The sequence below is a fragment of the Corvus moneduloides genome, unplaced genomic scaffold (genome assembly GCF_009650955.1).
Source record: "Corvus moneduloides isolate bCorMon1 unplaced genomic scaffold, bCorMon1.pri scaffold_142_arrow_ctg1, whole genome shotgun sequence".
NCBI lineage: Eukaryota > Metazoa > Chordata > Aves > Passeriformes > Corvidae > Corvus > Corvus moneduloides.
In genome coordinates this window covers 1-52,982 of record NW_022436892.1, presented here as the reverse complement: position 1 = coordinate 52,982, position 52,982 = coordinate 1, and the positions used below count along the sequence as shown (strand labels likewise).

At 38.9% G+C, this 52,982-nt stretch overlaps 1 protein-coding gene across 1 annotated transcript; it reads left to right on the top strand.

The window, feature by feature from the left end:
* Nucleotides 1–17,784: 17,784 nt before the first annotated feature.
* LOC116438876 (target of Nesh-SH3-like) lies at nt 17,785–50,709 on the top strand. Its single transcript, XM_032097893.1, has 4 exons — nt 17,785–17,980; nt 38,736–38,915; nt 48,000–48,068; nt 49,995–50,709. Exons 1-4 carry the CDS (start codon nt 17,902–17,904, stop codon nt 50,075–50,077), a joined length of 411 nt encoding a protein of 136 aa, XP_031953784.1. The 5' UTR covers nt 17,785–17,901; the 3' UTR covers nt 50,078–50,709.
* The last annotated feature ends 2,273 nt before the right edge of the window (nt 50,710–52,982 follow it).

The window sequence follows — 52,982 nt, the reverse complement described above, 5'->3', positions numbered from 1 at the left end:
AGTCATGAGGAATAATAATTTGGAACCTTAAGCAGGTTACTGCTCAACAATCCAAAATTTTATAATGTCAGCATTTTAAACATCAGCACCTGCTTCTACAGCCAGAAACTTGGTACTTCAGAGGAAGACTGTCAGCTGTTCTAAGAAAGGAAAAAAATAGCAAACATCTCAGCAAATTCAGTCCCTCAGGCTGGGATTTACCTGAAGGGAAGGAATCCCAGGAGACAGCGTCCAAAGCCTTATTAAAGTTGAGGTAAACATCTGCCACTCTTCCCTCATCTACCAAGCTGATCCCCATTGAAGAAGGTTTTTAGTCTGATTAAGCGTGATTTCCCCTTCATAAATCCATGTTGTCTACTCTCAATGACATTCATGTATCTGGAAGTTGTTTCCAAAATTAGTTCCTCCATGACCTTGTGGACTGGCCTCCAGTTCCCCAGATCCTCCTTCTTGCCTTTCTTGAAGAAGAAAGTGATATTTACTTTCTTCTGATCATGGGTTATCACCATAACCTTTCAAAGATGTTCAAGAGTGGTCTTGCAACTTCATCAGCCAGCTTTCTCAGCATTCATGGATTCCTTCTGTCAAACTCCATGGACTTACATATGCTCAGTTATTCCACTGAGGTAAAATCTTCCTTGCACCTAGGCATGACTAGATCATCAGTTCCGTTGTGTTCCTGGTACATATGTAATCAGCATTACTCCCTCCTCTTTATACAGAAATACATAAGTACATAAACTCATGAGACTCCAGCAACCTCTTCTAGGCTTCTCTACTCTCTTATCAAAGACCTTACTTAAGAAATAACTTAAATTTAATTTTCATAAGCATTTCATAGTATTTATGTTATTAAAATGCTATTAGAAGTAGTTACACAGAAAAGCTCCAGATACAGAAAAAGACACTAATGTAATAAAGATTATCAGGATAATGTTTTGGTCAAATCCTTATTAGCTTTCTCTTAAGACTTTAAAAAAAGTTCCCAATAGAAGCATATTGAGACACTAATAATTGTCCTGTATATTGTTGACTAGCCCTTGAAATTCAACCAGAAAGAGAAAAAAAATCAGCAGAACTCTCACAAATACCTCTGTGGGAGGAACATCAGACTCTAGTCACAAGGATCAAGAAAGAGAGAACAGGATTCACAAAGACACCAATACAGTCTGTTTCATTACTCAGCTGCTACTTCTAACTCCTTTTTGCCATCCAAAGGATGCTGCAGACACTACTTAAAACATAGGATGGTCTGGGATTCCTTCTGTCTCCTGTGAAATCCTAATAGACCAACTAACAAATTATGGGTTAGATAAGTGGATAGCGAGATCACTGAAAACTTGCTGAACGCCTGTGAATTTTTCATCGTTTGCCCTTGAGTGTCTTAAATAATATGCCTGCCCTGGTTTTTTGAGACACAGGAGTGAAGTGGAGCATGGTCAGAGGAGAATAGATCCTTTGCAAAAGCCTTAATTGTTTCAAGCCAGAAGTGCAAGTATTTCGACAGTTGTTCATTGGATGAAGGCAGAGGGAATTAATTGTTGTGTTCTAAATCCAGGACATCTTTGTTGCGGTTTGTGAGGATTATTTTGACTTTTGGCAACCCGCAAAGTGAATACTCAAAAATATTTAGTTTCATGATCTTAAGTATTACTTTACAGAAATCTGCCTACTGTATTAAATGTCTTCATCACAGTGTTAAAAGGAAGGTACAAAAAATTCCATAATGGGACAGAAGGGCTATTGCCCTTATGTCTATAAAGTAGAGGAAGCATAAAATGAATGCTGTAAGTAGAGCATGCAAGGGACATGCTGGTGACTAAATAGATTTTCTCCTGTGTTTTTAGAAAAGGAAAAGGTAAGATGAATGAAAAAGAAAGATTAACTTAAGGCTCACATAACCAGGTGGATATAATACTCATTTTGAATATGGATCTCAAGGCAGCTGTTTCATGCACATTTTTGTGTACTGATTTTAATATTCATCCAGCCATGCAATACCCTGCAGGGGAGAACCTATGCCTGAAGTTGTTACTTTTGACTTCATTCTTTTGGTCAGTGTTGGAGAAGATAAAAGCTTTCTCTTTCTCTGTCTCCCCTGCCCCAACCTCTTCCCTCCATTAGCTTGATAATGCGTTGAGTAACAGTTGGCAGCTTTGTCAGTTGTTTTGAAAGCTAAAAAAACCCTTTTTGTACCTTAGAGACTAAATGCTGTTTGTGAAATAAGTGATGCTGTACACTTTGTCAGTTTATTGGCTACTTTCTCCCAAGCTCTGTTGGAAAATCCCTACAGTCCACATGCACTTCTTCCCACCATTCCCTTCCCCTACTTGCACACTACAGAAGATACCACCAGTTTTTTTATTGTCGTGTTGCTTGAAGAGCTTTTGTCTTTTAGCATCCAAATGTTGTTCCCAGGGGACCATCTAGAAATTGTTCACCCTGACTCATGTGAAACTGAGCTAAATCTCTTCTGATCAAAAGAGTTTAAAACTGTTTTTCTGAGAAAATGATGTCTGACACTGTAATTTCCATTTGAAAACAGCTAACATCTGTGGAAAGTGCATAACCAATGCCTGAGGAATTTCTGCGAATTAAGTCCATGTCATGTTTGACTTTTTTCAGTTCTCCTATAGAAGAAAAGGGAGGGTGGGGGGAACAGGGGGAAGAAGCCTCTGACCCAAGACTGAGCTAATTTTGGTTCCAGCATACTGTGAGAGTATCAAGAGGTTGTCTTTCTTTCTGCAGTTTTTCTCTATTTTGGGACCACTCTACACTTGCAGCACTTGTTCCCTTGTCACTGGTTCACTGAGGTGAGCCAACATCTTGAATACTGAGTTAAGAATTACTTGATTCAGTAGATTAACTCCATGTTTTGTACTGCTGCATGATACCACTGACGCTGTGGGATTTTCCCCTTACTACTTGACTCATCATTGCCGGCAAATTTTAGGGATGTGGCAGATGACAGAACATTTTGCTGTTACAGGAAAGGCTTGTTACAAAAGGTATGCCTGGATACCTACATGTACTTAATCAAAGGTTTATCTCCATCTACTAAATTATTCCAGTAGCCAGGACTGGGTAGTAATTTCATACAGTAAGCAGAATTGATGAGCATTATGTTATTCTGTAACAGTTTTATACCATTCCAGGAGTTCTGTTCGCAGACTTCTGAGAGCTTTTGATGCCCTTTTATGTTCCAAATTTTCTAAACCAAATCTCCTGGTATTATCAGAGTTGTCATAAATTATACAGGGGAATGCAAGCTATTTAGCTGTTCTGATACTATCCAAAGGCCAAACACATCCCACTAGTAATTTGAAGTTTTGAGTACTTTCCTGAGTTGGCTAGGGAAACCTTCATCCACAGGAAATCATGTACACTGCTTTAATTGATAAGTGATTTCAGCATGTAATGAGAATGGGATCCATTCTGTTTGGACAAACCATGACTTCTTTGAATACCAATTTTATTGCACATCTGTCTTTTCATTTTCTAATCAAATTAAACTAAGAAATGGTGGTACTGTAATTATTTTCTGCCTTTACAGTCTAAAGAGTTTTCTTACCAAGTGGTATTCTTTTCTTTGTAAATTCTGATGGTTTATCTTACTCCAGACTCAATGTAGGAAATGTCCTCTGTTTGTCAATTTTTTTTAAAGCTCCTCTGTGCAAAAGCATATTTTTCTTATAAAGATAAGAATGGCATATGCGAGATCAGAATATATTTCCAATTTCATAGGTATCTGACCACGAGTGAAAGGAGATTTAGATCCATTTGAAGACTACTACTTCTCCTGATCCAGAATGCACAGATTTATAGCTAAGATTCAGAGATTCATTTTCTCACAGTATGCCAGTAGGTAGCTTTTAACTAAAATAAAAAGGGAGATTTTTTTCCCTGTACACTGGAGAGGGTATAGCAAGATATTTGCAAAGTGAAAAGGAAGGAAAAGATAACACTTGAATGAATCAAACCCACAAATTATCTCCGTATTCTCTCTTACTTTTAATTACAGGATTAAAATTGAAAATCAATGCAATGGTGAGCAGGCATATATTAATGTTTTTTCCATATGTCTTCAACTAGTATTTCCCATTGTCAAATACTTCATTTGCTTTTTCATTGATGTAGCAGATACAGAGCTTATATAAAAACTTCTAGTTTTTATATTAATTGATGCAAATGTATTTCTATTTTTATTTGGAACAAATTTAATTGGCCATCCATTAACTATTCCAAAATTCTTATTTTCTTGTTAGGGTAGGGGATAATCATCTATGTGGTTGTTCTGTGGCTTCTTATACCTTGCCAGTGAGGGCTTTATACTGTCATGTAATAGTCATCCCAAAGATTTGCTTTCATGGTGTTTCATGGGTTTTTATAATTTGAGAGCAGGTCAGGGTCCTCTGCAAACATCTCTGTGGTGAACTGGTAGTGACTGCAGACAGGTGTCAACACTGTAAAATGAACACAAAGCTCAGAGTTCTCATTTGTCTGCAGTGATACCAAGGATGAACGGCTTGAGAGAGGAAGTTTCCTCTCTTGGAGAGTATCCTTACATTTTATGACTGATGCAAACTGGCAGAATACTGTTACTGAACTAGTAAAGTATTTGTCTAGTGATTAAACAGGAATTCATAGTTGAGGGTCATCTGGCACTCTGTGCTCAATTCAGGAATGCTTCAAAATTGTCTTACTCTGTGCTGTCAACCTCTCTCTGAAAATACAGAAAATGTAATTTTGCAGGAAAAGGTTTTGAAATGAGCTCTAAGTTTGTGTGCATGTTTCTGGGTAAGTTTGTGTGCATGTTTCTGGGTGTTTACTTGTGTTTAGTGTAACAGAAACACAGATGCTGATATTATTTGATAAATAGTAGTATCAACTGTTACAAATACAAAAATACCTCGCTGTTGCACAAGAGACTTCCAAGATGTACTATTACAACTGGGTGTACTCCAGAGAGTGTCCATGCCTCTGTAGCAGTTCCCAGCTCTTACAGACTGTCTGAGCTCTTGAAAACTTGGACTTTGGACACTATATCTATGTTCCTTGAAAGTTTTTCAAGATGCTGAGGTACAAGCAGGTTCAAGAGGTTCTACATATCTTCACTAAACAAAAGCCAGTTTCATATGGAAAAAAGTCTTACAGGGTTTTAAACTAGCAAAGAATTCAGAATGCAGTTTCCCTGCACTTCAAATTATGAGACAGTTCCCAAACTCCAGGTTTCTCAAATACTAAGGATTTTTTAAGGCAATTTATGTTAAAATGGGGTTTGTTCTGGACATGTGATGTTATAACTCTTGTGTTGCATGTGCCTTTTCATTTAGGGTAAGGGAGTCTGATGAATTTCTTTAGCTGTTAATAGTATTTTAAATTTAGGAACTACAGAAAAGATTGTATTCTCAAATCAATATCTACTTTTCATGTTAGGAAGTACACTGGTTTCACTTTTACACATATGTATATGTGTGTGTATATATATATATATTCGTAACTTACTTGAGATGAGAATGCCTGGAAAGAGACTCTCCTGTTAATCCCCACCTAATTTTGTTGATGTGATGGTAATGTTTTGGATGGCACAGCTGGACTATTTTCAGATGGAACTGAATTGGAAGGTAAGATCCACTCATGGATGTAACCCTCTGTAGCCACTTGTACTGGGTTTGCATGGCTTGGTTTTTGGTAGCAGGGCTGGCCACAGAGGTGGCTTCTGTGAGCAGCTGCTGGAAGCTTCCACTGTGTCCAGCAGAGCCAGTCCCTGGCAGCTCCAAAGATGGATGTGCTGCTGGCAAAGGCTGGGCCAATTAGAGATGGGGGTAACAAATCTGTGATAACAGATTTAAGAAGAAAATCAAAACAAAGGTGGCGGCACAATTTTAATTCCAGTCAGAGAAGAGCAGAGTGAGAACATGTAAGATGAACAACTCTGCAGACACCTAGGTCAGTGAAGGAGGAGGGAGAGGAGCTGCTCCAGGCACCGGAGCCGAGATTCCTCTGCAGGTCGTGGTGAAGACCATGGTGAAGCAGCTGTCCCCCTGCAGCCCATGGGGATCCATGAGGGATGCAGAGATCCACCCACAGCCCGTGGGGGAGGTGCCCAGCTGGAACAGGTAGACACCTGGAGGAGGCTGTGTTTCAGTGGGAGACCTGATGGAAAGAGGAGCCCTGCTGCCAGGCTGGAGCAGCCTGTCCTTGGAGGACTGCACCCCGTGGAAGAGTGACCTATGCTGCCGCAGTTTTAGGAGGACTGTCGCCCGTGGGATGGACTCACACTGCAGCAGCTCACAGAGAGCTGTTGCTTGCGAGATGGAGCCATGTTGGAGAAGTCCATGGAGAGCTGTCTTCTGGGGGAGGGACCCTATGGTGCAGCAGAGGAATGACTCCTGTCCCTCAGCAGCGGGAGAAGCCTTGGGTGATGAACTGACCATAACCCCCATTCCCCATTCCCCTTGCACTGCTGGGGTAGGCAGCAGAGCTGGGAAGGAGGGAGGGGTGGGGGGAAGGCGTTTTTAAGGGCTTATTTTACTTCTCATTATCCTGCTGATTTTGTTAGTAATAAATTCACTTTATATCTCTAAGCTGAGCCTGGTTTGCCTGTGATGGTATTTAATGAGTGATTTCTCCCGGTCCTTATCTCAACCCATGAACCCTTTGTTAAATTTTTTCCTCTCTGTCCAGCTGCAGAGGGAGTGAGTGAGCAGCTTTCTTGGGTGCCTGGCATCTGGCCTGGGTCAACCCATGGCACCACGGCTGGCCATTTGGTCCATGGGACCAGGTTAAAACCAGTAATTGTTTCTCTGTCTTGAACCTAAAGCAAGGATGGTAGGCCTGATGCAAAGCCATTTCTTTTGGGCTGTGCTTTTTGCTAAAGCTAAGCACAGCCCTTGACATAAAATAAATCTTCTAACACACAATTGAGAGCTATCTGCTGGAAATGTGTATTTGCTGTTCATTTTTGAAGTGAAACATAACCCCTTTCCCCTGCAGATAATGGGCTTTGTAGACTATAATGTTTCAGAGTTGTTTTGATTAGATTTCCAGTTGTTAAATACTTGCTCAAGGAGTGTAATGCAAATAATTTTGTTCTAAAGACAGCAATTAGAGTTTATTTAATCCTGGATTTCGTTTGCTTCAAATAAATTGTACATGCACTGTTACTTTAATCTTCATGTAATGTAACTTTGTATTTTTCTATCCCTGGATACAGAGTACAATTATGATGTGTAAACATATGAATTTCATATTAATATGTACAAGTTCTTTATAATAAATGTGCTCTGTACTTTAGAATAATGTGTTTCTGTTGCTCATTAGCTGCCTTTTTCAGCTTAAAATGAAGTGTATAGTTCATAGTGGTTTTTACATGTTTAAATTCTGTGCACAGTAGTGACAAGCAATGACACTCAAATGTTATCCACAGTATTCTGACCCAGATAAGCCTGCTGATGTCTAGTGCAAACTAATGTAGCCAAACTCAGCCAAAAAGTCTCTGGAAGATGTGTTTTAGGCCAAAATGACTCATAAGGAGAGAGGAAAAAACATGAATTATTTCCCTCCTGTCTTTGCATGCATTCATCAAATCTGTGCATCCTAGCCAAAGAACTAATTTTCTCATGCCAAGAAAATAATATCTTTTAATAAAACTAAGAATCTGGTCATCTTCCTTCATATAACTGTGAGATTACTTCTCCACTTTTCATATTTTTTTGTTTGCCCTAGTTTTTGCAGGGCTTCCCCTGGCTTTCTGTAAGAATATTTGAAAGACTGGTGTAGAGAAAGGGAGGAGGGGAGAGGGAAATAAGCACAACTTAAGGCTGCACCTGCTGTCCCTGGAGTGGGCCAGATTCAGAGTTGCATTTAATTCAGTGCCCCCGCTGTAGTGAGGCAGAACTTACAACATTTTTTTTTCTTTGATGAATTGAGCTGGCAGCCATCGGGAGAATAAAAGCTTCTATTTTAAGTAAAAGAGCACATGCAACAGCCCTGTACGCTTTTGTGCATGGCCTTGATACAAGAGCAGCTTGGTGTCTCCCTACATTCCGTCCTTGGAGCTTATGCTGGGAGGCGTCATGAAATAAACAGGGGGAAAAACCCAACCCATGAGCAGAACTTGCAGAGTTTGGTAGCAGCCGCTGTCAGGGTGTGGGTACACGGCGGAGCAGTTTGATCAGCAGCAATGCTTCCAAGCCAGCTCCTCTCTCCGAGAGACACGGGTTATGCTGCGTAGGGCCACATCCCGTTCTCCTGCTGGTGCTCCCGCGGGCTTGCCGATCCCTTGGGAGCTCTGCAGTGCGCTCTGCGGGCAGCCGCTGGCCGGGGCCGCGGTGCGGAGCCGGCCGCTGGCCCAGCGCGGGGCTGTGGCCGCCAGTCCCGTCCCGCCCGGCCGGAGCTGTGGTGCGGAGCCGGCCGCTGGCCCAGCGCGGGGCTGTGGCCGCCAGTCCCCGTCCCGCCCGGCCGGAGCTGTGGTGCGGAGCCGGCCGCTGGCCCAGCGCGGGGCTGTGGCCGCCAGCCCCGTCCCGCCCGGCCGGAGCTGTGGTGCGGAGCCGGCCGCTGGCCCAGCGCGGGGCTGTGGCCGCCAGTCCCGTCCCGCCCGGCCGGAGCTGTGGTGCGGAGCCGGCCGCTGGCCCAGCGCGGGGCTGTGGCCGCCAGCCCCGTCCCGCCCGGCCGGGGCCGCCGCTGTCCCGAGGCTGCGCCCTGGCGGCCGCAGGCGGCAGCGCCGGCAGAGCCCGGAGCGCTCGGGGGCGGGTTCCCCCGGGAGCTGGAGAAGTGGGAAGGCCAGCTAAGGAGCAAGCCAGAGGTAAAGGCCCAGGGCATAGAAAAATGGTGGGTGTATTGAGAAGTAAGGAAGCATATTATATCTCTTTGAGATGGAAGCCAGAAGTACTTGATTAGAATGTGGCTGAGCAATGAGGAAGCGGTAGAGTTAGGGCATAGTAGTTTGTCCCATGGCAATAATCCAAAATAAACCAAATCTGTACCAGATACGTGATATGACATGTGGCATGTGATATTTATTCCTGTACAAACCTACTATAATATAACTTGGCAAACATCAGAGCAGCCAATCATTAGCACTTCATTATTATCTTCAGGGGTGGGTGCTTCTGCAGATCTGTGGTACAGACAGATCTCTCTTCTTCGCAATAGAATTGCCAATAGCATCAACATTCATGTTCTAAATGTATAAACAGATTTTGTATCCTCTCCTAGTGTGTAGTAATAGACTCCAGACTTCACATCTGAGTTCGCTAATCTGGACTGTGATCTTACACTATCTTCACAAATCAGAACATATTGTAGAAAGAGACTGAAAGAGACCAGGAGGTGCTGACTCCTGCAAAGGAAGATTGTAATGGAATATTGAAAGACCAAGACTCGGTACGCATGGATTATGAAGCCCATCTTCCAAATCAATCTGGGACAGAACTGGTGCTTTAAGTCTTTGCTTGTATTTTAAGCATGTATAGAATAATTAAATTATAATTGAGAATAATTTAGGCTATCCAAAATTCATTTTAATCACAGGAAAATCAATATATACTAAGATATTTTTGATTAATGCAATTACTCTGTTAAAGACTCATTTCTGTCACATACTTTTTTGTGTTTGGTCTTTGCTTCTGCCTGCATTTCAACTTAATCTGATTGTGTTTAGGCAGACAGTGATAAGTGTTTAGAGATATGGTGGCAGGAAAGGCAGACACAGATGTTTGGAAGGAATGTTCCAGGATAATCCAATGATAGAGAGGCTGTAATTGTGTTAATTATCTCAAGTGGCACAAATGTGTTGATAAAAGAGAAGATTAAGGTAGTTTTCTTCACAGACAGAAGCAGTGTCTTCAGTACTAAGTAATTACATAGTGCTTCAAAGGCCAGGCTAGGTTTTTGCTCTAGAGGCTTGATGAAGTTGGGCAGATTTATTTCTGTCAGGATAGAACAATGAAGGGGAAGCCTTCAGGTGAGGAACCCCTTTGATGTATTGAGTGTTTGCTTGAAGAAGCTGGTTTCTTGATAGTGTTTTAAAATATAAATAGTAGCACACATCATGTGTTTGATGGACATCTACCAACATGATTCATAGGGACTGTGATCAACTATCTGGCCAAGTAAGTGGTTGGGTGCTTGGGCACAGAGGGCGGTGTGTAGTGGATCATATGTTACCTAGATGAGGGCAACAAGTGGAGCACCACAGATGGTTATCTTGGGACCTATCCTTTTAATATCTTTGTCAGTAACCTGGAGGAGGTGACAAAATGGACCCTTGTCAGATTTTCAGGTCACACAAATTTGGATGATCATTTGATACCCTTGAGGGTAGGGCTGCCATTCAGAGGGGCCTTATCAGGCTGGAGGAAGGGGCTCACAGGGATGTCATGAAATTCAAGTACAACTGCAAAGTCCCATGTCTGGATGGGATTAACCCCTGCAGTGATACAGGCTGGGGACTGATTGGTTGGGGAGCAGCCCTGATGGAAAGAATTGGGGGATCTTGGTGGACAGAAGGCTGCACAGGAGCCAGCAGTGGGTCCTGGCAGCAAAGCAGCTCAACAGTGTCCTGGGCTGTATGAACAGGAACGTGGCCAGGAGATTGAGGGCAGTCATCTCCCCTGCTACTCATCACTTGCTGAATTACATATCTAGAGAGCATCCAGTGTTGGTCTCTCACCCCACCCCCAAATACAGGACAGACATCGATAAACTGGAGCAAGTCTAGAGAAGGGCAAGCAAGATGGTCAGGGTCTGGAGCACTTGCCTTTTGAAGACAGGTTGAGGGAATGGGACTTGCTCAGTCAGGACAAGGGAACCTAACAACAGCCCTAACAGTGTTTCCCAGGATGTGGCCAAGTACATGGAGCTAGGCTACTCACATTGCTGTGTAGTGGGAGCAGGAGAGAAAACAGGCATGAGCTGAAACAAGGGAGGTTTAGACTGCTTATAAGGGAAAAATATTTTCCCCCATGTGGATGGTCAGGCATTGTACTGGGAATGTAGTGACACCCTGCAGAGCCCTTCCTTGGAGTCATTCAAAACCTGACTGTTAAGAAATAATTTTAAAAGGCAAAATAAGCCCCAAATTAAAAAAAAAAAACCTCAATAACGAGAAGGAATGGTACTGCTGAAAACCAATGCGAACTGGAATCGCATTGGTTCTCCATATGATGGGTCATGATAATGTTATCAGAACTGAAGAACTGAGTGTACCAGGTTATTTGCAGTACAAAGGGAACAATAAGATAAGTCAATACTGTTGGGGCCCTCCCCCCCTGCCATGTGGTCCTGGGAGAGGGGCCCTGGGGGGGAGACACGAGGTTTCCCTGCCCCTGGTCAGCCTTGTTCCCCGTTGGTTGTTTTGTGTTCCCCTGCGCGGGCAAGGACCCTCGGGTCTCGGGATTGAGCAGTTCCTCGGCAGAGCTCCGGCCATGCGGCTGGAGAAATAAACATCTCTCTGAAACATCCATCAAGAATCGGTCCATAGATATTTCTTTTCCACGGGACTCCTGGTTTGATATGTGTGTTACAGTATCCACACTGTAACAAATGGTAGAGAAATGCTGGCAAGACACCGACCCCTAAGGACAGAAAATTCATGAGTAAAAACCACTCTAGATCTCTCTCTTCTTGCCTTGGTTTGGATATTCTCTCTGGATTATGGAAGAATCGTGGGAAATGTGGCTCTCTGAGTCACAGAAAGAAATGTATCTAGAAGTTAAAGGAATCCTTGAACAACAAAACAAGAAAGTGTTCCGGGAGATCTAGAACATTTTTTTAACTGGTTTTTCAAAAATTTCTTCTATATTTCTTGAGACTCTCTTTTTGATATTGATCCTCCTGAAATTACTGGAATTAATCATGGGTGTTTTTGGCATGAGATCTGGGATGAGATCAGGGATCAAACAGAACATGCAGTAGTGACAGAACCTCTCCATGCATCCCTTGTAATCAGCGAAGCTCTTGAGGAGCATTTGTATGGTCCCATTACCCCTAGAGCAAAGGATGGCCATAATCCCGTGGCTGAGACCACGTGGCAGCCGTCCCAGGAGCGCGTGACTGCAGCCGTGCTGGCGGAGGTGCCTGTGCTGGATGCACCCTCAGGAGCGCGCACCTTATCGCGGACCCCATCCCTGTCTCGGGGTCCCCGGCCGCTTGACCACGAGTGAGGGAGCGCTGCCACAGGTGCCGTGGGCCACGAGCAGCAGAGAGGCGGCCCCCACAAGCAGCCAGGAACCGGGGGTCGGCATGGAAGCCCGCTCTGAGCACACGGCTCGGAGAGCCCTGCGGGGGGAGAAGCGGCGGTTTCCACAGCGACACGAGAAGCCGCGCAGTGCAGCGCCGAGCCAGAACGGGGCCGCACTCAAAGCAGCGTGGAGTTGGCAGAACAGAACCACTCACAGGGTGTGGGGCCGGCGGCGATGGCAACGCGGGGCCGCGCAGAGCCCGGACACGCGCCGGAGCAGCGCCGCTCGGAGAGCGCGGAGCAGCCGCAACGCGGGGGCCCGGCCGAGACATCGGAGTCAGCGAGGCAGCAGCCACGCGGGACAAGCAGCCACGACGAACACGCAGGCACGTGATAGGAGGAGTTACAGCAATGAAAATCACAGGAACTGTGAAATGGTACAGTGTAAAAAACAACTATGGATTTATAACACAAGATGATACAGGGGAAGATTTATTCATCCATAGAACTGCCATTAAAAGGAATAACCCTAAAAATTACCTGCGAAGTGTAGGAGATGGGGAAGTTGTACAATTTGATATAGTGCAAGGAAAGAAGGGTTTACAAGCAGTGAATGTTACTGGGCCTGGAGATATTCCAGTGAAAGGCAGCCGTTATGCACAAAATTATAAACAATATCCATCCCAGCAATTTCCCTATCCACAGCCTACTTTCCCCTTTTACCCTCTACCCAATATGAGCCCCTTCCTAAGTTTACCCCATCCCCAGTTTATTCCTAATCCGTTTTTCACCCCATGGCTTCCCTATACAATTCCCTTTCCCTACAACTCCTCTCCGATGCCGAGGTGGGGATGAAAAGGGGGAGAGAAGAAATTAAACCCTCTCCTGCCTCAGTTTCCCCACAAAGCATGCCCGGAGAGTCCTGTCTCCCTTCTGTCAGCCTTAAGATGTTCCAGAGAATCTGTTTGGACATTTAAAGACTCAGGAGGGTGGCTTGTTTTGTTTTGAAACTGTTCTTGTTATGTTTATCCACTTGTTTTCAATGTTAAGTTCTAAATCTCTTTTTGTTAAAAATAAACGGGTGAAACGTTGGGGCGCTCCCCCCGCCATCTGGTCCTGGGAGAGGGGCCCTGGGGGGGAGACACGGGGTTTCCCTGCCCCTGGTCAGCCTCGTTCCCCGTTGGTTGTTTTGTGTTCCCCTGCGCGGGCAAGGACCCTCGGGTCCCGGGATTGAGCAGTTCCTCAGCAGAGCCCCGGCCATGCGGCTGGAGAAATAAACATCTCTGAAACATCTACCAAGAATCGGTCCATAGATATTTCTTTTCCATGGGCCTCGTTGTTTGATACGCATGTTACAGTATCCGCACTGTAACACAATACTTAATAGAGAAGTTAAATAAATGGGATTTTTTTATTTCTCTTCATGTTGTGCAGAACTTTGGTGAAATACACTGGCGGTTAGAAAAGATGAGTCACTGTCTGAAATTAAAAGTGTCAAATGAGTGAGTGCTGAAAGAGTTTGGACTATGTAAAACATGTCACAAGAACTAGCTATTCTGTCCATTCTTTTTCACTGAATTTCTTCCTCTCACTTTGTCTCAGATCCCATTAATTTGGAAAGCTGGAAATTAGTTTGGGATAAGGACACTAGAATGCCCTGTCTTTGTCACTTTTATGCTATCAAATGAATGTCTTACCTTTGACTAATAGGTTAACATGTGAACCCTGTATTTTTGCAAGCACAAGATCTCAAATGTTTGCTCATCAAAATGAGAATGGAATATTGGAAAAGAAGTAATTACAGACTTTTAGAAAGTAGAGTTAAGATTTTCTTTTTTCTTCTTTTTCTTCTCTAAGCAGCACATCTGAAAGAATGTTCTCTGGCATCTCTTTTTTCCTGAAGGCTTTAGAGGAGATCCCATGACATTTGCAAGAAAAAGAGTCCAATAATTGAGTCACACATAAGAGAATGAAAATTATAATTAAAATTTATATAGCATGTTTTATGAAAAAGGCACTTTGCAAATAATTGACAAGCACTGCTGAAATGTACAGTATCAACCAGAAACATTCTGAGAAAAGACAGATCAAGTGTACTGTGAGTAAGTCATTACTCTTGGAGAGCTCCACATGGCATTATTGTGCTTTTCAAAGTGAAGATAGGAATTTTTTTTAAGGTTATTCTTTGCATATTCTTTCTGCTTTAAATTAGAACAGCAAGGAGTTGAGTCACCTTGGCTTTTGCTTGTCAAAATAATCAGGAATGATAGGTGAATTGTGACTAAGCCCAAATCTTAACAAAAGCATATTCGTATTTGGAAACAAAATGTAAAATCTCGTCTCTTGATCTTCTCCTTCCCGTCCCCCCAGCTTTTTCTTTTCCTTCCCATACTTTTGTTTTCGCTGTACTTGCTGGTCTGGGAACTATTAAAATAGGACTAGAAAAGCTCTGCTTTGCCCCCAGATGTGCTGTGATACTATCTTGTTGGAATCTCCATTTTTGAGACCTAACCCACAGAGAATCAGTTGAAGTTGAGGTAAGCAAGTAAACTTTTGAGTACTCGACTTTGTTACTTAAACATTAATTTGGTGCTGAAAAGGAGGAGTCACTAGAGGATCAGAGGTTTTGTCTTTTCATGTTTGATCTGTTTGAGACTTTTCATTACTGTGCTTAACTCAATATTTTTTGCCTTTTATGCTAAATCTTTTTGTGACACAAAACTGTCAATAACTGAATCTTCTTCATTTAATATTTGCCTTCTGATGAGTCAAAGGAAGGGTAATGTACTTCCAGGTTTGTGTGGATGAGGGAAACCTGAGCAATGTGCTGGGTTTGATAACTTAGTTAATGGAAATCAGATTCTCTCTGTTTCAGTGGAGATTGTGAAGCTGTTCTCCAACAAGAGGAGAAATTGGGTGCCTGAACAGCATTATGGAACCATCCAGCAGTGCAGGATAATGTTTGAAGAACTCCCTTATGTTCCCATGTTTAGTTTTGCACTGCAGTAGTCAACATCCATTAAAATGGCAGGAGGATTTAGGGAAAATGAAAGCAGAAGGTGATTTTTTTTTTTTTTTTCCATTTTTCATATAGCAGAGGTTTCCTGGGAAAGGTTAGTCCTGTAAGAAAAGAAGTGGACAAAATCAGTGATTATCTATTTATCATCTGTGGATGGTGCAGATGCGGGGAGCATATTGGAAAATTATAAAAATATTATATAACTGATTTTTGTATTCTTGACATATATTTAATGGAAATTTTGCACTTGCATATGCTTGTCAAACCAAAATTGTCCCTGATGAAGCATATCCTTGATAAGACAGAAGAAAATGCCTCTTGGCATGGGTTTTTGAACTCTGGGCTGGGAAGAGCTGTGTTCTACAGGAATGATCAGAGGGAAAGGGACCTGCATAGTCTGGTAGGGTCTCAAAGGGAAGGTTAAATATCTGTATGGAACACCTAAGCAGAGAAGACACGGTTGGATAATGCACCAAGAGGAAGAAGTAAGATGTAACTGGCATCAGAGAAGCAAGTAGTTGTGAAAGCAGGGATGGGACTATATTTATCTATGAGACAGGTTGTGAGGTAAGCAAATAATTAATATGTTTGTTTCACTGAGATTTTTCCGAGTAGAAGTTGGCCTTCGTGCCTTTTTTTTAAAGGTGTTGTGTAATCTTTTGAAGGAAAGCGAATTTGCCATAAGACAAACTAGGAGAGTCCAGTTTACGCTAATACAAAGACAGCTCTGTGTGACCATGGAGCAATTTTTCCCATTAGTCCTCCTGACTGTTCCATCAAATGATTGATTTCTTATTTTTAATTTTGAAGGGAAAAAATAGAATATGGTTTCTGGAGCATTTTTGAAAATAATATTTCAACTTAAAAAACAGTAAGAATGGCACGTCTGCTCTCTGTATCCATCTCTCTGTCATTTGCCACTCTTTTAGTGCGGTGTTTTGTGAGACCCCCATCCAAGTGTATGGCCTTTCAAACATCTTTTCATCTCATTCAAATTGTACCTGTCTTATTTACCTGTTCAGGGTGTCCGTATTAAAGATCTGAATCCTCCCAAAGATCCTTGAGGTAATAGTGTTTAGGGATTTTTGAGGGTCTGTCTATAGTATTGACTTTCAAGTTGCTATTCCCAGATTTGAGTTAGTGAATAACAAAAAAAGTTTCCTTATGTTGGAATTCAGATGGTGTGATGAGTCTGGAACACATTCCAACTGTACAGCTGGTTTTGCTGTAGCTGTGTGCTGTCCATATTGATTAGAAGAGCTTGAAATTCCTCAAGTTTGTCTCTAGGACCAATATTGATGGCTTCTCTTGTGAAGTTCTTCCTGAATTATGGCATACACAGGGTCTTTTTAAAATACATGATTAATCTGATCTTTAAGAAATGCTCCTGTATGTTTCAAGACATTGCCTTTTTATTTTGAACTAACTTGTTTCTAGCCCAGGTAGGAGTGCTGTGATTTTCCCTGCTTATAAACACAATGGAAGTAGAACAGTGTCAGATCAGTAAGGTGGGGAGTGGGAGCAGACTAAGCATACTGAAGAACTTCACAATTGTAAGCAAGAGATATGTTTAGGGTTTGGTTGTTGATAGTTCTTTTGGGTTTGGTTTTGGTTAGACTTCTTCTGTTTGGTTTTTTTTCCCTAGGGGACTGTTTTGGCTTTTCTTTGTTTGTTGGGTTTTTCCTTGTTTGGTTTTGGGGTTTTTATTTCTAGGGGGAGAGAGAGAGAGAGATATCACTACTTAGTTGAATAGATTTAATCTCTTTGGAAACTTTTCCAGATACTGAGGCTAAATTCTTTGTTATTGCTTCCTCTTTTTCTCCTTCACCCTTTCTTTCCCATCTTCTCACTTGTGAGTGGGACCAAATGCTGTGCTTACTTGGCTCATTGTAAACATGGAATGCAACAGCTTTTAATGGAAAAATGGAACTTCTTTTCTATTTAAAGTTGTGTAGCTGGTAAGAAGATCAGCCTGGAATGAGATGCATTGCTTTATTACTTTCAGTGTGCTTTGTACCCATTGACTCACCAGACATTTGTGAAAGGGAAAATTATGAAGTATTTTTAAATTGCCAACACTAGATACAAGTGAAAAAAATGACATTTAGATTTTTCAAGTCCAGTTCTTTTGCTGAATAAATATTTACAATGCCTGTTTATAACGTCATGTCAAATTAAACTAGTATTTATTTTGCCTGGATGAAAGCCACAAGTAGCCTGAATTAACCTTAAGAAAAATGTTGAGATTGCAGAAATACTGAGGTCAATATAGCAAACAGTTCTCTGAGTACTGCAAATGCTGTTTTTGCAGTTTAAGTCCAGCTTTCTTGGATAAAACAGTGAAAATGTCTCTCAGATCAGTTTTCAGTTAATAGAAAGTTTGATATTCATGATTTTATTTTCATGAAATGTAAGTAATAAAATGGTAATGTTTTACCCTTAGTGGTGGAAAAGACCTTGTAACAAACCCCAGAAGATTATACTAGGGGGAGCCTGATAATATTTTTTTTTATGCTAATTCTCGTTTTGCAGTGGGAGTGAATGATGTCATCCTGTCTCCTCCCACTGTGTAAACTAAGCTTGTGTCAAAGTGTTGCTGCCTCTTGTCACAGGGAGAACGGTTCACTTAAATGCAGCTGCGGTACTTTTGGGTGATACCTGTCAGAGCCATTCCCAGTGCGAGGTTGGGTTTGTGACCATGATGTCAAGATTTGTCTGTCTTCTTTTCTGTGGATATATTGCACTAAACCTGGGAAATGCTCAGAAATTGCCAAGAGGCAAGTAGCTATGACAACTTTCTGGGGGTTTGTTTGTTTTTTTGTTGTGGGGCTTTGGGATTTTTAATGCCTGTGTTTTGTTATGGAAATTTGCTTTCAACATGTTAGGAATGATTAAAGGTAAGAAGGATTAAAGATGAAAGAAGGTCAGTGAAAAGGGCAAAGTCCAGGTAGAACAGCAACCTTAAAGCTCTTGAATAAAATAACCTCAGAAGTTTTCATGGTATCTTGTGACTCTAGTGAGAAGTACTGTGCAACAAAGTTACTGTATTTAATGATTTTATAGTGATTCGGACAGCAGTGTGCAGGTCTATGGTTTAATATCTTAAAGACAATGTGACTTAGAAGCACCCCGTGTTGCTGGTGGAAGGTTTCAGTTCTGTCTTTGAAAGAACTTGTATACTTTCCCTTTTTATGCATCCTTAACAATTCAGTAGGACTTGACTACTGTGGGTCAGGTTGCATGCGTTTTGAGGGAGAGAACTATGATTGATTAAAATTTATACAAGAAGAAAAGCCCCTCCAAAGTTGTGTGAATATGTTTTTAACTATTTCTTTCTCCCAGAGTCTGGAAGTACAGTAGATTTGCAAAGCTGGCAGTGATCTCTTCTCCTCCTTGGTAATATGACACACATAACATTGGCATTTTATTAGTATTTTATTGCTGACTGCAGGAAGAACAGTCATAGCATAAAATTAAAAGAGTATTTCTCTATCTGGATGGTAAAACACTTCGTAGTGCCTTGGCATTAAAGCAGCAATTTCACAACTGTTTCTGTACTGCACGTATTGCTCTCACTTTGTGGAAGTGCTTGCTTGAGTCCACTGTGCTTTGTAATGCGTTTTACATCTGCAGTCTCCTGCAGCCACTGACATTTAGTGGAAGCTGTGATTTAGTTATGAAAACGTTTATTAAGAAATAAGCACTTTGAGGGCTTCCTAGGAAATTCTGTTCCATAGAAGGGGAACCTAAAGGTATTTTGGGGAGTCAAGATGATTTTTCACCCCTCACCCCTCCTTAAGAGACTTTTTTCCCAGGATTTTGTTATTTTTCTTTCTTCCCTGGGATGATATTCTTTTGAAAGTATCTTTCTTTTGATCTCATCTTCTGGAGCCAGTGTGGAGTTTTCTGCATACTGGTAATAGTGGAACAATACGTAGTCAGCAAGTAACAGATATGCAGTTCAAGTCAAGCTAACTCTAACACTTTAGTTTTGTCAAAAAAGGACTTAAGAGAGGATTATGTTGACCAAAGAGGAATCTTGTATGTATTGCCTACTTTGAGGGAAGGAACTGTTCCAGTGCTTGTCTTTTTAATGTGGTTTCACTGGACTTTCTGCTCACTACTGTAGAATAGTGGCTCTAAATTTATGCTAACTGTGAAATTCAGACAAAGCTTCTAATCCACTGCAAGATTAACTCTGGCATGCGTTTTTTTTTCTGTCCTAAAATAACATTGCAGAAGTGAAGTTCTGTTTGCTGAGTGCATAAAGCTGCAGGTGGAAACTTCATTTCTTTTCAGTGAAATAGCATTTTTAAGTTTCTCCCATTGCAGTGTGGAAACATCAGTCTAATTCTTTTGTTTGTAGCTGCCTCTCCACTTACTATTTACAAAGAACTGCGTTGAAAAAGCAAGTGTATTAGTACTTAGCTGCTATCTGGAAATGCTCAAATGATTTTCTTCTACAACATTGTCTTGTTTGATAGGGAGTACAGACTTTCTTCATAACCAAAGAGTATATGTGGATCTTAAAGTGTTTTAAAAATGAAGATATGTAGTGGTAATATTCTTTTAAGAGGGCTATTCTGCCTTGCTATGCAATCTTAAATTCCAGTGAATTTCTGTGCTCTTTAAGTCACGCGGTATGAGGCTTCAGAGTCACTCTTGCTCTCCGGGGAACAGAGGAATCAAGTCCATAACTTGAAGGAGGGCAATCTAGCCAAACTTGCTTTCTGGTGGTGCAGGTACTTGTGGCAACAGGTTATCAGAGGAAATCTTGCCCTTCTTACCAGCACTTTGCAATTCTAGTGCTCAGATCTTCTCTCCCAGAGGTGAAACACACTGACCCCATGTCTCATGGACTGGGATTTCCTTTCAGTGGTACAAGGTGGAAGGAACATCTTGCCTCCTGCAGCTGCAAAGGAACAGAGCCAGTACAGTGACTTCCAGAGCTGTTTGAGACACTGTGTGCAAATGTGCTTGTCAGGAGGCTGGAACACAAATTGCTCCCTTTTCACATATATTTTTGTACTTTCACCTCCACAAGTGTGTGTTTTACTAGGATGAAGAAGAAAATATTATTGCTGTTCTCAAAAGAGTGTTCTTTATTAGCGAATTCTTTCTTTCATTATTTTGACTTCAAAGATTAAGGCATTGTTGGAGGAATAATAATAATAATGAGTAAAGAAAATATAATTGGGAAGGGAAGGCTGGTGAGTATTGTGTTTTAGTATGAAGGCAGTGGTTTTTTTACAATTATGTATGTGTTTCATCTGGCAGATCAGCTGCTAAGAAAATTCTGCAGTCACTGCCTTTGAATATTATGTGAGGGATCACAGAACAGCAGAGTGGGAGATGATGGTACAATTAGGGATGATATTTCGTCCAGTATTTCAGCTGCTTTCTGTTTGTCTAGCCTCTAAAGTTTTCTTCTAATTAGAAATTTTCCATTTATTTTTGTCTCTCCCGTTATGCCATTATGTCAGTGCCATCCAACATATGTAATTCTTCAGTTCAACTTTATTAATGGGTGGAAACAGTTGCAAGGCATAGGTGCCAGAGTTATAACTTGTCATACTCTGTCTAATTTTTATGGTTCTGTGAAACAGAAAAGTTCCATTCTTAAAGAATGCAGTGTCGTCTCTCTAGACAGGAATTAAGTACAGACCAAAAGTCTTGTCTTTAGAGAATGAGTTGGTAAGCTGAGCATCCTGGGTCTGAGACAGAGATGAGAAAACAAAGCCACAGAATCCAGAATAAACAAGGTACAGGACATAATCCACAAGATTGTACTGCCTTGTAAACCGTGTTTCACTGGCATCTTTCCAGTTGGAGCTGATACAAATGTTGAGGGCAACAGTTGTGGAACAAGTTTTTAGTGTTTGGTGAAACAGTATTTCATGTTTTGTCACTTGACTTTCCAGTTACAGCACAGATGTGCATGGAAATGTGGATTTTCACTACAATCTCTGCTTTCAGTAGCTTTTGTCCATCTTTATGTTCTGTTTTACTTTGTTAGAGATGAAAAGAATTTGGGGTTGATCCCTCCTTATAAAAATGCAGTTTTATGAAGTTACTTAAACGAGGAATCTGAGTGTTTTTCTGGTTTGTTTTCACGGGATTTTTTGACATGTTTCTGACCACTGTGGTTTTCCTGCTATTTGAATTAGTCATCAGGTACAGTGGAATTCAGGTCCATCTTTGTTCTACTTTCCAGTACTCAGGCCTGTCCTACTCTGCTGTCCAGGAAGGGCTCAGGAAACCTTAATTCGGCTTTCCCCTGGTTGCTGTCTTCTTAGGGAAAAAGTATATGGACTTGACATTTCTTAGGGGACCATGTGAAAAAGACTGATTTACAGAGTCCTATAGGGAAAACCAGATCCAAAACTTCTGTGTATCTACAGTTGTAAGTTGTGGGGAAAAGTGGGAAAAACAGTTGTTTTACACTGAGGATTTTTTACTTTGTTTGGAACTACAATATGTTTGGTCTGATACTGTAGATAGCTACTGGCTAATATTTGTACCTTAAGGTAATTATAACTGACATCCCTTCGAGAGTAAATGCTGTATTTACAGTAGACTCCCAAACTTTGATATTTGTGAAAGGAATAGGCTAATTTTATTCATAGCTAAGTTTGCTGGCTACGCCATGTTGTGTAATATGTCTTACTAAGCAGAGGATAAACTCAGCATGTGTTTTCATTTACTAGTGTCAAACAGTTAAAACAATGTAGAGTTATTTCAATGTGTCACAGTTATTATATTGCAACAGCCAAACCTTAAACTTTTGTGCTGCCCTCTCCCCTCCTCCCAGAAGCACCCCTTTAGTAGCTGTAGGATGGCAGGACAAAAATTGTAAGACAGGGGAAATTCTCCTGGAAGCTGTGGGTTTTTGAACATGCAGTGAAGCTGGCATATCAAAATATCACAAAAGGACTGAAATGACATGTGGTTTATATGTTACTCTCCCCATGGTTTACAAAACATCTTTCTGGGAACTATTTTTCAAAATGCACAATGCATTAACCTTTAAAAAACATTCTTATGAAGAAGGGCCAGTTTGAACTAAATTATTTAACTTCATTTTTTGTTTTGTCTGAAAAAAGAAGTGTGACATTAATTTGGGGGTTTTTCTTATGTTTAATGGCACATAAATGACAAGTCCAACAAGAAATTTAAAAGGGATCCTTCATCTGGTGTAATAGAGTGACAAGGGTTTTCAGTCTCTGGATATGTCATGGCAAATTTGGGTCATTCTTACCGAAAATGAAAACAGCCTGTAAGAATGTAATAATTATAGCAGTTCATTTAATCAGTTATCTTATCACGCAGAGAGTTGTGTCCTAGGCTTGCACATAAACATATCAAAACCCGGTACTGAGTGTCAGGCTTCCAAGTTCAAAGATAATCTGCAATACCAGAATTCCATTTTTATACTGGCACAGTCAGTGGTGCAACATTGTGATGATACATATGGGTGGATTCTGCCAGAATTAAATTCCATTGCATGTGAAGGCCTCCAAAATGATCTCACTGCTGGGTAATCTATATAACCTTCCACCTCTTCATTTTAATTTTAGTGTTCCCAAGTATCACTTTTTGAACATTATTTTCCAGCGCTCCTGCATATAATCTTTGGATCTAGGTGTTCCAGAAAGACAAGCTCCGTAACTCACTTGAGGGGAGAGCTAAAGGCTAAATCCTGCTGCTGCTCTGGGTCCAGACCTACTGTATATGGATAGTATAGTCTGTGTATCTGTTGAATGATGATACAGTGAATAATGAACATTGGGTTTGAGGCTTCTTTGGACTCACCTGGTATGCACTACACACTGCATGTGGGAACAAAAACCTCTGTCTTCTCTAGGGGGAAAAAATGGCTAGCAGTGACCTGCCATAGTCAGAATTGTTCATGCAGCTCCAAGTGGATTTATTTTCCCTGGGGAAATTCAAGTGCAGACTTGAAATTGTTTGCGAGCAAGATAAATTTGTTGCTGGGGAGCGTTCTTGACTATTGCCTTTCACAGGAGATGATTGGAGTCCTACTCACTGGCATGGTGAATCTTGGTGAGAACAGAAGCAGGTATTCGTGTTCTGGACAGGCTGCAGCCTAAAATAGGTGCCATTAGTAAAACAGCCCAGCCTGCAGTACCTTCCCAAGTGGAAAAGGGCAGCTGGAAACAGGCCAGATGCTACTCAGACTTGCCTGACAGGCCTTAGTTCAAACACTCTAAGTTAAAAATTGCTTTTTCTACAATACAGGACAACGTGTATAATACAAGTTTGCTTTGTGAGATATGTATTTGTCTTATTGTGCTGGGAGAATGGTGGTCATGAAGATGACTACTGGCAGCATCACGAATGAAACCTTTCTATGGGCAAGGCCTGGGCCATCTTTTCCAGTACAGCCATGCTTCAAAACATAACTATCATGTGCCATTTTACTCTGCCTACATCAACTCTAAACCTCCCCACTTGAGCAAACCAGTGTGTGTCATATCAAGCTGAAGAAAAAACAGATCAAGTTTTGAACCACCAAGTGAGTTTCTACTGTTCATGAAGTTGTGATTGTAGTTATGGTCACCAGAATTGAATGTTTTTACACTCACTGCTTAACCAAAGTTATGTCATCATAGTGTGCAGATATCCAGGCAAGGTTACAGAAGGATGGTTGCATTCAGAATATCAACACAGAGTCTTCACTGCTGCAGAACTGCTGAATAAAATGCTGGTAAAAAGTTGAGGCACTAGCTTTGAGGATTCTAGACCTAAAAGCAGGGAGGTAGGGAATGCTTTTTTTTGAGAGGAAAACTACTTTTCTCCCAGTCTGGAGGAGAGTGTTTATTGCACTTGTTCAGAGGTTGGTAGACAAAATATAACCTGTGTTCTCTAAAATGCTTTAGAATTGTTGCTGAGGTCCATCACTTTGCAGTAATTTAGTATTATTTAGAGCATCTTCTGGAAGAAAAATAAATGAGGCAAGTGAATCCACGATTTTTCTTACGCTAATTGTAGCCTTGGCTCTTATATAAATCCTGTTTACCTTGAACAAGTATGTTATCAGGCATGAGGGCTCCATGTGAATAAATCTACTTCGATAAAACCCAGCTTAATGAAGTGCCTAAACCTCTGCATGTGATTTGATTTTTATTTAGTTTGTGTGTGTATATGGTGTGCTAACACTAGAATATCACTGTATGTACTTAAAAAGAAATTGTAGTTCTATACTCTTTCTCAAGCTGAAGAGTTGATGGCAAAATGGATTCTCAGAGTATGAGGGAATTTTTTGGTACAGCTATTTCAGCATTTTATATAGTTCTAAGGTTTTGCATTATTCTTGAAATCTGCTCAGGAAAAGCACAATTCAATGGAGTGGGAAAAGATTCTTTCCAATCACCTGCAGTTGTGGCATTAGTTTATGAATCTATAAATGGCCACAGAGTGCTTGATATGAGTTTACATAATTAATACTTTGGGAACCTGGCCAATTTTAAAAGGCTGAGAGTGTATGTGGGATAACATTATTTTTAAACTCACATTTGGAAAAGACTTTTCTTCTTTTGTCAGCTGCTTGCAATATCTGCTTTATATTAATTATTCACTTTAATTTTTCTTTTTATGATGTAAAAGTCTGGAGTAATTTTAGAATGTGTAAAACTGTGGTCGGTTCAAAAATACAAATAAGTATGCTTGAAATGTCCCAGAAGATCATTTTCTGACTTCGAAGTTAACACATTTTCTGGCAATTTAGATTACCTCATTACCACAGTTCAAGCCTATACATGAACAAGAAAAATACACACTGGGAAAATTACAAGACTTTCAGACCTTATCGCTTACCACTTTTCTTTTGAAACCTCAGTGTGTCTGCGCAATATGCACAAACACTTGCTGAAAATTGAGGCATGGGTGCAATAGCCTGAAAGTTGGTAAGAACTTGAGCTTTGGGATACAAATAATGGAAAGAAAACTCTACATTCTGACCTGAACATTTTGGCAGAGTTCCATTCTGTGGCTCACACGAACACTGAAGTAGTTGGATTAAATGGCAGGGCAGAGTTTTTATTTATAGCGCAGTGTGCAGCTTGTTTCACAGTCAGGAAAATGGCTGCAGTCAGGCTTAAGAAGCATGAATTGTCTTAGTTTGATGAAGAGCTAACTCAGGTAAAAGTGGTGGGGTTTCATGTTCAGCTTGAATCAATAGGTCTCCTTCTTTTGTCAAAAAGCTTATTAACAGCTATTTATTGTGTGAACATGACTATGAAATTGCTCCACAGTGGCAGCTCATCATTTGCCACCTTACAGATGAACACCAGCTTTTAGCTATGATCTGACAAGCACCAATACTGCATCTCTTCAGCATTCCTTCCTGCTCTTTGGTTAGTTATGAGGAACACAAAAACTGGCAATTCTAATTGAAATGTCTTTTTGCTTGTGTTGGTTATTCAGTGCACCTTAGCAGCTGACACATCTGATGTGACTTGGTATTATGGAGTAGGAGTTAATTTATGTCCTTTGTTAATCAGGTCTGTATAAACATAAGTAAGATTTTTTTTCAAAGTATTAAAATACTAATTATGCAATTATTTTTAGCTGAAGAATTTCTTTTGACTTGTTGGCAGATTTGGGGATTTTTGCTCCAATGGAAAATCTATACTTAACTTGCGCACAGGTAATAAAGTCATGAGTGTGATTTCACATAGACTCTCTAGTACACTGAGGCATGGATGTGCACACACAAGGGCAGAGTGGGACCTTGCTCATTTTTGGTAAATGCTTTGGGTCAAAAATTATTTGTTTTAATCTTTTACACTTTCAGCAATCCCCTGTACTCTCACAATTTTAGTAGCAGGGTCAAATAGCAGTTGATAAAAGCATTAGTATGTTGTTAATGGACAGCTATGAATTCTTAGAAAGCAGTTTCTCAGTAATGTAACAGATGTTTATTGTGCTCCCTTTCCACTCAGAAATACTTACAGCAATTAGCAAGGGACATCATGTGCTATTCTTATATTTATTTGAAGGCAATGTGAAGTTGCTCGTAGTATTAAGGATGTAGAACAATTACAGATATTCCACCACATGTAGGGAATAGATAATCTCATTTATGCCCTGTTGAAATTTCAGGTATTTGTGAACAATTTTTTCCATGACCTGTCCCTTCTAGATTATTTTCCAGTAATTTGTTTTTGTAGTATTAAAACACTTGTCAGTTGTCAAAAATCCTGGCGCAGGGACAACCATCTCATTTTAAAACTCCAAAGTCGCGAAGCATTATTTATGTGCTTAATACTCTCTTAAATCAGAGAGCATTCCTTGGGAATTATTGTAATCTACTGCACACTGGGTTAAAAGATCAGTAATGAGAGAGACATAGCTTCCTACATACCATAAATTCTCCATGAGCATTTGGATACATGCCTGAGAGAAGTACAAGTAAAATGCAAAGTCAGGCCTACAAAGATTGCTTAGCTAATGGTTTCGTGCCCCTAGAGGTATGTGCCCCCATTCCACCCCAAAATTTTCATAAGCCTTCCTTTTGTGTAGCCAATAGCATTCTTTATTGGCATTTTTCAATGAAACATTGGCTGGAGAATTTATTAAAAAAAGTAAGTATAGACATAAAAAGATGGGTTGGAAACAGAGATTACTTCCTACAGCCTTCTTTCATCTCTGTAGATAAAAGGCAACATGGTGAAAATAGAGCAGGTGATGCAACAGAGAAAGAATTTGGAAATATAGTCAGAGAACATGAACTCTGTGCCATATCCTGGGTGGGAAGGGAAATATGTGGAAGAAAAGATGAAACACCTTCAGTAGCAAAAATAAGTATTTGTCTTATATTAGTACTCACTTAATCATAGGCATAGCTTTTATCTTACGTGTTGTATACTTGCTAGGCTTGGTGTCCATTATTTTCTGTAATCCACTGATTTAGAACCATTTCCTTCATATTTCAGTTTTCTTAAGACAAGTTAAAAATGCCTGTGCTTTGCAATGTGTTCATAGTGCTGAAGAAGAATTTCTGTTAAATTTAGGAATTCAATAATACATTCTAAACTTATGAAGTATTTATTAGTACTTTTTAAAATTAAAGATGTACTGGCAATTCATTGCTTCTTTCTCCAGATGTGTTTGAACTGTAGAATCTTTCCTTTGATCTCTGAAAATTCAGAATGTGGAACAATATAGAAGAAGATAAAAAGGATCACCTCTGATTTTTCTTGATCTGTTGGGGTTTTTGTTGGGGTTTTTTTTAGAGTAGTAGTAAGAAGCCAGGTCATCAGTCTTGAGATCTGTCTCATCTAATGGTGCGAGATGAGATACATTTTCCAGCTGGAAAAACTATGTGCAGTTGGAATCAATCCTTATAGGACTGGGCTGTATCCAGCAAGTGTCATAGACATGTGTGAGAACGTTCAGTTTGGACACCAGGAACATAAGTGAAACCACTTTATTTTGACTGCTCTTTTGGAAACATAGGGCAATTTTTAAAAATTTACATTTTGTTTGTTTGTTTGTGTCTACAGCTTTCTAAACTGAAGGGAAGTAACTGGCTAAAAGCTTTGTTGACAGACTTGACTACACTGACAAGTCCAAATCATAGTTGTCATAGTTCAATAGAATTTCATATTTCAGTACTGCTTTTGTTAACTGACGAAGTTTTCTTACTCTTTCTGAGTTTAGCATTTTATATACAACACCGCCTAAGAATTCTTATGTGTGCTTCAGATATTTAATTGCTTTATCATCTGTTTGCCTCTAAAAAGTGGGGAATTTATTCCAAAGTTAACACAGAATATTGCAAGCACCTTTGCCAAGTGCCCATTCAGAGCTATTAATCCCTGCTGTATTTGAAGTCCTGTATATCTTGGGTGTTATTTTGAGCAGAGAACACAGATATTTTCTGTGGTCATATGAGGGTTGCAATGCTGGAATTGGAAAACCGTTGTGACTTCAGAAAAAGGAGAATCCCATTCCATTTCCATCTTTTTGCATATTATTTTAAAGATTCCTGCTTCAACTATACCCAGCATAATGGGAGGGCTTATAAATAGAATTTTACCTGTTTCTGAATGGGTGTCTCAATCTAGTTTGTTTTCCTTCAATTTCAAAGCAGGTCATTATGGACAGCTCATCTGCTTCTATTTGCCCAACCCAAGTTGTTTTCCAAATGTACACAAAGCACAAAACATTCTCCCTCACTGAAATGAGTATAGGATTTACACTGGATGTTGCTCAAGAACCAGAAAGAGGTTCTTGAGTAATATCAAAGGGGTATCAAAGGGAACTTTGGACTTTTAACCACTGACTGCTATTCTTTGAGCCTAGTTTTCCATCTACCCCATAAAGTAGGCATCCGGTCTGCATTTCTCCAGTCTGACAGGAAGGATACCTGTGGAAATTGTGCCAAACTTGAAGTAAATTATATTCACCCCTTTCCAATTATATGCAAACCCAGTAATAACATTACAGAAGGCAGCAGGCTTTGCTGGACTGCCTGGTTTTGGTAAATTTGCTCTGGCTGTTTCAAATCACCTTCTTGTTCATCACATGCATAAGTGTGACTGCTCCTGCCGACTGAGGTTAGGGGGAACAGCTTGTGGTTTCCTGGATGCTCTGTCTTGCCTTTACTCAATCAATTGCACTGAGATATTTTTCCGTTCTCACATAACAAATTAATCTTGCTTCTCCCTGGCTGTTCTTTCAAGCTTATCTATATACTGAAGAGATCATGCCTTACTGGATTTTCATTCTGTGTGTTAGAGGTATGAAGTAGGATATTGGAATTCACGCAGAGCACTGAGGAGGGCAGCCCTCCTTGAGGCTTTATGGTGCATACTTAGACGTGCAGAACAAAAGTAGTAGCCTTCAAGTGGAAAAATACTCATTTTTACAAGGAAACATAGGGCTGAAATGGACTTCCCTGAACTCATTTTGACCACCTTGTTCTTATTCCTGAGACAGTTTGTTCCAGAGTATAACTGCCTATTTTCCAGATATCTTCCTTGCTACAGTTTGTAACTTCTCTTCACAGATGCGGAGCAGAACTTACTTACACTGCTTTTCCTCAGGAATTTGTTTGTTTGCCATATATGTTTGGATACTGTCTTCACATCTATCCATGTACTTTCCCTCTAAGGTTGATGACTCCTATTTTTTCAGGCTTCTTTCCTGGGTAACAGGCTCTGTACCTCTAGTCATTGACTTTGCCTTTTTTCCTGGATTTATCAAGTTGGTCTGTTTTGCAGTACTCTATGTACTTATCTACTAGTGATAAGAGATCTTTTCAGAAGTGAGAACTAGTGCATGAAAGGGCTGGGATCCATCTCTTCAGATTTAAAATAGAGAAGGTAACAATTTTGAAACATACCTAGACATGGTGGTGATTCTGAGATTTACAGATTAATTTACAACTAGAGGATTGGAAATACATGCTAGTTTCAAATTCATTCTGTTAGTATAGCTTGTAAATCCTCCTAGCTGTCTAAATAAATGTTTAAGCAGTTTTGTCCTTATAAAATTACCATGTGCTGATTCACAGAAGGAAGTAAAACAAAGTTAGCTTTAAAACCATCTAAGACAATGCTAGTACAGAATACTGAGCTAAAGACTTGCTCTTTCAACTGCTTGGATTATGTCAGATAAGGTAATACTTATGACAGACAGAGGATTTCAATATATGACTACCTATTTTGTTCTATTAGCAAAGATATACATGCAAATTTCAATTTATTACTGCTTGGGGTTTTTTAAATGTTAATTTGGAGGTGCCTTATTCTAACACAGTAGAATTTATATTTTCTTGCCGGCAGTTATTTTGATATTCTTCTTTTGAATGATTCCTCCCAAAGTGTTTCAAAAGATCCCCAGATGAGTAGTCACACGGTGAAAAAAACCCCTATGTATTATGATGTAATAAATGGTGACCACATGTAAGGAACAGACTCCAAATTGGCTGTAAGAAATGAGTCCCTCACTACAATCTGGGTACACAGTAACAACCCATGTAGCAGATTATGTGTGCACTCAGTAAAAAACGCTAAAATCCTGGATTGTAAAGTGTGATGTCGTCCCTCTTCTCGCAGAAGCAAAGGCAACTGCAGTTCCAGATAGTGGTTTTCATTATGCCTTTGATCTTCAATTCTTAAAAAAATGCACTGATATTCGTGAATGAAAAGTGGCTTAAGGAAGTGGTGATGCCAAACACTGCCTGCCACAGAGTAGGTTAATGGCAGTGATGATGCGCTGCCTGCTCATGAACATGGTTATAAGAAAGCTGTTGCATTGAGGTCTATGGTCTTTAATACCAATCACTTCAATACATTTGTTGTTTATGGGCAGAGCCAGACCAACAGCATTTGAATTCTTCACCTGCTCAGGTTCTTAGTGTTTTGTTGAGCTTTTCCTCCTGAGGAAGAACTGTTGTCAAAGAAAGTCCCTGCTTTTATTCAGCTGATCAGGTCTAAAATATGATCACCTTGTATGAGGCCATGTCCAAAGACCACATTTCTCTTTTGGAGTTTGCATTGGCTGATGCTCTTTAAAGGCTTAAAAAAAGAAAGTTATACCTAGAAAATTTGGGAGACTCTTCTTGCTCCCCGCAGTCTTCTGCTTGCCTCTGTTGAATATATTTATGTAGAATCTGTCAGGTTCTTTGGCCAGGACACAGTTTTCTTGGTAGCCCAGCCTGGGTGGACTTGCCTTGGACAGGTTTCCTTGGACAGAAGAAGGAGCCAGGATTGGAAAGACAGCTCTTCTGGACAAGATGCAGTCACTGTGACATCAGCTCTGTCCAGGTGAAATTACATCCAGAAAAATACATGCCAGGCCAATCTGGAAAAAAAAACAACAAACAAGGAGCTTTGAGAGTAAAGCCAGGGGAGCAAGGCCCTGGAGAACCTAAAGACATCAGATCTAGATTAAGCTTTATCCTACTACAAATAAGTGATCCATAATCTAAATTGAAATAAGGGTTTCAGGTTGTTTTATTAACAAGGATTTTTTTTCTTGTCCTTTTAAATTTGTGTGCTGTTTATTTCAAAAGTTTTATCTATCAAAAATTATTCAACTTGAAGGCATTTTAGAAGGCATTATGCATTGAAAATAATGGATAGGCTTGGTTTTGTCCCTATCCTTCAAAAATGTTGAATTGTTCAATGTTGAATTTTATTTAAATGAAATTTTTACCTTTAAACACCAAACTAAGTTTACTAACTGGACACATAAAGGAGCAGAATTTTCTGAGGTTTAAAATAAAAATTAAACTGTATCTCACAAGAGGAGCCAGGGCCAGGTTGTTTTAAGTCATATCAAAGAAGTTTTCAGAAGTCTAACTCCTGTTCCCTTTTCCATCAGAGCTGCAGACTTGGTGATTTTCAAACAGATTTCTTTCTTGTTTTCAGTTTTGTTTCCTATTTTAATAAATAATGAGAAATGACCTGCAGAATGAAAGCTGGAATTGGGGGTTGGACCACTGAAGTGGGATCCCAAGTTTAAATCCAGACTCTTTTCAGCTTTGCACCCTAAATATAACGACAGTTACTAAGTCAAATAAAAAATAATTTTCAACCAGCATGTTCAAGAAGCCTTGGGAGGGAGATAGTTATAAAGAGGGAAGTGGAACTTCAGGGAAGTTCTTGAATGACCTGAAAACAGGCAAAACAGGCGGCATCATATGAGCAACAAATTTCCTTTGTACAATGATTTATGTAGCTATATAGAAGCTGGAATTGCTGATAATTACATCTTTACCTCTGCATTGACCTAACTGGTCCTAAAGTATTAATGAGTACAGCTTTTTAACTCAGTTCTGAACTGTAGTGATCACTAGGGAGGAATTGGCAAAAGAAGTTTTAAAACCTGTGTAATTTTGTAATGTAAACGCTCCAACAATTTTCTTTCAGAAGTATATATTTAGCTTAAAACATTAAAGAGCAGCATATTTCTGATTAGCATTAATAAAACTAAATGTGCACAGCAACTGGAGGAAAAGGTGTCAGTAACCTTGAAAGAGTGCTGTGAGAAAGGGCACAGGAAGGGATGGGACTGACCCTGGGCCCTCACAGTGCATCTCTTCCTTTCGCGTCACTACCTTCAGCTGAACATCAGTATTGAGGAGTTTCCCTACTACATATTTCAGCTACTCATACCCTTTTAGTAGTGAATTTCTCTATCATTTAAATTACTAAAATTGCCTCAGATATTAAAGAAGTACAGAGGGGAATTACAGTTCATGCTGTTTTATTTGCTGTGTGCATTCTGTTAAGAATGTCGATACACCTAAGTAAAGTTGCCCTCTGAAATGAAAGTAGTTTGAAGGTGTAAGCTGAGAGCTTAAGAGTCAGTTTTTTGTAGATAGGCATGCTTGTTTGTGTTTTGCAAAGTTAAGTGCTGCATGTTGACAGCCTATTCTTCTGAAGCAATGCTAGACTTGTGTAGGCGTAATAATACTTGGAAAAAAATAATTAATTGGGGAACTTCATTTGCAAATGACAAAACTACATGCAAGGCTGTTAGCTCACCCTCCCCTAGTAAGGTATTCTTGGTTGCCCTCTTCGTACAGCATCTACTTTCATCATTCAGAGTACTTGTTAGTGTGAATTTCATGGCTAGGAATGTTAGTGTCTGATGTAATCTGCCATGAGAAAGGATCAAACATTGTCCTCAGCTATCTGACTGGAGGATACAAAGACAGATTTTCTGCAGAAGTGCAGAGTAATTTGGCAAGAGGCACTGGGCACAAACTGGAATATGGGAAATTCCAGTTAGATATTAGGACTTTGGTTTTTTTTAACAGAAGTATGCTAATCACTGAAACAGGTTACCCCAGAGATGTTATGGAATCTATGTCCTTGGAGGTGTTCAAGACTCAGCTAGATGTGGCCCTGAGCAACTTGAGGTCTGCTTTGAGCAGGGAGTTGTACTAGATGACTTACAGAAGTTCCTTCCACCCTAAATTATTCCATGAGTCTGTGGTTGTGGCTGCTTTAGAAGTGTGTCTTGTTTATTCTACTACATAGAAACAGAGCTATTTTTAAATGTTTCCCATTTTAAGCTGTATTTGGGTTGCAGCCAAGCAACCAATATTTCTCCATTTTTGGCAGCCAAAATAAACACAAAAATATAAAAGAGCAGAAAATAAAATTTTCATAGTGTTAGATTATCATTGAAAACTTGCCTAGTGGTACTATGACACCAGATTTAGAAAAATCAAAGCACTGCTGTGAATGATTTGAATCAGTGAGGTGGTGCTTACAAATAGATGGTGCTAATATATTTTCATAAGACACACTTCATTTGTCTAGCACTCTGGGAGGCAGTGCTGGGTCTTGCCTTCATGGCCCCTAAAATCTTTGAAACGGTGGAAAACAAACTGTTTCAATGTAAGGCAAATGGAATTCTGGCAACAAAGCCAAATTTGCTGTAATACAGTACAGCTGTATTCACCCTCTAGTTTTGTAGTGCAGAGTTCAAGGATCTTCACTCTATGGATAAAACCAAAAAATAGGACTGTATTTTGTCACAAGATGCCATGCACACTTAAAGTGTGCAGTAGACTCCTGGTATGAGTGAAAGTAATATCTAGGCTTTTAAAAGTTTCAGTATTTTTTTGCTTTTGTCTCCTGTTGCCTATGCATTCCAACTAGCCAAACTATGGTGCTTCCAGCTGGATTCTTCAGGCCATTGGTAGCTCTTTTCCTCTTTCTGAAGAGTTGGTGGTGGCTGGTTCTCTTATGAGGCAGCTGATTCATCAAGCTGTCTTTCATTCTCTCCCAGTATAGGCAGACTCCTTTCCTTAGAGTGATTCCAGCACTGCAAGTGCTCTGATGCACTTAACATAGTGCTTTTACTTCAGATGTGCTTTGCACAGTTTCTCCTGCCGATCTTGGCCATCAACTGACTTTTGTTGAAGAGAATACTTGCAGATCAGTGTGGAATTTCTGTTGGCAAGCATGGAGGGAAAGATTGTGTTTCAGAGGTAGCTATGGATCTCAGAATCTGCCATTTGGAAATGGCCTCAATATAAAAGAATTACACTATAAATGCAAATACTTAAGACCAGAGTTTCACTAACAAATGCCAAAAACTGACACAAATGAATGGAATTAGAGGGCATCTAGTTTATCATTCAAGTCTTTCATCAAGGAGATGCAGGGAAAAAAGGTCTCTTGAAATCCTAATACGACAAAATTATTTTCTCAAAATCAAATAGATTCTTATCACAGTATGATAACCATGAAGTTCCTGTTACTTCCCTTGTCCATTCAATTATATTTAATGAATGTTTATCTGAGTGGTGACTAAAAGAGACATATTACTCAGAATGAGAATGCTTTCCTGAGTAGTTGTTCAAAACACTGTGAGATCAACACAAATGAAATCTATATTGCTAATGTGCTCCTGGGGGCAGTCCCCATTTGCCAAGCTAATTTATATGAAGTCCTTATATCCTTATTGCTCCAGGATGGCCCTCTCTTGACTAGATTGGCAGTGTCTGTGCAGCACGTAGGATTGAGCTCTCCTTGTCCTTGGTTGCTCCACTGCTGTTCATATGCTTCCAGAAACTGGTCATTTATTGTTTTACCAGTTAATATTCATCCCTCATTTTCAGTGGTTCTGGAATGCACACAGCCCATGAACAGGAATGTGGTTTAGTCATATGAAGTGTGGCATCTGTGTTGTTGCTTTAGCAGTTATTTTCCCTGAAAAAACATGCAGCTAAGTTAAAGTGAAGGAGATTTGTCTGCCTTGCTCTTTGCTGCTCTTTGGGTTAGGCTTTAGGAAAGACAGCTCCTGCTTGCCTAACCTGATCTCCTCTTATGACAAGGTCACTCACTTACTGGGTGAGGGAAAGGTTGTGGATATTGTGTACCTTCAACAAGGCCAAATGCTGGATCCTGCATCTGGCTCATGATAACCCAAAGCTGTCTGGTGAGAAAGGACCTGGGTGTGCTGGTTGCCAGCAGCTGAACATGAGCCAGGGTGTTCCCAGGTGGCCAAGAAGGCCAATGGAAGCCTGGCCTGGATTGGCAATAGTGTGGCCACGAGGCCTAAGGCAGTGGTCGCCCCCCTGTACTTGGCACTGGTGAGGCTGCATTCCAAATCCTGTATTAAATGTTGGGTCCATCTCTGCAAGAAAGATGTTGAGGAGCTGAAGCATGTCCAGAGAAGGGCCACAAAACTGGTGAAGGGTCTGGAGCAAAAGTCTTATGACAAGGAGCTGAGGGAGCTGGAGAAAAGGAGGCTCAGGGGTGACCTTATCTCTTTCTACAACTACCTGAAAGGAGGGTGTAGGGGCCAAGTGGGCATCAGCCTCTTTTCCCAAGTAACAGGTGACAGGACAAGGGCGAATGGCCCCAAGTTGTGCCAGGGGAGATTTAGATTGGATATTAGGAAAAATATCTTCACCAAAAGGATCATGAATCATTGGAACAGACTGACCAGGTTTGAGTCACCATCCCTGGAGGTATTTAAAATGTGTGTAGATTTCGCTGTTGGGGACATGGTTTAGTTGTGGACTTGGCAGGGCTGGGTTTAGAGTTGAACTTGATGATCTTGATGGTCTTTTCCAACCTAAAGAATTTTTTCCTAATGTTTTTTCCTAAGCCCTACAGGGACTCTGAAATATTTGTTGCCATCCAGGCCATCACTGTACTTAAAAGTAAATTAGAGGAAAAGGACCAGCCCTGTCAAGACAGGGTGGTGAGGACAAGGATTTTTTAAACTTATTTCAAATTTGTCTCCTTTTCTTCTTTTCTGCCTTGCTCTTTCTTTTTAAAAATACATGATTCCTATTTATTTTCTGCCAGAACTGTCTTTGATTTTAAAAGCTCTCTTGGTGGTTTTGATATACTAGCTATAAAAAAGAGGTCTAAAGGGTCTTATCTCAAAGCCACTACTGTTTTGGGATCCTGTTTAAACTTTCTAATCGTAGAAACCTCACTGAGAGTTTTAAGGCTTTAATAAAATCAAGACACTTGGTCACTATAATTGACTGCTTACAAATAAGCGATGCTACCTATCTAACTGAAATCAGACCCAGTTCAATTTAATCTTGATATAGAATTAAGTCTTCAAATTGATGTAAAGTTTGGTTGATAGATATGTAAATACAATTGTGGGGGGGAAAAGGGTAAAATTATTGTAAATTTAAAATTAAATAGATCTTTACTAATTTTTTTTTTTTTTGTAAATTCAGTTTTGAGAGTGATTAATAAATTTATTATGGAAATCAAATTACCATATTTGAATTAAGTACTGTAAGTGTTATTTTATTCTTAGACATGAATACTCAATAGAGACCAGGAGACCATAATTTCGATAATGCTCAACTCTCTAAAGTTAGGGTTTTGAAGAATCTATAATTTCAACAGATTTAGCTCACTGTCAATCAGAGATAATAATCTTAAATTTTCTTACCACTTTTTTCTAAGTGTCTTTACTAAGCTCATTAGAGGCATTTGAAGTCTGCTGTGTTTTCTTCCTGGTTTGTGCTATCTGGAGCCCTGTCAGTATTCAGAGTTGCACATCTGCAGCCTTCTTGTGTAGGGAAAATAAAGGAGTTAGGATGTCACAGAGATTAGGAAGCAACTGCTGCCCTTTTTCCCGTGAAGGTATTGCTCTGCTAAAAATGCCAGAGAACTAGTTTTCTAGAAGCCTTGCAGTCTTCTGGAACCTGGCAGAGTTGCCTTCGGAAAATTGTGACAGTTTCCTGGCTGAATGATGTTTCTTGATCACTCTTTAGATAAAGGAAGGGAGGCAGATGTTTTCCATCAGTTTTACTTGTACGCTTCTTTCTATAAAGGGAAGAGGCATAAAGTGTTGGCTTAAGGCTTTACATTCTGTGTGCAGACAACTGCAGATGCTCAAATCATCTACTAAAACAAAGTGAGGGTTTTAGTCTCTTGGCAACTCTAGTCACTAGAATTTCTCTAAAAGAAGCAGAGTATGTTGGGGTGATACCAGAGAATGAGTATGTAGTTGTCTAGAGGAACTTTGAATATTAGTCTGCAATTACTGAGAGGAAAGAAGGAAGGAAGGAAAGGAAGGGAAGGGAAAGGAAGGGAAAGGAAGAGAAAGGAAGGGAAAGGAAGGGAAAGGAAGAAGGAAAGGAAGAAGGAAAGGAAGAAGGAAAGAAGGAAAGAAGGAAAGAAAGAAAGAAAGAAAAAAAGAAATAGAAAGAAAGAAAGAAAGAAAGAAAGATATAAAGAAAGATTGAAAGAAAGAAAGAAAGAAAGAAAGAAAGAAAGAAAAAGAGAAAGAAAGAAAGAAAGAAAAAGAGAAAGAAAGAAAGAAAGAAAGAAAGAAAGAAAGAAAGAAAGAAAGAAAGAAAGAAAGAAAGAAAGAAAGAAAGAAAGAAAGAAAGAAAGAAAGAAAAAGAGAGAGAAAGGGAAGTTTAGTATCACTCTGCACTATTATTCAATGATATATTATATATCATTTATCTCATTGTTTTTCTTCAGGATTTAGTTCCCGAAGTAAAATGATTGTCTGCAAAGTTCTGGTTTTTCCTGATAAATTAATTTCAGCCTTCATAATTGGACAGATGCCTGAAAATATGTTGGGGATAAAAATTTACATTTTGAGAATGAGAAGAGAAATAATAACCCAAAATATACTAGTCTGGTGCTGGTGTTGTAAGTTTGGGGGAAAGCCAGCAATTCAACAGTTCTGAAAATATGATAGGCCTAACTGTGACAAGGGAATATTAAGATTGTACATACCAAGGAAGGAAAAGGGAAAAGCCAATTCTCCCTTACCCCAACAAGAAGAAGCCAAAACACCAACTTGTAGCCTAAAAAGTTAGTAATTCTGTTGTGAAGTCATTCTCTGTTGCTGCAAGTTAAATTTTTGCAGATGGAAATACAAGATGTTTCTTACTTTATGTGCTGTTCCCCTGGAAAGCATAAAAATGAATGTTTAAAAAGAGTTTCTTCGTAGTTTTGAGTAAAGTATTTATGTTAGTTAGGTGTCCTGGTGTAATTCCAAATACAAAATTACATTTCCAGCCCAACATAGGGGGGAAAAAATTGTAGAAGTTTTATTTGGATCTGGTTACTGTTTATCCTCTACCATAATTTTTGAGTGTGATTAACTGATGAACTTAATTTTACAACTTCATATTTTCTACTAACAAGCAAAAAAAATCAAACCAAAAACTTGCACTTTTTTTCACCTATGGGTCCTATATATGGCTACTACTACTATAACTCTTGCATTTAAAGGAAAAAATGCATGCATTTTTTCCACTTACTTCATGCATGGTTTTACTACTGCAATTGTTGATGTTAAAGCAAATGATAATGCTAAACTAGTGGAAAAACAGTTATGTTGGCAACCACATTTTCACATGACTGTTAGTTCACTTTTTAAAATACACTGGGTTTCCAGGAGACATGACCTGTAAGAAATTTTTCAGTTGCATGGTATTAGCAAATTAAACAGCCCTATATTGCTATATTGTCATGTTCCATTACTGAATATATGATTGCTAGGTAATGCATTTTGATCTCTTTTTTACTCTTTCCCCAGTGAAAAGGCAGAGTCTGAAGGTTCAGATCAATGCAACAGATGACACCGTTTGCATGAGGTATCTTCGACCAAGTCAAAGCACCAAACTAGAAGGTTTTGTCCTGGGCTATGGAAGCAACTTCCTTTCTAATCAGTACATTCCTTTACCTTCAGAAGGAAAAAACTATGTAACAGAACTTGGTAAGACATATTTGCTTTGCATGCTGTTGTTGTAATGAATTATGGGAAGAGATTGAGGAGAATATGAACATTTTGTTTGCTTAATTTTTTGTGTTATTGTGTTGTTGCTCAAGGTTTCTTTGTGTTTGTTTAAGGTTGCTGTCAAGAATTTCAGTTGAAAGTGGAATTAGGAGATCCCTCAAGGAGAACAACTAGTTTTTGTTTGGAAAAGTTTGTTTACTGGTATTTGTTTTGGGGATTTTCATTTTACTGATAAACCGTGCTATATGACCACATCACGGATCAAATGGGATGGTTTGCCTAAGGTTGCAGCTATAAAGTAAAATATAAGGGAGACGTACATGTTTTTAACAAAGAGTAGAAGACACAGTGAAACAGTCTTGAGAATTGTGTGGTTTATTCCTTTTGACAGAAACATTCATATCAAAATGATGCCTCTTCTTGTGGGGATCTACTCCAGTACTACATGCTATGGATTAACCTCTAACTTCCATGTGAGACATTACCAACAGAATTCCGTAAGCTGTTTTATGGAAGAGATTAAACCATGTCAAGAATGTTATATTCTGTTATCTGGATTAGGGAGGAGAAAAAAAATTATTAAAACATTGATTTATCAGGATTTGACCTTTTGAGATATCTGTTCAATCCCTAAGGATTTTCCTATTGCTTTCTTTAAGCTTTTCTAGCCTGAAATGAATCAATTTACCTTCATCATTGTAGTGCTGGTGATCTTGGTGTAAAACAAGGGGGAGGAAAGGATGCATGAGCATATGTCTCAGTTTTTGAGATAAGACTTCAGGAGGAGTGAGTGCTCCTCCCCTTTTCCTCCGTCAATGAGACAAATGGGTCACAAGGAGTGAAAGTGGGAAAAAGAAACCAAACTGTTTATTAACGCACAAACAAAACAGGGTAGAACAGGGGGAAAAAAATACAAAAAAATACAACAAAATACAACAAATTCCCACAGAGGGAACAGACGTGGGCTCGGACCAGCCGGGGCCACCCCACGGGCCCGCCGGCGCTGCACCCGCAGGCTCCCTGGACCAGTGAGGAGGGAAGGCAGGCAGTAAGGCAAGGGGAAGGAAAGGGAAAAAAGAGCAGGAAAAAAACCCAACAGAACCTTTTCCCAGCTAGCTGGAACACAAAGGAAACCCAGGAAAGCAGCACAGCACTCCTGGCACACTCCCTGCCCTGAGCCCTGCCGAGCTCCCTGAGCCGTTGGGCTGAGCCATTAAACTGCCCCACACTCAGCCCCGTGGTCCCACCCCCTGGGTCCATCTTAAAGAAAGAGCATCCTTGGGCATTGAGCGGATGGTTAAGGAATAAAGCAGCTTCATAACATCACCCCAGAACACATAGGAGTAGTAATTGCTATCTTTTTGATGTGGTCAATTAAGGCCATTGTGGGTGTCTGCTCCAGGCTGAAAACTGCAGAATAAAAAATGAAAAAATAAGATGTTAGATACAGAATAATTAAGATATTAGAAACTGATAGGATCACTGTGGCAGAAGTTAACGTTCCTTTTCATGAGTTGGTACTCCTGGGATTTCTTTGTAACTCCATCTCCAATCCAGTGTTTGACTTCATAAACATGACTTAAGCTGCATCTGGTTTATCTGATTCATCCTATGTGTAACTTTTGAATCAGTTCACTAAGAATGATGTACAGGATTTTCTGTGCTATACTGTGCATTAGGCATAACAATGCCTGTTGCATGAGTAGTGAGGATTAATATTTTTCAGATACTCTAAGATCCTAGGAAAGAGCAAAAAAAGGACTAAATGTAATATCATGCGTAGATCGTTTGCACTTCCTATTTAATAGAAGCTTTAATACTTAATGTATTGCGATACTGAAAACTGAAAGCTCAGAGTTACCTGGAATTTAAGGTATATTGATATTTTGTAGCTTTAACTGCAGTAGTTAATGGCTGGAAACTAGGAACCTTCTTAGTTCTACAGCACATCAGAGCACTAACCACATGCATATTCGTTTTCTGTAGGGTATCAGGAGAGGGAAGAGCAAAAATGTTGACGAATATTCTTCCTTTATGATTATTTCAAAGGAGAATAACTTCAAAATTTTATCTCCCTCATGCTTATAGAAGTTGTCCGTTTCCTTGTGACAATAAGTCTACGCTTGTGACTTCTGAATGTCCAGTAAATAAACATGCAAAATGCAACATAATACAGGTACCAAGACAAGCATTTCCAACCTTCAGAAAATGTCATCTTTGAAAAGACACGAGTAAAAGAAGTTATCAGCAATATGTTCTTCAAGTTGCAAGCATTTATTTAAGGCAATTACCAGTACGTTTATTGGAGCAGTTGCTTTTAGTTAAGAGATTTAGGGTTAGATTGTATGCCTTGGGGACTTGTTTATTGGAAGCAGTGAGTGCATAATCTTTCCCATTTTACAAATATTAAACACAACATTAAAGTGCAGCTTTGATTGTGCTTTCCAAATGTGTATGGAACACGAGCTAAAGCAATAAACATCAGTTGTGCTTTTGGCTCTATTTTAGAGTGACTTGTGTGGCAGAAATGAAGACAGAGATGATTTCTAGCACATTCCCTCCTCCCCACCATATTTAAGGATCAGTTGTTGGCAGAAACTGGAAGAATTGCAGAATGGTTCTTAATTCTAGGAACAATGATTGAGTTTTATTGTGGCAGCCAGAGACCTCAGCTCTAGCACACACTTTATATTGATTTTAGAAAAACCAAGGTGTTGTAGAGGGACAATAAAACTACTCTCAAGAATGTGCCAAAGACATAAACCCCCTAGACCATATTGCTGAAAAATCTTAGATTATCTTTGTACTCCTAGTACATCTCATATGTCATGAAGTTGGCCTAGTACCTTCTCTTCATATTAGAACAATGTATTTTTTAAATTTCACACTCAGCATTGTCTATCCCATATTCTAGCGATCCAAGTGCCACTGCATGCTCTGAAAATGGTCTTCAGTGGGTTCCACAAGTTTTTCCGCAGTCAGAACAGCTAGGTTTGTACAAAAGCCATTCATTTTTGCCCTAAGAACTCCTTCTTGGTCCTCTCATGCTTTGACTTATCTGAATTTTACAGAAATCAGGTGAGTTTACAGGCTTCCCTGAACAGTGGTGGGTGAGGCTTTTATTGAACAGGATGTGGAGGAAGTGGTTCCCAAATATGAAAAGTCATAGTGGTCTATTTAGATAAAGACAAATACAATTTAATGTTTCCTCCTTTCTTGTCAGTTTTAATGGTTCATGGAAAGATAATTCCTTTCCCAGTCAATTTAGGGACTATGATCACAACTTTAAATTGGTTTGTAGCTGGAAGGTAAAGATTAGAAATGGAGATTTAAGGGCATTTGTTAGTCTCTAAAAGGTGTGTTTTTCTAATGCATTAAGGAACATTGCTGTGGAATATAATCTCCTGAGGGAGTGATTAGATCCACGAGAATGGAAGATCCATGAAAGTGGATCTGGTTCTAGTAGTATTAAAATCGTTTATTCTGTGAAGACTTTTAAGGAAAAAACGTACATATATGTAATCAGCCATAGACCCTACTCAAAAAAAAAAATTTCATTAGTTTATCTATTAGGCCAATGAAAGAAAACACACAGACTTCACATATAAGTCATTAATCCCTTCCTAAAACGCATCAATCCCTTTTAATATAATTTGTCCTTTCTAACGAGGAGTATAGCTCTACTAGGTAGAATGAAGTACCTTGCAGACATTTCCACATTTCCACATTTCCTTGATTTAGCTCTGCATCCCTGGTTTTGTTAATGGAGCAGCATAATTGGTATTCTGTTTGGGATAATTGTCCCCAGTTGGAACTGGAATATGGAGGATGACACAATATACACAATACATGTTTCTAAGGCCCCAAAATTCCATATTTCCAACCCAGCCATTGTAGATTAAAATGAAATTTACTGTCAGCTTTTCTGCTGGGTCACACACCTCTTACGATCCTGTTAATGGGAAGCTTGAAGTCAGAAGATGTATTAATTTATAAAATTATGTGTCTATAGGTGGATATATATTTTAAAGAAATTTATAAGGATATGACCTTTCCAAGGATTTTCAGGAGAGATATATGGCTTTGTATGAAGTGTGACATCCACCTACGTTTCATCCATTAAAATATTCAGCACCTCACTGCAGTGATTCTTATCTTAAAATATCTGTTTTGCCTTTGTTTTTGCAAATTATATAGTAACTGAGGCAGCAATTGCATAACATTATCCATAAATTGGGATCTGCCTGCAGAGGGGCATGTGCAAAGAGAAAAGGATTCTATTGGATTTCCTGGACTTGTAATGAGTTTGTGCTGGCAAGAAAGTCTTGAGCAGCTTCATACACTAGTAGAATGATCTGAATCATTTTGAAGGGTAAATGACAATGACAAGGCAGCAGCAAAGTTTGTTTCCAAGATTTATGCTTCTTTATCAGGACACCAGATGTGTTTTGTGCTGAGTGTACTTTGTGTACTTATGTGGCAGTAAACAACATTATTATTGGTCATGAAAGCTATTCAGATAGTGCCAAAATATATCAAGGTATTAATTCAGCTAGACTAATGAAAAGGTGAACAGACCCATCCAAAAGCTCTGGGCTTGACTTAAACCTTGATCTTAATTTTTTCAGTCTTCCTGACTTCTAAGGAAAGAGTATTTGCTTAAGAAATCTGTGTTAGTCTTTTCTAACTTGGCTAGGAAGATTGCAAGCCAGCCTCCTAGAAATTGTTGATACTGTTGGAGAAACCCAAAAAATTGCGTGGAGACAGGAGAGTGTTGTAAGAATGAACAGCAATTACTTAACACAGTGAACAAAATTAATTTCCCTTTCAGTTTCTAAAACCAGATCAAAGTTGTGCAATGCTTTTACTTTTCCTTTTCTTGAACAAGATTGTACAGTGTAAGAGGAGAATGTATTGGTAATCCTGCTTTATAACAATCCCAATAACTGGTGGGTGAATTTTGTGTTTATGTATATATATGAAAGCATTCTATTACCAACTTGAACACATTTTAAAAAGTGCAATTCAGGGATCAGTGCTTAGCTGAAAGATCTTGCTGTGCAGTTTCTTATATCTGATCAAATACCAGAAATTCTCAGATGTATTAGTTCCATGCTTTTCAAGATGCCAAATAATGTGAATGGTAATTCAGCATTATGTTGCCTCCTGCTAATTTACCAGAAACAAGGTTCTCATTGCTAATGTTAGCTGAGCCTAGTGGAAGGGAGGACCTGGAGGAGGTCAGCAGATACCCCTTCCTCCAGACAAGTGCATTGATCAGCAGTGAGTTCATTCATGCCAGCCTTTTTGTCCCACTTCTCTGTCTTTTCCCATGCTTGTTACACTACTATACCTTCTATCCTCCTCTTCCTCCACCTTTGCCCTTAGCAACATCCCATGGTAAATCTTTAGCAATCCCCAATTACAGATTAAGGATTTGCAGCCTGAAGGCAAAAAAATTCTTTGTTTTGATTTCTGAATTCAGTGGTCTATGAATTCTAATGATACATTTGTAACACTATTTTAAGATTTATTCTAAGTTCATCAGTCAGTTCATTCTTACATTGTTTTGCTTTCATGTGCATATTGGCTGGGCCCTGAATAGTGTGCTTGAACAAAAGCAGAATTTCCTAGCGTTTTGTAGTATGTGTTAGTTGCCTGCTGCCACTGATTTGATAGCCTAGCTCATGGCAAATGGAAGTAAGTGTTCTCCTATGTTAATCTGATATGTCAGTGGCATGTATTTTTGTTACATTCTGGTCATCTTCATAAGCTGTTAAGGTGTGCAATAGAAGCTTTTTTCTTTTAAAAATTTTATTTGTTAATATAATAGCACATGTTTGGGAGAATTACATCACTAAGAATTAGGCATGGATTTATCAAGTAGCACTTCTCTGGTACATGTGGGCGTTTTCCTAGAGTATTTTGTGGTTCAAAAATTGAAGGTGGTCACTATTTGGACTTTATTTCTGATCTGAAAGGAGCTCTTAGGCAAGGTATTTGTTGTTCTAGCTTTAATAAAGGGGGTTAGACAGTAATAGGTTCAAACAAGTGGTCTTAGAGTAGCAGCCCTCCAAGAATGTGTTATCGCAAGACGTTATCCTTGTGGCATCAAGGAGCTGCTAAGGTTTTCATAGCAAATCTGCTAATGTATTTCAAACTTTACTTGTTAAAGCTTGCATTGTTTTGTAGGGATCCTTCATTTATGAGACTGTGGGTCCTCACAGATGAGAGAAAGGCAGATCTCTATCTTGTATCTTTATCATATATGTCTCTGTTATATACTGATTAATGTTGAAATGATTTTTGGAGCCAGATGTTGGATTCATGCATCCGTGTCCAGACGTTTCAATGTTGACCTTAGTCATGTAACTGCCCTTTTCTTACTAAATGCAGTTCAAAGAAAATAAGAAATATTCTGTTGCAAACAGGATTGCCTGTACTCTGTGGTGTAATTTGCTTTTACTTGAGTTTATAATTTTACTTTTCAAATGAGCTTCTCTTCTTAAATATATTTTCATGTAAATAGTTGATATATTCTGCAATTCATAATTACATCCAGTCAAACACCCATATTTTTGTAACTGACAGTCACATTTTCCTACCTACCTCTAATTTCAGCAATTTATCTCTTAAGCATATAAGATGAATTAGTGCAAGGTAAACTATAGTTTTATTTAAGTTCTGGTATTTCACAGAATTTTCATTTTCTTTTCCTGTTTTACTCACCTCTCCCCAAGATTCCTGTTTCTTATAGGCATGGATCTGTGGAATGGATTATGAATATAATAGGCATCATAAAAGAACACAGATTATCGTGAAACATTTCCTGTAACTTGACAGAATTTAATACATGGGTGAGGCAATGTTTTAACGCCCTGAAAATGAATTGAGTCATAGTAGCATCAGATGATTTCAGCATTGTGATAATGACTGATAGTCATATTTCTCAGCAAGAAGACTGAATCAGTGTGAAAACTCAGTAGTCTTCTGAACTTATTAAAAGAAATGTTGAATTGCTGTGGAAGACTAAGAAAGAACTCCCATTTCTAGTAAGTCAGGGCTCATTATATGATATTGAAAAAGCTCTCTGCATTTTTTAAATTCAGGTGCCTTGGATATAGAATGTATATCTGCCCAGAGTAAAAGCATTTCAAGACATGTGTCCTCCAGTCCATGCATAATGCTTTGATACTGTACATCAAATCAATGAATTTAACTTAAATTACAGTTGCTCTACTGTTAACATCTATATAGTAGCATGGGTGGTTCTGCTCAGGAACGGAATAATATTTCTAAATTAAGATATATCTTTTGTTAAGTACAGATCAGAAATTTATTGTTGTATTTCGGATATTGAACAGACTTGTTTAACAATTTCATATTCTGATTTCAGTTATAATTTTCATAATATTGTCTTAAATTCAGCAGTTCTAAAGAAGTGCTACTTTTTAAACCTACCCTTTCTATAACAGCACTCTCTCAGCATCTAGCCTCAGCCTGCTTTCCTAAATACTTCCTTTTGTAGCTTGTATTACGGTCAGAAGAGCCATGAATTCCCTGCAAAATGGGAATGCGTTGTATTCTTTGTTAAGGCAACATTCGTTAAATCCACCAAAATAAAGCTTAATGAACAGCATAAATATTTCCATAGAGAACATTTTGTTAGAGAAAAAAAACACCTGCTAGAACTAATGAATCCTGAAAACTGCCAGGTTTTGTAGCTGAGATGTCCAGTGAGGCATTAACAGTCTTTGTTTATTGCCGAATTTTGTTTAGCAGTAAATCTATTTCATATACTGCTACACAAGTAATTTCAGATTTCAGCCAGAATTAATTTTTCCATTTATGGAGCAGGGAAAAAATGTTTCAAAGTATTTGAATAACTTTCTCTCACAATTCTTGGACATTTTACTGATGAACTCATAAACTTTTAGAGCTTTGAAGACTGGCTTTGTAGTTCTCAAAATTTCAAGGTCATGCTTTAAAATAATCCTGTTGAATATGTTGTGAGTTATAACAGTCTCACAAGTGGGCATAAATGCAGAGCAGAAAACTGGGTTTAAAGTAGAGGGAAACCAAATTATTTTAAAGTGTTGCTAATTTCTAGTTTTCAGTCTCAATACAAAAAATGTCCAGATGGTTACACAGGTCCCATACTTGTGTACCCCTCCAAATATTAAAAAACATTTTGTAAACGAATATGTATTTGCACTTTGGGGTTCCTTTTTTTTAACTAATACTTTTTTCCACACTGTTCTGAACAGCTGTTTTCAATGCTTATCTTGGCTATTGGGTTCAGATGAAACCCATTTAAAAAGAATAATTAAACAATTAAAGTACACCCATAGTATGGGTTTCCAGTGATTTAAATGCATAAAATCAGTGAAGTTAAATTGGAGTGGTTTCCCTTGCCACTGGCAGAGCCTTTTCAGTAGTACAGCAAGCTTTGGATTTTATTTGGTACTGCTTTTCCTTTCTCTCTCTTTACAGAAATCTGAGTGTAAGGGGAAATTTAATGATATCTTAGTGGTTCTGTTCAGGTGGTAGAATTCAAGGTGCCTGTTACGCTGATATATGCAGGAAATTCAGTCTCTCATCTGTAGTTATACATTTAGGTAAATGTATCTAAACTACAATAAGAATTTTACATAGAGTAATCCTATTTTCTAAAAGCTATGGTAAAAATAATTTTGGTCAGTATACGGTGAGCCAAATTCTACCCATGGATGTCTTGCTGGAATGTCCTATGACAACTTCTCTCATGTTGCAATTCAGAGAGAATTGGTTTTAAGTAATTAAGAAGGGCAGAAATCCCTGACATCTGGTTTTAAGACAAAGGGAAAATCTTATTTCTGAAGAGGAATTCCCCAAACTAAACCAAACATCTCAACCTTGTTTTAATGGAAGCATTTATTATTTTGAACTCAATACAATTTAAAGAAAACAGATCACAAAGATTGGATACTGTGTAAAGCATTCGCTGACTATTTGACTTTTTCTTATTAATTTCAGATTAATCTCTAGCACATCTGTAATAATTGCTCTTTTATTCATTTGCAGATGCAGAGCCACGGTACTTGGTTTCAGTAAGACCAGCACGTGTTTCAAATAACAAGAAATCTTGTTCAGGTATTTTAATATTACTCCATCTCTTTCTTAAAATATTTGAAAGAAAACAGAACCTTTGACTGGGTTTCTCTGAAAAGGTATTTCTACCTGTATTCATCTGACTGGGATGCACAAATTCTATATGTGGAAAGGTAAAATGTAGGACACTAATTCCTAGTCAGTAATTAGTCACTCATATGGTGTTCAAAACATGAAGATGTACCTAAAGATTTTTTGCATAAATTTAGAACACTAATGATTAAAGACATTAAAGTTATTCTTCCCAAACTACAAGTAAGGATTCTTTCATCCATAGACATGTTAATGCTCTTTGTTTCTCATTGGAAAATGGTAGTGTGGGCGTGTCTGTCTGTCTCTATCTCTGTATCAATACTACTGCTAAGCTTGCTGATGGAAAGAGGGATATTTCCAGCTGAAACTATACGCAGCAGAGTAGAAATCTGAATTTTATTCTGATCTGTTTCAAAGTCTTTCTATATGCCCTCAATCATGTCATTAATACTGTTAGTTCTGAATTCCTTACTTTAATAAGGAGACTTAATTCCGTACTTTAATATGGAGACTTCTTTCAGGATCACTGGACTGTTGCAAAAAATAAACTGATGACCTGTCCTGGAAGCACTCAAGGTCAGGTCAGACAGGGCTCTGAGAAACCTGATCCAGTTGAAGATGTCCCTGCTCATGGCAGGGGACTTGGACTAGATGGTCTTTAAAGGTCCCTTCCAACAAAAATTATTCTATGATCATTATATGATATTTTTTTCCTAGTTATGCTTGGGATTAATTTTTTCTTGCTCTTGGCCAGGTATAGCACAGTATGTCTGGAAAGATTTTGGAAAGTGATTTACCTTTCAAATGCAACATATATATGTTGCTTGTTAATGTGTGTTTTGTAGCAACATATTCATCATCAACAAAGTAAAAACCAACATGGTTAACATTTCTAAATGTACACACATATATTGATATTGTCACTGGGGCTTTTTAAGTGAAGAAATAATTGGTTTCAAGAGGCATGAGAAGAAAGTTAGTCAAATCTGTAATTTATAAACTTCCAAGAAATGTTGGTCACCTGTACATTTTGAGAAGGTAAAGATCCTTTAGATTTTTGACGTATGTAATATGATGTAAATAATATATCAATTTTCTATAGTTAATCATCTTTCAAACACCAGAGATTCTCCTTGGGCCTGTAGCAGTCTGTAAACTACAGGCTCAAAAGAGTTTCTCTAGATCGTTTGTTCCTTTCCACCTATTAACTTTTAAACTTTCTTTCAAATAAGTTCTTTCTCCACACAAGAATTGTACTTCTCCATACAGAGCATAGCTGAAGTTCAGTATCATGCAAAAGCTGATTTCCATATAGTAGGTAATCAAAAGAGAAAAATCCTGCAGATAGAGACACTGACTCAGATCTGCCTACAGTTTAAAAGCAAAATAACTTTTGTAGGTTTTTATTTTACTCTTAAGAATGCTCTAGAAAATATTTATTATGTGTGGACATATTTGCAGTGTTACTGAGAAAACTGCCAAGAAGTTACTATTTTTGTTACATCCATGGAGACTGTCTAATGTCCTGGACTCTCTCATGTCTTCTGTGATGTAGTCCAAGATAGCCAGACGTTTTAATTTAATCTACCTATAGCTTATTCTTACAGTAAGCATATCTAAACCACCAAATATTCATTTTCAAAAATTAGGTTTAACTGGAACATTAGGTTGAAAAAGTGACCATGGACCACATTCTCTGCCGTTTTTGTAAATCATATCTTAGAAATAGTGACCATGAAAAAATAGAGAACTCTTGTACCTCTCCCTTTCAATCTAACAGAGAACTAGATCTTTATTTATTTAATATCCAATCGCAAAAACTTTCCTCTACATAATGCAGGAGAGAGAAATTAACTTTATATGTTTCTTATGTAGGTCGGAACAAGACACAAAAGCCTCTGCAGCTGGTAGTTGGCACTCTCACCCCAACCTCTGTATTCTCTCTTGGGGCATCCTAGTCAACCCTCAACATGGACTGGACAGCAACAAGTAACTGTGCTAGCGACAGGTACAAAACAGAAAAGATGGGGTGCAGCTCTCTGCTGTAATTAAGATAAATTTTACAGTGGAAATTAAAATGTTGTAAACAATAGCTCTGAATGTGAAGTAAGTTTTCTCATTTGCTCACATTAGTGCTTTGCAAATCTACTTGACGGCAGTTTAGTCAGATGTCTACATGCTGAATTACAAATCTTGCTATTTACACTAGATCCTTTGTTCTTAAACCAATGGCCTTGGCTCTACCTTAATTTCTTATCTGATAAATTGAAACTTTGTTAAATCACAGGAAATATTTTACTTTAGAGCTGACTGAACAAGAGTAAAAGAAGTCTTTTGTTGTGCTGAGGTGGGGAAATGATGCCTTGTTTTAACACCATTTGATTTTTGTTTCCTCTATTTTGTCTTATCACCAAAATTGCTTTCCTGCTATTGATACAGTACAGCTTTCATAAATTTTCTGTTGTAAGTAAAAGAGGATCTCTTCTATGTCAATATTTTTGGCATTTACTGGGTGGCACAGTAGGTGGGAAACTCAGGAAGACTCACCAAGTAGAAGTTTCAAGAAGTTTCAAGTGCAGAGGAGCTTCTCAATTAAGTGCACTATCATTATTTATTCAGCCCTTGGCAGATGAATAAAATTGTTTAAATTGTTACTATAGATGTTTTCCCTACTTTGTCTTTTTGTGTTCTCTTCATATTCTTCCTCGACAACAGAAGAATTTTTTTTACCTTCATTTACATTGTGTGAAGCTCTATTCTAGTCAGCAGTGTTTTGTAAAACTAGAAAGAAGCATTGTGCACCCATGGGATGCATCTACATCTGTTTTGCAACTGTTACCTTTTGGGTTTTAAATGTGCGGGGTTTTTTTTCATTATTATTTTTGCATATTGCATTATAGAACATTTGCTTTACCTATCTAGTATTGTCCAATTTGTAGCTGTCTAATTTAGAATTGAATTTTCTTACTTTGGTATTCATAAGAAAACTCTAGCTGACATGATTAAACTGGATGCCAAACATAGGTTATGTTAAAAAAACATCTCATGTAGTCAGGAGGACCTTTCCATACCTTACAAAAGTTTCATACTTCACAAAAGGACTAATTCTTTTCAAGCATCAGAAATTTCTCATGAAAAAGATTTGGATCTTCATCACCAACCAGAATTTCAAACACTATTGAAAAAAATGTTAATGTTTGTTAGGAAACAGTTATGGAATGTTAGTAAATGTCCAAAGATGAAATTTGATCAGATTTTTCTTCAGTAGAAATAAAAGTTGGTTTAGGCTTAGATTTTGCTCTTTCAATCAAGAAAGAAGCAAATATTTTCCTACTGTGAGAAACTGAAGAAATGAGCTGATCTTGGACAAGCTTATAAAGTGTTCTGACATAGTGATTTTAGCACCATTTTTACCAAGGAATTTGTCTTTATGTGATGTGTCAGCACCAGTGTTGCAGCACCCATTGTACAGTGGGAAGGAAGAACACTTCAGGAGAAGCCTATATCCTGTATTAATCCACCTGGAAATTCAAGGCAAGTGGTATCCACCACCATGCCTTCATCAATTCTGTGTTTTCTCCTCAGTTGCTGAATTTTCTTGCTGGATACTCATTGACTCAAAGTTTGAACAAAGTTTTTAACATAGTTTTTGAGTTAGGGCAGTGTGCTACTTGTGTCTTGCTATGTCTAGAATATATTCTGATGTATTCCTCTCAGGAATTACTTTTAATGTGCACTCTGTTTTAGTGAAATATTGTCAGACAGGAGAAGCTAGTTTAAAAATATTTAAATCAAATTACAAGTGATCTTATCAAAGTATGGTTATATACCTATAAGCAGATTTCTGTTTTGCAATCAAGCATAACAATGAAGTTAATGAAGAAAGAAAAAAGTCACTTTAGTGGTGCTCTTATTTATTTTACCTTTACTGGACCAAACTGCTTGTGATTTGTATAAATGATGAGAACAGTTGTCCACATGACCCTCGTGTGTATATCTAGAATTCTAAGAGAGATTAGATCCATATATACTTCTAGCCAGTGTGTCGAAGAAAAACTATTAATTTATGATAATCATTTGAATGACTGTTGATAACGTGCAATAAGAAAAAAATAGGAAGTAGCCCATTCTTAGCAAGTTAGCATTGTAATAAAAGTAGAAGAGTTAGAGTACGTAACAGATTCACCGACATTTCAATCTGTTTCAGGGGCAGTTTGCCTGACTTGATCCTTTTTCATCTGGCACATTCTCCTTACTGTGACATGCTGCAATTACTGTTAATCATCCTCGAGACTGCTGTTAATGGCTAACCTCTAATCTTTGTCATTGGCAGTTCATAGCAGTCGTGACCTCTTAACTCAGTTCTGTCAGTAAATATCCCACCAAGATTTAAATTTGTCACTATATATGACCTGAAACAGAGTCACTGTTCTCGGCCTCTGATTTTACCATCTCCATGTGGATGTTAGGCTTTTGTACAAATGTTGCATAATAAAAGTTATTTCAATCTGTTACTGAGTCAGAAAATAGAATCCACATGGGATAGCTCAGTTCTGCTGGCCAAGATTTCTCTAGTGCAAGTTTGACCTCTGTGGGATATTCCTTAGAAGATCTGGTTCTGTGAGAAAACGAGTTTGGAATAAGAGGTGCCATGTTCTCAAAGAGCATTACTATCTTTTGCTGCTTCCATGAAGTTATTCCTTGCTTCTTGAGGGCACATAGCAGTCTTCTGTACACATTAAGTTTTTAAGAAGCTCCAATGAAAAATATTTACTTATTTACTTGTGATGTTTTTCAACAAAACATTCTTTTGGTTAAACTCTCTAGAGCTTAAGAGCATAAGGCAATAGAATGCTACATATT

Coding starts and splice junctions, on each gene's coding strand:
- LOC116438876 (XM_032097893.1), top strand. CDS start 17,902: ATGATGTCAAGATTTGTCTGTCTTCTTTTCTGTGGATATATTGCACTA. Junction 17,981..38,735: donor TGCTCAGAAATTGCCAAGAG/GCAAGTAGCTAT, acceptor CTCTTTCCCCAG/TGAAAAGGCAGAGTCTGAAG. Junction 48,069..49,994: donor TAACAAGAAATCTTGTTCAG/GTATTTTAATAT, acceptor TTTCTTATGTAG/GTCGGAACAAGACACAAAAG.